At 45.1% G+C, this 60,948-nt stretch overlaps 1 protein-coding gene and 1 non-coding gene across 2 annotated transcripts; one reads left to right on the plus strand and one right to left on the minus strand.

Annotated features, from left to right (window-relative positions):
* The first annotated feature begins 9,280 nt into the window (after nt 1-9,280).
* CNBD2 (cyclic nucleotide binding domain containing 2) lies at nt 9,281-59,273 on the plus strand. The gene is made up of 12 exons (XM_052651205.1): nt 9,281-9,331; nt 12,871-13,008; nt 15,992-16,045; nt 22,827-22,990; nt 28,133-28,289; nt 28,784-28,935; nt 30,782-30,920; nt 38,062-38,176; nt 44,439-44,616; nt 45,411-45,531; nt 52,666-52,829; nt 58,955-59,273. The coding sequence occupies exons 1-12, from the start codon at nt 9,281-9,283 to the stop codon at nt 59,271-59,273; spliced, it is 1,752 nt and encodes a 583-aa protein (XP_052507165.1).
* TRNAS-GGA (transfer RNA serine (anticodon GGA)) lies at nt 34,623-34,695 on the minus strand. The gene has a single exon. It is a non-coding gene; the product is annotated as a tRNA-Ser (tRNA).
* Nucleotides 59,274-60,948: the final 1,675 nt, after the last annotated feature.

The raw sequence follows: 60,948 nt of genomic DNA on the forward strand, positions 1-60,948 counted from the left end.
ACACTGGACTGGAAGAAACACAAGCTGGAATCAAGATTGCTGGGAGAAATATCAATAACCTCAGATATGCAGATGACACCACCCTTATGGCAGAAAGTGAAGAGGAGCTAAAAAGCCTCTTGATCAAAGTGAAAGTAGAGAGTGAAAAAGTTGGCTTAAAGCTCAACATTCAGAAAACGAAGATCATGGCATCCGGTCCCATCACTTCATGGGAAATAGGTGGGGAAACAGTGAAAACAGTGTCAGACTTTATTTTTTGGGGCTCCAAAATCACCGCAGATGGTGATTGCAGCCATGAAATTAAAAGACACTCCTTGGAAGAAAAGTTATTACCAACCTAGATAGCATATTCAAAAGCAGGGACATTACTTTGCCGACTAAGGTCCGTCTAGTCAAGGCTATGGTTTTTCCTGTGGTCGTGTATGGATGTGAGAGTTGGACTGTGAAGAAGGCTGAGCGCCGAAGAACTGATGCTTTTGAACTGTGGTGTTGGAGAAGACTCTTGAGAGTCCCTTGGACTGCAAGGAGATCTAACCAGTCCATTCTGAAGGAGATCAACCCTGGGATTTCTTTGGAGGGAATGATGCTAAAGCTGAAACTCCAGTACTTTGGCCACCTCATGCGAAGAGTTGACTCACTGGAAAAGACTCTGATGCTGGGAGGGACTGGGGGCAGGGGAGAAAGGGACGACCGAGGATGAGATGGCTGGATGGCATCACGGACTCGATGGACATGAGTCTAAGTGAACTCCGGGAGATGGTGATGCACAGGGAGGCCTGGCGTGCTGCGATTCATGGGGTCGCAAAGAGTCGGACACGACTGAGCAACTGAACTGAACTGAACTGAACTTGGTCCCCACCACTCCCTCTCGTTCTTTGAAGTACAATGTTGTTTCATGTTACGTTAACGTTCAGAATAGTTGATTTACTATTGCTCTCAGGTTGTCGCTTTCCTAAAAGCTGATATTTTTCTGTCTTTTCAGCAGTGGGAAAAACAGGGGCCTAGGGTTTGTTATACCTACCAGCTTCAAACCTCTAACTTCCTCTGCCATGACTCCTGGCGGCTGGGTTTGCTGCCCTTAGTGAACCAATAGTCCTGTTTTCTAAGTGGTAATGGGCAGTGGGTATCCAGGGCTAAGAAGCCTGTTGTGAGGATGAGAGGTCCTGAAAAGCCTTCACTGGGAAGCAGACCTTTAAACCTAGACTCAAGAAGAAAAAGGGTGGAATTAGGGGTGTTCCAGGCAGATGGCCCTGTGTGGACTAAGGCATAGAGTGAATGGGAGCGAAGCTTTGTGGAAACTAGGCTGAGGTGGGGTCTTGGGAAGTGATAACTGAGGTTGGAAGATCAATTAGAGATTGAATCCTAAACAGCCCGAATTCCATGTTGAAAAATTGAATCCTTGTCCTCTTGCAGAGGGGAACGAACTCTTGTGGTACTGGGAATTCCAAATGTTAGAGTTCTAGCCCATTTCTTTCATCCCTCTTGGAACCACAGAATATTAGAGACAGAAGGAGAGATCTCAGAGATCTACTAGAATTGTGGACCCTTAGAATGGAAGGGACCTTAGAGATTAAATCCAAAAATCAGATTCAGTTATTCTAAACTTTTAATGGGTCAATGAGCCCCCAAAATCTATTTTTTTAAAAAGTTATAATATCTCTTCCTAGAAGAGGGAGGTACTTATATACTTCTGCATACAATTTCAGGTAATTTCAGGTTTCCATGAACCCATCCAAAGGACTGAGGTTATGTTTAAAATGTATATTTACGTGTATTCTCTTCTCTTAAATTTTGCAGGTCAGTAAGTCAAGATACCAAGAAGCAAAGGATTGGTTCAAAATCAAAAACCTAGTAAGTGTTTCTCGGAGGACAGAATTCTTTTGACTTCCTAGTCCAATGCTCTTATCATATTAGCCATTTCTATTAGCATTGAATGGTTGGAAAGCATCACTGACTCAATGGACATGAACTTGGGCAAACCCCAGGAGATAGTGACAAAGAGGCCTAGTGTGCTGCAGTCCAGGGGGTCGCAGAGTTGGACATGACTTAGTGGCTGAACAATTAGCATTAGGTTGGGAGTGCATAGAAATGGATCATAAATCATTCGTTTTGTATCACTTAGCTTCCAACACAAGGCCTTGACTCCCAGCTGACACTCAGCAAAGGTTGATTAGAGGACAAGCAGTGGACTGCAGACCATCTCTGTGAAGAGAGAGCTCCAATATGATTTCCTGTCTCTTTTAGAGGCTGGTGTCTTTTGATGGCACACGGTTGGGGCTTTTGGAACAGAAGCCTGGATACCGTTTTTTTAAAAAAGCATTTTATTTGGAAATAGAGTCGTAGAAAATTGCAAAAAGAGTGCAGACTTCACCCAGTTTTTCCCGATGGTAACATCTTGTATAACCATAGTACGATATAGTTGTACAAAACCAGAGAGTTGGCATTGATATAATCATTATTCAGTGTTTGCCAATTTTATATGCACTCATTTGTATTTGTGTGTAGGCCTGTGCAGTTTTGTCCTACGTGTAAATTCATGTAACTGTTCTGCCATCAATATCTAGAAATGTTTGATCACCACAAAGATCCCTCCTGCTGCTGCTTTATAATCATGCCCATTCCTCTCCCATAGCCCGTATTCCCAACCATAGGTAACACTAATCTGTTCTTCATCTCTTTAATTTTTTTCATTTCAAAATGTTATATAAATGGAATCATGTAGTATGTAACTTTGGGGGACTGGGTGCTTTTATTTTTTTAACTCAGAATAAGTCCCTGGAAATTGATGCCTCAGAGCAACTGAGCCTGTGAGCCACAACTACTGAAGCCCACGCACCTAGAGCCTCTGCTCTGCAACAGGAAAAACCCCCACAATGAGAGAGTAGCCCCCACTCTCTGCAAATAGAGAAAGCCTGTGTCAGCAGTGAAGACTAGCACAGCCAAAAAAATAAATAGTAAATAAAAGTAATGTGTACATGTCAAAAATAAAACAAATACATTTATATATATATATAAAAGATAAGTTATCAGTGGACAAGAAATTCAGATTTTCAACAAAATTTAGATTTAGTAATTCTATTTCACTTACATTATACCACATACTACATACATTATTCCAGGAGCCCAGCTGTGCTCGTGGTGAAGAGAAAACAGGTTCAGCTAATGTGGTTTGAATAAAAAGCTCCTAGGTTGTTCTGTGTGTCTGTGTATATTTAGTTTTTTATTATGAATTCCAAGAGGCTTGCTCTGGTCTCCTACCGACTGTTAACTTCTTTTTGGTAACCTTTTTTTTATCATCTATGTTTGATCTTGGGATGCAAATCTATTTTATCTTTTGGTGATTTGCTGAACTGGAGAAGATAACTGATTTAGACCCTAGGTATGTAATTATGTTTGTAATTAACTCTTGTTTTTAGGGATTCTCATTCTCGATGAACCAGTGTAAATTCAGAAGCTTACATACTTCATTATCTTTTTGCTTCTTTCTCCTGTCACCGATCTGTATTCAATTGCAACTCCCCTAGTTCCCAATTTTAATGAAACTGTTTTCACTGTGGTGCTCTGCCAGTAGCTCTGTATTCCTTATTATACTTCACTGATTTTAGTACTTAAAATACTGATTCATTCATTTGAATAGATTACTTATATTAATGTCTTATATACATGTATGATTTTACTTATTTCTCTTTTGAACTTACTTTGGCTGTGCTGGGTCTTCACTGCTGCTCAGGCTCTTCTCCAGTTGCAGTGAGCAGGGGCGACTGTAGTTTGGTGTGCGGGCTTCTCTCTGCGGTGGCTTCTCTTTTGCCGAGCGCGGGCTCTAAGGGCACGGGGGTTTCGGTAGTTGTGGTTCCCAGACTAGAGTGCTGGCTCGGTAGTTGTGGCGCGTGTGCTTGGTTGCTCTGCAGCATGTGGGATCTTCCTAGACAGGGGATTGAACCCGTGTCTCCTGCATTGGCAGGCGGATTCCTTACCACTGAACCAACAGGGAAGCCCCATATTAATGTCTTTAAATATGCTTAGACATCTGTTTCTTGGTTTATCGGGTATAAAGGGTAACAAGATTTACAGCTATAAAAGTTGAAGAAACCCATGTACTCAGCCCTCCTACTTTCTCACCCTCTGTATGTCTGTACTTTTTCGGTATATTATTCCTTGGTTCCCTTTTAATTACTCATTTCCAGCTCCTTCCCTTGCTTTTTGCAGTCTTATCCTCTGTATTCAGCAAGGCTCGTTTCCTTTTTGATGTTTCTGAAATGACCTTCACTTGTAAGGTGTTTTTTTAAAAAAAGTACTTCATTTCCTAAGCTCTGCCAATGCCATCTCCTCCAGTTGCTCATCATCTCTTCTTTGAACTATTGTGTCTTTGCTTTGATCTCTTGCTTTAAAATTCATTAAGCTCTTTGAGTCCTTTGTTGTTCATGATTATCATCTGTTTCATGTTAATTTTTTTCTGGTGAGTGCCTTTCATTTAACATTTTGTTTTTTTTGTTCCCTGCCTCCATTTCCAGTTTTTCTGTAATATATTTATATAGGTCTGATGCTGTTTGTTTATTTATTTTATGTTTTTACTGTAACTCCCCTTTAAAAGAAGTGAGTTCTTCCTGGTCAAGATCTTTGTTGGAGTTGTGCATGGAGAAGGGACTAGAGTAGAATTACAGGCTGGCAGGAAGTCTTTTAAAGTCATTAATGGTTTAGTTTTTTCCTCATGCTGGCAGATGGAGCTTGACAGCTGCAGGGTTGCAAAACTGGCATGTCTGTGTCTGTGTGTTTCCCTGGTCAGCTCACATGCCTTGCTTTTCCTTGGTGCCAGTGGTATCAGGAAAGCTCTCAGAGCCAGCCCTTTCATCACGGCCCCAGTGTTCAAGAGAAGGTGGTGTTGGTTCTGCCTTCAAGATGCAGGACCTCTAGAGCACTCTAAACTCTGCCAGCTCTCTCTCCCTGAGACCTCAGTCCCAGGCCTCCTCTATTGACTTGAATTCTCTGTGTCTTCTTGGTCCTTGCCTTTTCTTCATTAAGGAGATGAGTTCCCACTCTGAACACCTTTGCCAGAGGGCTTTTTCTGCCACTAGATTGCTCGGCCCAGAATGCTGGTGAATGAATTCAGAACTCAACATTCAGAAAACTAAGATCATGGCATCTGGTCCCATCACTTCATGGGAAATAGACAGGGAAACAATGGAAACAGTGAGAAACTTTATGTTCTTGGGCTCCAAAATCACTGCAAATGGTGACTGCAGCCATGAAATTGAAAGATGCTTGCTCCTTGGAAGAAAAGCTATGACCAACCTAGACAGCATACTAAAAAGCAGAGACAGTACTTTGCCAACAAAGGTCCGTCTAGTCAAGGTTATGGTTTTTCCAGTGGTCATGTATGGATGTGAGAGTTGGACTATGAAGAAAGCTGAGCACCGAAGAATTGATGCTTTTGAACTGTGGTGTTGTATAAGACTCTTGAGAATCCCTTGGACTGTACGGAGATCCAACCAGTTGATCCTAAAGGAAGTCAGTCCTGAATATTCATTGGAAGGACTGATGCTGAAGTTGAAACTCCAATACTTTGGCCACCTGATGCAAAGAACTGACTCATTCAAAGACCGTGATGCTGGGAAAGATTGAAGGTGGGAGGAGAAGGGGACAACATAGGATGAGATGGTTGGATGGCATCACCGACTCGATGGACATGAGTTTAAGTAAACTCCAGGAGTTGGTGATAGACAGGGAAGCCTGGCATGCTGCAGTCCATGGAATCACAAAGAGTCGGACACGACTGAGTGACTGAACTGAACTGAATGCCTTTAGGAGCAGCCCTCAACCAATATGACAGCTCTGAGGTGTAGGGAAGCAAAGTTTGCCACCCCAAAATGTGTCTCTTTGGCATTAAGATTAATCTGACTATTTTTAAGAAACAGAAACCTCAGGAACCTTTCTTTTTACCCCCACTCCCACCCCCACCCCCTTAGCTGCCTAGAGAATTTAGATAAAGGACCTGGAATAGAGCTAATACCAGAGATACCTGCAAAGGATATGAACTGAGTGTGGTGGAGGAAAGTCCAAGGACTTTAGCAATCAGTCTTTTGCATGTTCCGTTGTTACCCAGTGCAAACTCACTTTGCTCACCGCACAAGAGGCCAGTGAATCCCAGGGACAAGGTGTTGAGGCAAGGAATATGACTTTATTCGGAAAACTGGCTGCCGGAGAAGATGACAGATTCATGCCTCAAAATAACCAGCTTTTGGGGGGCCTGGATGTCAGGTTCTTTTATGGATCAGAGATGGGCCTCGGTGAGGAAACAAAGTAAAAGACCATTTAATTCTTGCGAATATTTATCTCCTAGCCTGGCAAGCCTCAGGCAGGCTTCTTTTCCCTACAGTCATTCACAGGTAGGCAGGGTCAGATCTCCCTGTGAACCTGAACAAAGGCACTTTAGTGTAAGGGTCATGCAGAGGGGGCAGGGTTCTCTGAGGCAGGCCATTATGTGTGATTATAACAAAATGGGCAAAAACAAGAGTTAAAGTAAAAATTAACCCTCCCTGGTTACACCATTGTGTGTGCAAGGCTGGCAAACGTGTTTATCAAATATTTGTTTTTTTCTATCTCCATATGAAATTGTCTTTCTTTTCCTTCAAGTCCCAAATCACAGCCCCCAGCATCTTCTTTTTAAAAATTAATTGTTATTATTATTAATTTATTTGTCTGCAGTGGGTCTTAGTTGTGGCATGCAGACACTTAACCAGTGGCATGTGGGATCTAGTTTCCTGACCAGGGATCAAACTCTGGTCCCCTGCATTGGGAGCATGCTGTCTTAGCCCTTAGACCAGCAGGGAAGCCCCCCTAACATCCTCTTTTGTTTTAAACTAAAGAAGCTGAAATTTAAAGTGAGGATTTTGGCCATTTTGGCAAATTACTCAGTTTCCCTGGGTTTCTTCTAAGTAAATGTGTTATTAAACTTTTGTGTAATTTTCTCTTGTTAATCTGTCTCATATCAGTTTAATTTTTAGACCAGCCAGAAGAACCTAGAAAGGCAGAAGGAAATTTCTTCCTCCTTGAGAGGCATGTTCTGTGCAGTCTTGCTTAGGTCCCCAGCACGTTGGAGCACTAGATACTGATTGACATGTTCATTAATATTGTTTAGTTGCTCAGTTGTGTCTGATTCTTTGTGACCCCATGGACTGCAGCATGCCAGGCTTCTTTGTCCTTCACCATCTCCTGGAGTTTGCTCAAACTCAACGTCCATTAAATAGGTGATGCCATCTAACCATCTCAATTCTCTGTCATCCTCTTCTCCTCCTGCCTTCAATCTTTCCCAGCATCAAGGTCTTTTCCAATGAGTTGGCTCTTTGCATCAGGTGGCCAAAGTACTGGGGCTTCAGCTTCAGCATCAGTTCTTCCAATGAAAGGTTCCTTTCCTTTAGAATTGACCCATTTGATCTCTTGGCTGTCCAAGGGACTCTCAAGAGTCTTCTCCAGCACCACAGTCAGAAGAATTGCCACAGTCAATTCTTTGGCACTCAGCCTCTGTCAGAAATGGTTTTTAAAATATGAAGAAGATCAGATGATTTTTCTCCTTAGTCATGCTAACATAAATTATATTTATGGACTCTCTATTGACCATCCTTGCATTCCTGAAATAATATGTTATTTTAGAATGTGCTGTTCAAGTCTATTTGCTCAATTTATTTAAGATTTTTAAAACAATATTTATAAATGAGATAAATCTCTAGCTTTCTCTTTTTATGCTACCTTTGTCAGGCCTCAGTGTCAGTTTCTCCTTACCTATTATTAATAAATAGAATTTGATAGTCTTCCTTCTTTTTATGCTCTGGAACAGTTTAAGAAACATCTGGTGGACACAGGGAAGAAGAGGATGGGACAAATTGAGAGAGTAACATTGAAACATATACATTAGCATGTATAAAATACAGAGCCAGTGGGAATTTGCTGTATGATGCAGGGAGCTCAAACCTGGTGCTCTGTGACAACCTGGAGGGGTGGGATGGGCTGGGAGGTGGGGGAGGGAGGGTGAAAAGGGAGGGGACTCTTGAGAGTCCCTTGGACTACAAGGAGATAAAACCAGTCAGTCCTAAAGGAAATCAGTCCTGAATATTCATTGGAAGGATTGACTCTGAGGCTGAAACTCTAATACTTTGGCCATCTGATACTAAGGGCTGACACATTGGAAGAGATCCTGATGCTTGAAAAGATTGAGGGCAAAAGAGAAGAAAGCAGCAGAGGATGAAATGGCTGGGTAGTATCACGTATTCAGTGGACATAGTTTGAGGAAACGCCAGGAGATAGTGAAGGGTAGGGAAGCCTGGCGTGCTGCAGTCCATGGGGTCCCAAAGAGTGGGAGATGACTTAACAACTAACCAGTAACAATGTCATGTTTGATCTAGTAGAAAAAAGTATTTTAGAACTTAAATACTGTACTTTTGGAAGGACCTCAGAGTCACTGAGTTCCAGTCACCAAGTTCCTTTTGTTAAAAAAAAAAAAAAAGTTATTTATTTGGCTGCGCTGGGTCTTAGTTGCAGCATGCAGAATCTTTAGTTGGGGTAGGTGGGATCTAGGTTCCCCGGCCAGGGATTGAACTCAGGCCCCTTGCATTAGGAGTGCAGAGTCTTAACCTCTGGACCACCAAGGAAGTCCCCCTCTAGTTCCTTTTAACACTTGGCGCACTCCATTTAGTTGAGGACTTGCAATTTGCTGAGTGTTCCTGATTTGCCAGTTTAATAAGATTAAATTATTAAATTTAATAAATTATTGCTATGAGATAGTGCCACGTACTTACCCTCCAGGGTTGTCTCCAATTTCTAATCCTCAAAGTGGTCCCCAGGCTGAGATTTTGGATGCCCTACCCCCATCCCGGAAGCCTCCTACTTTCTCTGAGCTGGCTGTGACTCTGCAGTCATTTAGCTGCTTGGAGCCTCAGCCTCACATGGGGAGTGGGTACAAAACCTGTCACCTTGGAATAGTTGTGGGGATTAATTGAAATAATGGGTCTGAGTGCTCACTAAATGTTAGATTCCCAGATTCCGATTACTTCCCGTTACCCTGTCTTCCTTCCAGAATCTTCGAATGTGACATAAGGAGGTTCTGAGAATAGATTCGTTAGAACGAGGCTTCCAGCCACTGTGGTCGGGTACGAGGAATGGAGAGGAGCTCTTACCTTGCCACTGAGGGAAACTTTGATTTCTAGTATAACTGGATTCTTGGGAGAGATTTGTGGTCCTACCCTTGAAAGGCAAAGGGATTGCTGTGCCGTTTGCCAGTTCAGGAACCATGAATAGATATATGGTGTCCCATTCCTGGCAGATCCTGAGGAAGAAATTGGTGAGGAGTGTCAAGGGCCCTGGGAGGAAGAGTGGAAGATTGAACAGATAGGTATTTTGAAAAAGAGAGATGCAGGTATAGGAGGTGGCCTTGGATAAACAAGGCCACCCTGTACCTGTTGGACTCGCAAAGGAGAGAGTTTCAGATTAGGCTTCAGAAAGACTGAATTCTCACCCCTGCCCTGCAAGCCTGCTCTGCCCTTGGCATTGGCTGCCCTTGGAGCCCCTGAGAACTGCTCTGAACTTGCCCTTCGTACTATTAGGAGATTCAGAGAGAATAATGCCCAGTGTCAGGGTAGGGTAATAGATTAAACTTATAGACTCTGGAGCCAGACTTCCTGGGTTCAAATCGCTATCACTGGGACTTCTGAGCTTCCAGTGCAGGGGGCGTGGAATCTTATCCTTGGTTGGGGAACTAGGTTTCCACATGCCATGCTGGGCGGCCAAATAAATAAATAAATAGATGCAACTTAAAAAAAAAAAACTTTAAAAACAAAGCAATCCCCCCAATCCTTATCACCTATTAGTCATGTGACTAATAATAGTATTCGGCAGGTTACTTGACTTGCTGTGCCTCTTTTCTCTTCTGTAAAGGGTACTGATAACATTAGTAACCTACTGCGCTGATTTATTGTTGAGGGTTCAGTAAGTCAATACATGTAACAGGCTTAGAATAGTGCCTGACAATGGCCAATTGTATTCAATCAATATTAATTTTATTTAAAATTTTCATTATTATTTTTTTGGCCACACTATGCAGCTTGTGGGATCTTAGTTCCCAGACCAGGGATCAAACATGTGCCCACAGTGAAAGTGCAGAGTCCTGACCTCTGGATCACCAGGGAATTCCCAATAAATATTAAATTGTATTGATAAAGCATTCCCCCATATTTCCTTTAGATATGTGATTTTTTTTAAAATTGTTTAGCTCCTGGGACTTCCCTTGTGGTCAGTGGCTAAGAATCCACCCTCCCAATGAAGGGATCTAGATTCAATCCCTGGTCAGGGAACTGGGTCCCACATGGTGCAACTAAGTTTGCATGCTGCAACCAAGACCCAGAACAGAAGAATAAATGTTTTTAGAAAGTATTATTGTTACGGACAAAGTGCCTCACTGTCGCACTCCCTTTCTCACTGGCAATCACTTTCCAGAAGCCGATGTGTCTCTTTCCTGTCTGTATGTTACAATTTTATTACAAACATGTGCATCCATAAGCAGCTGCCGTGTGCAGCTCATTTTTCAAAGTGACTTCATACATGGCAGCTCATTTCACCTTTTTTCCACTCAGAATTATGTGTTTTACCCGCAGTGACATAGACACACACTAATGCCATGTCCAGTCCTGTGACTTTTATCGATTGTAGTTTTCTTATCTGTCCCTAACGTAGCTGTCACAGCTTGTTGTTATGAACCAGGGGCCAGTCAAGGTTCATGTTTTGTCCTTGTTTGGAGTGTTACTAATCTAGGATATCCCTCATACTTTATTTTTTTCCTCCCGAGATTGACTTTTTGAGGAAACTGGGTGAGTTGATGTGGAGATTGTGTTATAATCTAGGTTTGTCTCTTTGGTGTTGAACTTGCTTCCCTGTTACCCATGCTTACTTGCCAGGGAGAAGAAGACTCCCTTAATCCTCAGTTCACACTGAGATGGAGAGATTTGTTCTCAGCTCCAACTCCAACTTCCAGAGGAAAGACAGGATGGCCTCTCTTGGATTAGGTGCTACATGAGTTTTCTTTTTGAGGTCTGTACCACAGTTTAGTGACTGAGAACAACACACATTTATTTTCAATTTTTTGGCTGAAGGGAATGGCAACCCACTCCAGTATTCTCAGCTGGAGAATCCCGTGGACAGAGGAGCCCGGCAGGATACAGTCCATGGGGTCACAAAGAGTCAGACACGACTAAGCGACCAACACTTCTTGGCCGCACTGTGCAGCATGTGGGATCTTAGTTCCCCGACCAGGGATAGAACCCGTGGCCCCTGCAGTGGAAGCATGGAGTCTTAACCACTGAATCACAAGGGAAGTACCCACAGCACACACTTATTATCTGAGAGAGGCTAGAAGTCTGGCACGTATTAAAATCCAGATGTTAGCAGGTCTGTGTTGGTTCTCGAGGATGAAAGAAGGAATTCATTTCTTTGACTTCTTGTCTTTTAGCGACCACCCACATTCCTTGCCTCAGGGCCCCTCTCTCTTCAGAGCCCACAAAGTTGCATCTCCTTCAGATCCATCTGAGTTCAGCATGCAGGCTTTCTCCATCGCCCCTCACTGCCTGTGGTTACTTGTGCACATTATTGGACCAAAGTGAAAGTGAAAGAAAGAAAGTGAAGTCGCTCAGTCGTGCCTGACTCTTTGCGACCCCATGGACAGTAGCCTGCGCCAAGCTCCTCCATCCATGGGATTTTCAAGGCAAGAGTCCTGGAGTGGGTTGCCATTTGCTTCTCCAGGGAATCTTCCCAACCCAGGGATCGAACCCAGGTCTCTTGCATTGTAGACAGACAATTTACCATCTCAGCCACCAGGGAAGTGAAAGGTTGTTGTTGAATCACGACGCCGGGATTCTTGGCCCCCAGAGGAGAAGAATTCAATCCGGGGCCAGAGACGAGGCTTGATCGCTCAGAGCTTTTGTGTAATAAAGTTTTATTAAAGTATAAAGGAGATAGAGAAAGCTTCTGACATAGGCATCAGAAGGGGGCAGAAAGAGCACCCCCTGCTAGTCTTCAGCTGGATGTTATATAGTCACCAGCAGTCTGTTAATGAAAGAAAGGAATGTCTCAAAACTTAGAATGGCACCAGGCCCCTCACCCATAAGATGTATTTTGGGATAATCTTGGCACCAAATGCTTTATCTTGGGCCATAAAAGGATTAACTTGAATCTTGAAGAAGGGCAGAGCACCATACAAATAGTTTCATTTACATAGATTAGAGGAACAATATCGGAGTATAACATACTGGTTTATCAAGTCAGAGACAGAGTTTGGGGTAAATGCATAGTACATTAGCATAGCTTAAGCTAAATATTTCCATAAGAAAAAGGCAATGGTTAACTTCAAGTGAAACCAGGTGTCTTTATGGCAACACAGAATTTTAAGAGAAACCTCCTTTTAAATTTGTATAGAGAAGGAAAAAATATCACTGATTTGTTTCCTCCTGCAGCTTAAGAGAGATAAAAATGTCTGACACTTGCAGGCTATTTCCTCCATTTGGAGACCCCTGGCCTTCCTGCCTGTTACCCTCTCAGAAGTCCAATTAAAGCCGGGCTGGTGAATGTTTCAACACCTGGCTCCTGGAGAGTGAGATGCCCCATTGATAATAGTTGCCAGTTTCTAGGGCATAAATACTCCCATACTGGTCAATTTTAAGCTACCAACAGGATTTCAGCAGACTTGAAAACTTCCTGAAGATGTAGCTATGGTTATAGCAGCAGCACTGCATTTAATCCTGTTGCATTTCACCTTGCTCAGCACTATCCAGCTTGCTGTTGGCTGTTGAAATCAGCTGGTTTCCAGGGATTGTGTTTGTTTTGTTTCCACAGCGTCTGTACCAGCTCTCCATGGACATCATCATGATGAACCGTGTGTGTAAAATGTTCCGTCAAGGCCTCAGGGGATTTCGGGAATATCAGATCATTGAGACTGCCCACAGAAAGCACCCTATCTTCTCTTTCTGGGATGTAAGCTGCTGAGCTTAGCAGGTTTATAAGAGGGTTTAAAGGGGTCCAACAAATAGCACCTCACTTCCCAGCCCTAGTTCTGAATCAACTGAGAGAGAAGACAAAGGATGAATCAGCTGGGAGAACCAGCTGCCACTTGTATTGATGAGGAAACTTACATTGGGTGTCATCAAGCCCGATGGTTACCTAACGCTAAACCCCAGAATGAGACTGTTACCGACGACCCCAGTCAGGGGCAGTGCTGGACCAAGGCAGGCCTCCACTGCCGCAGCAGGCTTTCCTGCCCTCCTCTCATAGCAGAGATGGGCATAGCGGAATGTGGGCTTGAAGGGAGGGAGGTGCGGGTGATCGTGGTCTATTTCTTCTTCCAGATTCACCACAGAGTTTTAAGTTACTCCCTCTCAATGTGAAAGGAGCAGGGCTAATCATGTTCTCCTAGTACAACTCCCTCCACATGGAGAGAAGCATCAGGAGTGGGGAAGGAGCCATCTCCCTTCCAAGGGCGATCAAATGGCCAGAGGAAACCTGGGAGCCACAACGAAGCCAGGGTTTCCCGCATCCCTTCCAACTTCATCTTGTCTGCCTTCTTTCCTTCTGTCCTGTCCCTCTGCCTGGACAAGGAGACATTTGCAGGGCTATCCTGGTGACCGTGCTTTCTAGATTTTCTAGAAGGTCTCAATTTCAGATATTTTATCCCAGCAGTGGATCCTGAGGCCCTTTTTGGCTCAAAGGAGATCACCTTTCTCTTAAGTTGTTCTGGGTCCCCAAAGGTGTGTTCATTACTATCCAGGGCTCCAAAGTTTCTTCATCCAGTTCCTGGACAAACCCTACCCAGAGTCCTGTTTGCCAAAAGTGACTAGACCCAGCCCCATCTCCCCCGCCTACATCTGGTGATTCCCTCCGAAGTATTTCCCAGCATGGTTTCTGAAGGCTAGCAGCCAAGGAGAGGGTCACAGAGGGGTGGTGATGGGGGACAGGGAAGTGTCTTAGATTGGGTTCTAAGGGGACAGCAGGTAATGTAACTGTGTCTGTGGCTGAGTTGAAGGTGTAGCAGGAAGTAAGCACCCGGGGGCAGCTGGAGGAGAAGGATTTGCCCCATCTAAATTCATTCATATTCACATGTTTTGAAGATGCTATGCTATGCTGCCAACAAGTCTGCAGCTAGATTCTGCCCTGAGATGAGAAGGGATAGAGTAGGAGAATCGTAACCTCAGGAAGGACATTCTGGTACATTCTGGTACAGGCTGTCACACGGTGATGAAGGGAAGGGCCCTGGAGACCAGGAGTCTCTGGGTTACCAGAAGTCTTGGGGTGATGCCTGGGCAGCTGGAAGCTGAAGACCAGATGACAGGCTTGTCATCAAGGGAGTGCGAGACTAAACTCAACAATGTTGCCCTGTCCGGATGGGCTAGCCTATGGCGGTCATACAGCTTCCGGGCAGGGAACCTGGCAGGCTGGGAAGGAGTGTCAGGCAGAGAGCCATAGACTAATTTTCAGTGAAATACATGAGTCCAGACCTCTCTGAATACTACATCTTTCTTTCATCAGCCTCCCTGAGAAGCACCAGATGGATGCACAAACTATAAATGGAGGGGGAAGACAGGGATCCAAGTGGGCTCTCGGGGAGGAGTGAGGTGTGCTCAGAGAAATGAATGAGGGTCCTAGTGTGGCTCAGCTGGTAAAGAATCTGCTTGCGATGCGTGAGACCTGGGTTCCATCTCTGGGTTGGGAAGATCCCCTGGAGAAGGGAAAGGCTACCCACTCGAGTATTCTGGCCTGGAGAATTCCATGGACTATAATCCATGGGGTCACAAAGAGTCGGACTTGACTGAGCAACTTTCACGTTCCCTAGTGTAGTACAGGATGGTGGTCAGGGCCTTATTTGTCCCTGTTTTCCCTTCTTCTCCCCCATCATAGCATTTTCCCTCTTTCTCTGCCCCTTTCTCTACTCTTTCCACATCCTCCCTGCATCTGTTAGGAAATAGGGTTGGATTACTTCTTCCCTAAGACCTCCTGCACCTCTTCTTCCTGGCCATCCTTTAGGCCAGGACCGTTTCATTGTGTGATTCTTGGGCAACTTCCTTCACCCACTGCAAGTCCCCAGCGGGACTGCTCAATGCTACCTGCTATGTCCTGATGATGAAATGGAATAAGATAAGCCGTGCCTGGCTTGCTATAGGCACTTAGTGAAGACAGGCTTCATTTGTTCCTTCCTTTTTTTATCCCTCTTTCTAGTCTTTCTTTCCCCCTCCATACAGTAAGTTCCCTACAAACAAACCTTCAATTTGCGAACTTTCAAAGATGGATACGTGCATCCCATCAATGTCAGATGTGAGTGAAACTGCAGCTGGGCCTGTCTCTTTCTGCTGACACCCTTCAGCTCTACCATCTCCCACCTCCTCTTCCTCCTCCAGTAGGTAACTCTTCTTGCCTGTTCACTCGATGCCAGCCCCTGTGTGCCAGCTGTTGCACTGTACTACTGTGCTTTTCAAGATACTGTACTGTCAGATTAAAAATGTTTTCTGTATTTTTTTTGTTTTTTAGGCATTATTTGTGTGGAAAGTATTACATACCTATTACAGTACAGTACTATACAGCCGATGGTGTTAGTTGGGTTTCCAGGCTGTTTGTTGGACTTAGAACAAACTGGACTTACAAAGGTGCTCTCGGAATGTAGGGGACTTACTGTACTTCCCTCCCTTTCTCTTTTGCTGCTGTTTCCTCTTTTGGGTTCCCTTCCTCCCTCTCTGTCCTCCTTTCCCTCTCCCCACCCCTGCTCACTCTCTCTGCCTCCATAATAACATATTGTCAGTTCTGGGCCCAAGTCTTGTGCAGAGTTGGGCTTTTGAGCAGAGGTGGACGTTTCTCAAGGCTGCTTGCCTTGCATGGTGGTCTAGTTATGCAGAAGGGTCTCAGTGCAAAATTCTAGAACCAGTCTGGCTGATTCTCCTTCCTCTCCTTTTTTTGTTTTTGTTTTTTCCAGAAGAGGAAACAAGGCCGAATCACATTTGATACTATGGACTTCGTTGCAGAGTCGGTATGTATAGAAAGCTCTGACCTTCTGCTGGGAATTTTTTTTTTCCTCCCTCATAGTCTCAGAGAAGCTGTGGGCTGGGTATCAGGATCGCTGGGTTCAGATCAGGTTCTGCTCCCAATCCAGTGTGCCATCCAGAGCTAGCCACTTAGCTTCCTCACCTATGAAATAGTTGCTCTCAGTGGTTCCTTTCAGTTCTGGCATCCCAAGAGTGTGAGCCCACCCCCCACCCTGAACCCATTGTTGCTCTATTTAATATTCATTATTTTTAAAGTTTTGCTTTATTATTGTTATTATTTTTTAATTTGATTTTTGGCTGTACGTGGAGTGTTCTCTGGCTGCAATGTGTGGGCTTCTCATTGCGGTGGCTTCTCTTGCAGAGCACAGGTTCTGGGCACTTGCAGTTGCGGTGCGCAGGCTTAGTTGCTCCCTGGCATCTGGGATCTTCTCTTCGACCAGGGGTCGAACCCATGTTGTCTTCATTGTCAGGTGGATTCTTAACCACTGGACCACCAGGAAAGTCCTCACTGTTGCTTTATAGCTGAGCCGAACCAGCAGGGGAGATCTCCTGCGCTTGGACCAGTGGGAAAGAGTGGAAGGCGAAGCAGAGGATGTGAGAGTTGCAGGCAGAGGAGAAATAACCAGTGAGGCGGGAGAAGCCTTGACCTGTGTGTGAACTCCCCAGACTTCCCGAGAGGTGCTGGGCACCCCTGTCCTTGACCTGGGCTTGGGTGGCCACCTGAGGAGGGGATGCCTCCATGTGACTTTGTGCTTGTTGTTCAGTTGTTCTGTCGCTCAGTTGTGTCTGACTGTGTGACCCCGTGGCCTGTAGCACGCTTCCCTGTCTGTCACCATCTCCTGGAGCTTGCTCAAACTCCTGCCCATCGAGTCAGTGATGCCATCCGACCATCTCCTCCTCTGTTGTCCCCTTCTCCTCCTGCCTTCCATCTTTGCCAGCATCGTGTGACTTGGCCTGTGCGATTTGCTCTCCGAATTTCAAGCGTTATTATGTTCCAACAAATCCTGGCTATTAAATTAAAATTTGAAATTTAATGTCAACTTTAAAGGGGCTTCTCTATAGGAAAGATCTGAAGTTCTCACCCCCATAGACCTGACTCAACCCTGGCCTGGAGCAGCCATGCTGGTTTTCCTCTCAGGAGGAGCAGGGAGCACGGAGCTTTCTAACAGGTACAGGACCACCTGGATTGCTCTGCTCCCCTCTCCTCCCTCGGAACCAAGGTGTGGCTTCTATTGCCTGCCTCCACTGGGCATAATCCAATTTCTCATGTCCCATTATGTATGAAGCACAGTAAATCATCCAAATTCTGAGTTTCTTCAGATTTCAAGACCAGCCAGTGTCTGATGCTGGCCATGAAATACTACCCAAGTGTTGCCCTTCCGATGGGAGAAACTAGGGGTCTTTCTGAGGGCCACAGAGCTCTAGAGATGCGGGCAGTCTCGTGCATAGCAGCAGAGGGAGAGAGGAGGACGCAGAGGGGAAGTCGACCTTATAGGCAAGGCCTCTCTGGCTTTCTCCAGCACGGAGATGGAGAATAACCCAGTCCAGTATTCTTGCCTGGAGACTCCCATGGACGGAGAAGCCTGGTAGGCTACAGTCCACGGGGTCGCAAAGAGTCGGACACAACTGAGCGACTTCACTTAAAAAAAAAAAACCTGCCTTTTTGTTGTTGTTGATACGTTGCTCAGTCATGTCCGACTCTTTGCAACCCCGTGGATTGCAGCACGCCAGGCTTCCCTGTCCGTCACCATCTCCCAGAGCTAGCTCAAACTCGTGCCCTTTGAGTCGGTGATGCTGTCCAACCTGCCCTTTGAGTGACTGGTAATGGGTACCAGATTTCTTGTTAGGGTGATTCAAAGGCTCTAAAATCCATTGTAGTGATATCTGTACCACTCTGAATACATTAAAAATTGATCTGGACACTTTCAGTGGTGAATCGTATATAAAGTATATATCAGTCAAGCTGATACACATATTTATACATATATAAGCTGTCTCTCAGGATAACACTTGAAAACTAAACTTCAGTATAGTCCATATTAGGACTCTACTAACACTAAATTTCTCAAAAAAATCTTAAGAATTATCAAGGCTTAGAATCACAAACTCATTTATTATACCATTTGTGAGACGCTGGAAACAACAGGCACATTTCTAAAACGTAGTTTTGAGTAAAAAAAAGGCAAGTTGCATAAACAATGTCAACAGTCTTAATATTTATGTAAATAAAAGCAAAATCATTCTATACGTACTCTGTGGGCACATGTAAAAGTTTGTAATAATATACATAGGGCTTCCCAGGTGGCTCAGTGGTAAAGAATCTGCCTGCCAATACAGGAGACACGGGTTCGATCCCTGATCTGGGAGGATCCCACATGCCTCGGAACAACTAAGCCCGTGTGCCACAACTATCGAGCCCGTGCTCCCTAACGATAAAAGCTGCCTCAACGAGAAGCCCTCGCACTGCACCTAGAGAGTAACCCCTGCTCACTGCAACTAGAGAAAACTCACTCGCAGCAGTGAAGACCCAGCAGAGTGAAAAACAAATATAATAAAAAATAGCATATACAAATAATTAATTCCAGTGGTGGAGAGCAGGTCTGGATTAGGTGTGACCTGGTACAAGGGGATTTTAACTATCTATTGTTCTGGTTTTTAATGGAAAAATAGTCATTATATTGTGTTAGCTTCAAAAATTTTATTTATACATAGGAAAAAGGCAGGAAGCAAGAATGCCAAGTGGTACAGTGGTAAAGAATCCACCTGCCAATTCAGGAGATACAAGAGATGCAAGTTTGGTCCCCGGCTCGGGAAGATCCCCTGGAGAAGGAAATGGCAACCACTCCAGTATTCTTGCCTGGAAAATTCCATGGACAGAGGAGCCTGGTGGGCTAGAGTCCATGGAGTTGTAAAGAGTCGGACACGACTGAGTGCACACGTACACACACATGTGCAAATGCCACATGTTAATGGCTAATTCTGTGCACTGAGATTATGAACGGCCCCTCTTATTTTCCTTTATCCTTCCTGTATTTTAGAGCAGGAGTCCCCAACCCCAGAGTTGTGGACTGCTACCGTCCATGGCCTGTTAGGAACTGGGCCACACAACAGGAGGTGAGTGGTGGGCGAGGAAGTGATGCTTCAGCTGCCACTCCCCATCAGTCCTCATTACTTGCATTATCACCTGAACCATCCCCCTGACCTGGGCTGTGAAAAAAATGTCTTTCACAAAACCAGTCCCTGATGCCTAAAAGGTTAGGGACTGCTGTGCTAGAGGACCACAGTGAGGGAATAACTGGCCTGAAGTGAGTGAAATTGACAGTGCTGAGAAATGGTGTTTGAGAAACAGTCAGGGCTGTGTTTGAGTGATTTCCTTTTCTTCATTCCAGATATTTTTTTTGAGCTCCTTAGGTAGGCCTTGGTCTGTGTCTGTGGTGGGGAATACAGTCAGCTCCCTTTGTAGCAGGTTCCACATCCTCGGATCCAACCCACCATAGGTAGAAACTATTCAGAAAAGGAAAATTCCAGACAGTTCCAAAAAGCAAAATTGGAATAAATAGTTGCAGGCAGTAACTATTTATTGTATTTACAACATTTATGTAGGGTTTACATTGCGTTAGGTATTTTAAGTAATCTTGAAGTGATTTAAAGTATATGGAAGGACATACAAATACTATACCATATTGAGGGAGGGACTTGAGCAACAGCAGATTTTAGTATTGACAGGGGTTCTGGAACCAATCCACTCCTCCCCGCCCCACCCGAGTGGATACGAGGAACAAAGATGACTATAACATTCACACTTGTCCTTAAGCAGCTAATAGGAGTTAAGGTGATGGAACTTACTCAGAAAGTTAAGTAACAATCTGTAGGAACCCACAGAAGGAGGTCTCAAGGGTTGAGGGTGGTAACAAGTATTTCCTGGAGGAATTAGGGCCCTAAGTGAGCCTGGTTCATAGAAGCCAAAGGCATCTGTGTTTTGCCATAAATAGACCCTATAATAGAAGTCCTAATGGGTTAATGATAGTAAGAAGGAATGGATTCGGACCATAAAAGAGACAGCGACACTTCCATAACCCTTGCTCTGCATCAGGCACATTGTAAGCCCTTGACATTAACTCTGGTTTGCCCATATAGTTTCTGTTATTATCAGACAGGGAAACTGGGTCTCTGGGAGAAGAGACTTGTGCCAGGACACAACGCTGGCTGGGAAGTAGCAGGACCAAGTTCAAACCCAACATCTGGTGCCCAAGCCTGTGTGCTTTTAACCACTATGCTACACTACCTTTCCGAGTGGATGTGCATGGCTTCCGATCTCCTGGTGTGATGACCAGAATTCTCATCGTGACCCACTTTCCTTTTGCTTCAAGACAGTTACTGTTATGTAAGATGCCGGCATTCATCCTTACTGCTGTAAACATTTATTTCGTCAAGTGTCCACCACAGGTGAGACATTCTAAAAGTGGTAAACAAGGTAGACGAGGCCACTGCTGTGTTTATCTTTTAAAAAGGTTTTCACGTGGACCATTTTTAAAGTCTTTGTTGAATTTGTTACAGTATTTTTGCGTCTTTTTTGTTTTTTGGCCACGAGGCGAGTGGGATCTTAGCTCTCTGACCTGGGATTGAATCCGTACCCCGTTCATTGGAAGGTGAAGTGTTAACCACTGGACCACCATGAAGTCCTTTATTGTGTTTATATTGGGGCTTATATTCTAGAACACCTTTGTTCAATCAAACTCTCAGTGACACTGAAATGTTTAGTAGTCTGCGTTATCCCGTACAGTAGTCAGCAGACTCATGTAGCCACTGAGCACTTGTCACGAGTGGGACTGAGGGACTAGTTCTTTTATTCTAATTTTATTTATTCATGTATTGGCTGCACTGGGTCTTCGTTGCTGTGCCTGGGCTTTCTCTAGTTGAGTCAAGTGGGGACTACTCTCTAGTTGCGATGCGTGGGCTTCTCACTGCCGTGGCTTCTCTTGCTGCTGAGCACAGCCTCGAGGGCGTGGGCTCAGGAGTCGTGGCGCACAGGCTTAGTTGCTCCAGGGCATGTGGAATCTTCCTGGACCAGGAATCGAACTCGTGTCCCCTGCATTGGAAGGTGAATTCTTAACCATTGGACCACCAGAGAATTCCGGGACTAATTTTTAAATTTAGTTTAAATAGCCACATGTGGCTGTTGGCTACCATATTGGACAATGGAGTTCAAGATTTGTGTGTGCGTGTTTAGGGTGGGAAAATGACATAATGTACACTTTAACAGAAAAGGGGGCTTCCTGGGTGACTCAAACAGTAAAGAATCTGCCTGCAATGCAGGAGACCCAGGTTCGATCCCTGAATTGGGAAGATCTCCTGGAGAAAGGCATGGCAACCCACTCCGGTACTCTTGCCTGGAGAATTCCATGGACAGAGGAGCCTGGCAGGCTCCAGGCCATGGGGTTGAAAAAAAAAGTGGGGGGCTTTCCTTGTGGCTCAGCTGGTAAAGAATCCACCTGCAATGCAGGAGACCAGGGTTTGATCCCCTGGTTGGGAAGATCCCCTGGAGAAGGGAAAGGCTACCCACCCCAGTATTCTGTCCTGGAGAATTCCATGGGCTGTATAGTCATGGGGTTGCAAAGAGGTGGACATGACTGAGCGACTGTCACTTTCTTTTACTTTAACAAAAAAGAGTAAGATCATTTCAGAAAGTATTAAATGCTTTGAAGAAAATGATTCTGAGCTTACAGAGTGCTGGGAGGGGCCCTACTGTTTTAGCTCAGATGATCCAGAAGGGAGTCTCTGAAGATGTGGCGCCATATGAGCTGAGAGCAGAATAGGGGAGGAAGTGGCAGCCATATTCTTGTGAAAATCCAGGGGAGGAACATTCCAGGCAGAGGAAACAGTCCAAGCAAAGCCTGAGAGACAGGAGTGAGCCTGGCACAGGCAAAAGACAAGGGGAGACCAGAGAAAGAAGGAGAGCGGCAGAAGGCACGGGTGGAGGGCAGTCAGCAGGTAGGGAGGCAGACCACGTGGGGCCCCAGGCTGTGGTAGGAGTTCACATTTTCTCCTGGGACTTCCCTGGTGGACCTGTGGCTAAGACTCCTTGCTCCTGATGCATGGGGCCCGGGTTCGCTTCCTGGTTGGGAAAACTAGATTCCACGTGCCGCGACTAATAGATCCCACACATCACAACTAAGATCGAGTGCAGCCTAATACATACAAGTAAATATCACAGCACTGTTTCCCTGGCAGGTGGGAGTGGCGAGCGAATGCCCGGATCTGCCCGCATCTTGGTCCGTGAGTCCTGGCTTAGGAGGGTTAGCTGAGAGTCTCTGTAAGTTCTCTTTGTTCCTTAGGCTCCTGAGGCTTGCTGAGGTGCAGGCTGAGGCAAGGGACATCCCCCTTGACCGAAGCGTGCAATATGTCGAATGGGCCCAGGGAGCCCTATTACTGACTGGTGGGGTCAGTGAATGGCAGCGGTTCTTGGTCAGTAGCTGGGGACACAGGCCTTGGCATGTAGCAGTTCTAGGTCACAGTCCTGCCAGAGTGTCTGCATCTGTCAAATGGGGATAATAATTGCGCCATGCTTCTTTGGGCAAAGATGCAGCGAGATGGTATGTGTAAGATGCCTGTCCTGATAGCCAGCACACAGGGCACACTCATCACATGTCAGCCACTCTTGTGTGGGAATGGGAAAGGGTGGGGCAGGAGTGTGGGGAGTTGCCCACCAGCCTCTGGGGGCAACTACTGGGTCCTCTGCATCACTTTGGCTCTCTCTCCCCCCAGGGTCACTTCCCTCCAAGGGCCATTCAGATCACGCAGAAGCAGCCCGCTTGGAGGGCAGAGCACGAGATCCAGTCACTCTGCAACCTCTTGCAGGTTCTGGACAGTTACCGGAACTACTCAGAGCCCCTGCAGCTGCTCCTGGCCAAGGTCATGCGCTTTGAACGGTCAGTGAGGGGCTCACCCCTTGGCCCCTGGCCTGGGGCTGGGCCGTGCAAGAAGGGCCCAGCTGTGAAAGCCACGTTGGGTCCACCAGCCCCTCTGTGGGGTGTCGGCTGTGAGAAACCGGCTGTCATTTCACCTTCATGCTCACATGCTGTATCTCAGCCATTTATTGAGAATCTGCTCAGAATCAAGGAGCCACTGAGTGTGGCTAGTTAGAGCCTCAGAAAGGACATGGTCCAATTCTCTCTGTCTTCAGATGAGAAAACTAAGGCTGTGGGTGGGGGGGAATTTGTTGTTGTTGTTTTTCAGGGGCTTAGTTGTGTCCGACTCTTTGCGACCCCATGGACTAAAGCATGCCAAGCTTCTCTGTCTTCACTATCTCCCACCCAGCGTTTGCTGAAGCTTATGTCCATTGAGTCGGCGATGTCATCCAACCATCTCATCCTCTGTCACCCCCTTCTCCTCCTGCCCTCAATCTTTCCCAGCATCCAGGCCTTTTCCAATGAGTCAACTCTTCGAATCAGGTGGCCAAAGTATTGGAGCTTCAACATCAGTCCTTCCAATGGATATTCCGGGTTGATTTCCTTTAGAATTGTCCTATTCGATCTCCTCATTGTCTACGGGACTCTCAAGAGTCTTCTCCAGCACCGCAATTTGAAAGCATCAGTTCATTGGCAGTCAGCCTTCTTTATAGTCCAACTCTCACACCCGACTACTGGGAACTATAGGTTTGACTAGATGGACCTTTGTTGGCAAAGTGAGGGGAATGACTCATCTGAGTTCACCCCCTAAATAAGTAGCAGAGCTTAGACTCAAATTCAGGCCTTAAAAGCCAGAAGAGATCACAGATGAGGTGTACTTCATCCAGGTAGCAACAACTAGGGGAAGGGTCTGTGAACTTGGATAAGAAAAAATATTATCTCTTTTTTCATTACCCTCTTAAATTTATCATTACCTTCAGTCGTGAATGTAGGTAACAAACCACTATATAATTTTTTAAACCAAAAGAACTTAGAGATATTATCACATATTTAAGATGTTGCAGATTTCTCAAAAGCCAATTCACATTTATCACATCTTTGAAAAGATGGTAGTTATTAGGTCTGTTGCTAGCTCTTGTTTTGCAGAAAGAGGCAGATATATTGCTGTGTCACAAACTTAGATTTTTGTTAACTGTAATTCTGCTATATTTTCTTTATACATTTAAAACATTGTTTTGTGAAGCATTCACCAGATTGCCAGTTGGTCCATGACACAAAGAAAGGACCGAATAAGTCCCTTGGCGTAGAGAAGCCTGAGAGGTGCTTTTGTGGTATTTCCACATTATTTCCAAGAAATTTCAGTGGCCTCAGGGGGGCAGCCTAGTAGAGTATTTGAGATAAGACCTGTCTTGAAACTCTAAATGTAAGCTCACTATAGGTTTGTGTTCTATCTTCCTTTATAGAGGTCACAGTCTAGGGTATAACCACCACTAACTAAATGGACCCTTCATTACCAAGGCAGGGTCCATCTCACAGATAATAAAAGCCAAGAAAAGGAGATAACCTTCCAGCTGACGTGGCCAAGGGAGTTTGACAGATGAGGTGGTGTTTGAGCTGGTAGATTTGAAAGGTGGAGTTGTACACAGGACATCGCAGGCAGGGGGAACCATCTTCTTTGCTCCAGTTCAGGGGAGAGGGGAGGGTATCACTGCTGTCTTAACTGTAAGATTTGATTGCAGGCAGAATTGTATCACAGTAAGAAAAAGAATCATAGGCCTAGAAACTCTGGAATTTAATGTCCCATCTGCCTTGGTGTGACCTCAGGCAAGCCACTTAACCTTCCTGAGCCTACAATTTCCATGGGGGAAATGAAGACAATACTATGAAATCTCCAGGTTTTTTGTGAACATCAGGAGGTCATGATTATTAAAGCTCTCTGCTGGTTGCTTGTTATTTCTGAGACTGGGGGTTAACAGATCAAACAGGATTCTTCCACTAGAAAGTGACAGAAAATCCGGCCTAGGGGAATGTGTTGATGGCTCATATATATCATATATATTTGCAGCTTATGCAAATATGAATGCAAAGGCGGGTCTCTGGCTGAGACTCCCACTTCATGGTAGCCGGCCCGCTACCACAGCCACAGCTCCAAGCTTCCATCTGTCCAAGTACAGTCCATTGGGAAAAGGAGTTACCTCTTCCCAGTTAAGTCAGAGCCTTGGGATTAGTATTTTCTGAACCAGATTGACCTCACTCGAATCACCAATTGGTCAGTGATGTTCTGATTGCCTGAGAGTCAAGAAAAGGTGTTTCCCCTAAAGTAAAATCAGGGACTGGACTTCCCTGGTGGTTGAGTGGTTAGGAATCTGCCTGCTAATGCAGTGGACAGTCTCTGTTCTGTGTGGGATCCCTGGTCCAGGAAGATCCCACATGCCGTGGAACAGTTAAGCCTGTACACCGCAACAGCTGAGCCAGTGCTCCAGAGAAGCACACAGCAATGAGAATGCTCCACAATGCTCCACAGAAAGAGAAGCCGCTGCAAGGAGAAGTCCAGGCACTGAGACAAAGACCTAGCACAGCCAAAAATAAGTTAAACAAACAAAACCAAAAATCAGCGGGTGGAAAAAGGTGACCAGATGCTTGACAGCAAAAAAAAAAAAGAAAGAAACAGATATCCACCATAAGAGAGATCTTTCTTCACCCCCCAAATGTTGGATGAGCTGGATGATCTCTGAGGGTCTGCCCTGGAATAAAGGCTGGCCTACTGGCCATGGAACAACAGACTGGTTCCAAATAGGAAAAGGAGTACGTCAAGGCTGTATATTGTCACCCTGCTTATTTAACTTATATGCAGAGTACATCATGAGAAACGCTGGACTGGAAGAAACACAGCTGGAATCAAGATTGCTGGGAGAAATATCAATAACCTCAGATATGCAGATGACACCACCCTTATGGCAGAAAGTGAAGAGGAGCTAAAAAGCCTCTTGATCAAAGTGAAAGAAGAGAGCAAAAAAGTTGGTTTAAAGCTCAACATTCAGAAAACGAAGATCATGGTATCCTGTCCCATCACTTCATGGGAAATAGATGGGGAAACAGTAGAAACAGTATCAGAATTTATTTTTTTGGGCTCCAAAATCACTGCAGATGGTGACTGCAGCCATGAAATTAAAAGACGCTTACTCCTTGGAAGAAAAGTTATGACCAACCTAGACAGGATATTCAAAAGCAGAGACATTACTTTGCCGACTAAGGTCCGTCTAGTCAAGGCTATGGTTTTTCCTGTGGTCATGTATGGATGTGAGAGTTGGACTGTGAAGAAGGCTGAGTGCCGAAGAATTGATGCTTTTGAACTGTGGTGTTGGAGAAGACTCTTGAGAGTCCCTTGGACTGCAAGGAGATCCAACCAGTCCATTCTGAAGGAGATCAACCCTGGGATTTCTTTGGAAGGAATGATGCTGAGGCTGAAGCTCCAGTACTCTGGCCACCTGATGCGAAGAGTTGACTCACTGGAAAAGACTCTGATGCTGGGAGGGATTGGGGGCAGGAGGAGAAGGAGACGACCGAGGATGAGATGGCTGGATGGCATCTCGGACTCGATGGACGTGAGTCTGAGTGAACTCCAGGAGATGGTGATGGACAGGGAGGCCTGGCGTGCTGCGATTCATGGGGTCGCAAAGAGTCGGACATGACTGAGCGACTGAACTGAACTGAACTGTGTTCTTTTTATCCCTAAAGTCTTCTTTCCTGGCTGAATATGCCTGCCTTCTCCAAACTAGTCACTGTTATCTGGGCGTCTCCTCTTTTCCTCTGTTGATAAAGCCTCTGGTTTGTACATTGTCCTCTCTGCTGGAGCTTACTGCTATTTCTCTGAACGTGCAGGCTTCCAGCTCTCTCTGCCTTTGGACATGGTGGCCCCTCTGCCTAGGAGTCTCTTCCATCTCTCTGTTGCCCTGGATGACTCCACTCACTAGCCTAGAGGCCTCTCTGGTCTTCCTAAACTGGGTTAAGTGCCCTTTCTCTGTGCTTCTGAATTAGCCTCTCCTAAAGTGATTTTCTTTTTGGCTGTGCCTTGCAGCTTGCAGGATCTTGGATCCTTGACCATGGAATGAACCCAGGCAGTGAAAGTGTGAAGTCCTAACCACTGAACCCCCAGGGAATTCTCATTTTAAAGCATTTTAAAATCTTATTTCCTTCCTGTACTTAACTGTAATTTTGAGAACAAGATTTGTGTCCTTTATCACTATGCCTGGTAGATACCACTGGTATTTGTCTAACTTATTGAATGGATTAATAAATATTAAAAGAGGTGTGGTTTGAACTTGCATTTGAAATATAGAAACTATCCTCCTCTGAGCTTAAGAACTCTTAGTTTGCTTTGAACCTGGCTACCTCTGCTCTAGAAGTTCTTAGTTGGGTAGTGAGCTATTAGGGATCATAATGAAACCGTTTATCCATCTCTTTCTATATATGCTCATCTCCATTTTACAGACAGGAGAAACTGAGGCTCAGGGAGGGGATATGAGTCACCTACTATCACACAGCTAAGGGCAGAACCATGATTTGGATCCTAGTGTAACCCTAAAGCCAGTGCTCTTAATCATTTAGCTACTCACCCACTGCTTCCAGCAGCTGTTCATTCATTTACTCAATGACCATTCATTGAGCATTTACTTAGGTGCCTAAAGCAGACTGACAAAGGCTGTATTCTCCTGAAACTTCCGTCTAATGGAGGTGGGAACTGGACACATGTTAGTGAAGAGGTCGAGCTTGATGGAGCTGGGGCTGGGCAGTTCTGAGGTCTCTCGAGCCCCATCTGTGCTTTCAGGCGCACGTGCATGCTCAGTCACTTCAGCTGTGTCCAACTCTTTGTGACCCTATGGACTGTAGCCCGCCAGGCTCCTCTGTCCTTGGAATTCTCCAGGCAAGAATACTGGAGTGGGTTGCCATGTCCTCTTCCAGGGGATCTTCCCAACCCAGGGATCGAACCCGAGTCTCTTAGATCTCCTGCACTGGCAGGCGGGTTCTTTATCACTGGCGCCACCTGGGAAGCCCGTCTGTGCTTTCACACTCCAGAGCAAAGAGCAGGCCATCTAGATATCCTCCTGGCAGGGACCAGACTGTGTGCTGCTACCAGACCAACCGGCCACGGTCTTTCCCCAGGTTTGGTCGCAGGCGTGTGATCGTCAAGAAGGGCCAGAGGGGCAACAGCTTTTATTTTATCTACCTGGGCACGGTGGCCGTGACGGAGGACGAGGATGGCAGCAGTGCCTTCCTGGATCCCCACCCGACGTTGCTGCAAAAGGGCAGCTGTTTTGGGGTGAGCACAGGGGAAGGGTCTGCCCTCCTGGGGAGGGGTTGGGGGTGACAGGACTCCTGCTGGAACCTCCAGGCCCGGCCCTGTCCTGCCTTCTGCTTCGTGCGAGTCCCTGCCCTGTCAAATGCCGATTGAGCTGGGCCTGGTAATGTCCAAGTCCGACCATTTCATCTGTGATGTTTTAAGGAGTATGTTCTCTCTGTAACCCCCAGAGATGCAGTGAACCCTCAGCAAGGCCTCTCCAGCTTCCTTTCCCTGCCTTGGGCAAGCCTGGTTGCCTCTTTTCCACAGGCAGCATATGGCGGTGGGCGGTGGAGGGGCAGGGGGTCGATCCCCAGCAGCAGGGAGTGAGCAAGGGCACAGGATGGGCCAGGGAACCTGCATTCTGGGGAAGAGAGATTTCTGGGGGGAGACGGAAACGGGGAAGAGGTGGTCAAGGCTGCAGACAGAAAGCTCAGGGTGCCTCTCATTTGCCTGTGCTCCTGTCCATTCAACAGGAAATGGGCTCCCTCAGCTCTACAGTGAGAAGGGCCACCGTGGTCTGTATGGAAGAAACGGAGTTCTTGGTTGTCGACCGAGAGGATTTCATGGCGAATAAGCTGGACCAAGAAGTTAAAAAGGATGCTCAGCTTCGGTTTGAATTTTTTAGGTAACTCTGCCAGCCAGCACCTTCCTCCTGTGTTTCTTAGGCACCTTTGTCCTCGGCCCGCTGGGGAACACTGGGTGCCATTCTCTCTACCTGAAATGCTCCTTGGGACCCACCTCCCACCCAACTTCAACTTTTCTGTCTAGCAAACTCCTACTATACCTTCAGGTCGCAGCTCAAATATCCCTTTCTTAATGAGCTGGTAACATGCTTTGCACACTTGTTGGGCTCAGCCTTTTGTACCACCCACTTTATCTAATGTGAACATTCAATCCCACCGTGTTGTTTCTCATTCTCCCCAGTTCATAGTGAAGGAAGCGAAGCTCAGGATGGTGATGTGTCCAGAATGTCTGACTTAGAAGTCCCCAGGCTGCACTGCCTCACCTCCCTCACCAAGGCCACCTCCCTGCATCCCAGAATAGAGTGGGTGCCCCCCTCAGTGCTTCTATCACACCCTGTGTTTCCTTAAAGCCCCATCCAAACTATAATTCTTGCGCCATCAGACAGTAAGCAAGCAGCTCGGCGGCAAGGACAGGCCTGCCTTTTTCACCATCGTCTTCTCTCTGTTGTCACAGTGCCAGGCACAGACAGGTGCTCATCCAGTTATCTTTAGTTCGTCACCTTGAGGAAAAGAGTGAAAATCAGTTGCAGCATCCATGCTGGCACCGAGGATACAGGTTGCAGGGATGCAGAGTCAGAGAGAAGTGTGATGGGCAGAGGGCTCTGGCCTCTGCGGGCTGGAGCTAAGAGAGCCACCCCCATGAAGGGGCCGCAGCCCTTCAAGGGCGGACTCAGTCCTGAAGCGGGGGGCAGTTCATATCTTCATACAGTGGAAGAAAAATAGGGCCATGTTCTAATCGCAGCTCTCGAGTTTATCCGCCACAGGACTCTCGACAGGTCACTTCACTTCCCTGGGCTTTCATCTCCTGCCTTGGAAAGTGGGGATCAGGATTCCTCTCTCCAAGGTCATTGTAAGAATCCAATGCCATGTTCATGGGAAGTGTGTGGCCCAGTCTTGGCCCAGGAGGCGCTCCTTCTCTGGTCGCCCCGCTTTCCTCCTTGTCTCCAGACCCCTCTCCTCCTTGCACACAGTGCCGACCCTGTTCCCCTTTGATGCCCCGATGGAGCTCATTGCCCCCACCCCCAGCTTGAAGCCTGAGTCACCCGAGTTCTGAGCTCATAATTTGGAGCTGAGGAAAGATCTGTGATGCTTATTAGCAGCCCAGTGGGGCCACCTATGAAAGCCCATGATTTATGGTATACTAGGTTTGAGGTCAAAGAAGGGGTGGTCATCGCAGGGTGGGCTTTCCACCATCGGGCACCAACAGGCCAAAAGAAGAGGGTCCTGACCTCCGCCATCCCCTGGCCCAGGGCTGAGGACCGGCAGTCAGTAGACTGGAGGAGGGAGACAAGGGTTGGAATGAGCTGCTCAAACCAGAGGCAGGGCCTGGACTTCTGGGCTGGGGGAGAGGACAGCTGAAGTGAGGAACTCTTGGGTATTCCTTGGAATGGGAGCAGTTTAGTGGTCGCCAGGTTAGTGGGGGATTCAGCTGGAAGAAGCTTCTGGAGGGAGGATCGAAAGAGAACAAAGCCCCAATAGCTCGGGTGCCTCTGAGGTGCAGTGAGGGGAGCAGTTGGAGGGCAGGGCCTTGAGAAGAAGAGGGCAGGGGAGCAAAGGACAAGTGACAGGAGGCCGGCTGCAGGCGGGGCTAGCGAGCAGGACGGTACGAAGTCATCCACCTCAGGCCTCTGCCAGAGCAGGAGCACACACTCCCTTTCCAGGAATCGCCAAGTGCTAGGCCTCTGCCGTGATGGACAGTGAGGAAGTCTCACAGGCTTTTCCCCTCAGGAAGATGGACCTGTTTCACTCCTGGTGCGATGAGGTGCTCTGGAAGCTCGTAGTCCTGGGGAAGGTAGAGAAGTTCTCCTACGGGCAGCTGATCTCAAAGGACTTTATAGAATCGTCCTCCATCATGTTTGTCTGTGAGGTGAGAGTCTGGGGCGGGGGTGGTGAAGCTAAGGAGACCATGGCTAGTCTGGCATCCTGTGGCCAGGTGACCGGGTGGAACCCTGGTTTGCCACATGTCCTTTTCTTTAATTTTTTTTTGACCTGGACCATTTTTTAGAAGTCTTTATTGAATTTGTTACAGTAGTGTTTCTTTTCTTTTTTAATGTTTTGTTCTTTTGGCCATGAGGCATGTGGGATCTTTGTTCCCTGAGCAGGGATTGAGCCCCTCCCCCTGCACTGGAAGGTGAGTTCCTAACCACTAGACCACCAGGGAAGTCCCAGCACATCCTTTTCTGAGCACCCACATCCTGGTTGCTTGGAAAATTCCTTGGACAAAGGGCCCTGATGGGCTTCAGTCCATGGGGTTGCAAAGAGTCACAACTGAGTGACTGAGTTTAAAAAAGCAAAGGACACTCTTTGGCCTCCCACCCTCAGAGGGTTTCTGTGATCGTTAAGATACAGAGCTGTTCCATCAGAAAGAAGGCAAGTGTTGGGGGAGGGTTCTCTTTCCTTGAGCTCATCTACGTGTTTATTTATAGATACATATTTAAATTGTGCATTTGGCAACTGAATTTTAAGGATTCCAGATCACTTTTAAAAATTATTATTTTAAAATTGTAAAAGTGATAATGACCGTATTATAAAAATTTCCAGGAAGAGGAGAAAATGAGCTCATCACCTGGGAATAGATTTTCAAAAGTGATATTTCTTAAAATCACCGTTTTTTTGACTCTCAGAGCAAATTGCTTTCCAGAAGGAGGGCTCCACTTTCTCTAGCTCCCAGCAACATACAGCTTTGTCAGTGCCACCAACCTCTGCCAGTCGCTCTCTCAAAGGTTTTTTTAATTTAATAGGTGACAGTTATTACCTCTTTGCGGATTTAACTTATATATATTCTTTTAGATTATTGGCACGATTAATCTTGTTTACTATATAAATTTTGTCTTTTCCAATAATTTAATAGGTACGGTTACTACCTCTTTGAGAATTTAATTTACATAATTTTTCTGATTCCTAACGAGATTAATCCTATTTGTTTGCTATCTCAATTTTGTATTTTGCGAATTGCTTTATGTCCTTTGCCAACTTCTCTGTTGGTTGATAATGAAAAGAAAATTTTAAATTTATTGTGTGTTTACTGTGTAACCAAAGGATGTTCCTATTGTCATCATTTCCTGTTTTATAGACACGAAAGGGACGGTGTTAAGTGGCTTGTTCAAGTTCATGCAGTTGATCAGGGGCAGAGGCAGGGTTGAACCCAGGTCTGTCTGACCCCAAGGCTCCTTTTCCCAGAAGCTGGGGCTTGGGATTGACTTGAGTCCACCTTTCTGTCACCTGTTGACTCTGCTCAAACCCCTAAGTAGCTCATTATCACCACCAACATCCTCATCATCAAAACCACCATTTCGGCGGGGAGGGGCTCTTCACTCCTGGGCATCATTAATCTTGTTTTGTGTTACTTTGGAATAGGTAGTACTTCACATGGTTCAAAATTCAAAATACTCACAAGAGTGATCGCTCCCTTTCCCCTCTCTTCCCCATTCTATCCCTCCTCACAGACCACCCCTGGCACCAGTTTCTTATGTCTGTTCTGCACACGTTGTCTGTGTACACAGGCAAATGCATGTGTGTGTTTTTTCCTTTTTTTTCATAAGTCGCATCACCATATACAGACTCTTCTGCACTTTGCTGTTTCACTTATAAGTGTTTCTATAGGTTGTTCCATATCAGTACCTAAAGAACTTACTCATTCTCTCTTAACATGATGTAGTATTTTACTATATGGTTGTATTTTAATTTATCTAACCAGTTCCCTAATTGATGGATATTTAGGTTATCTCAACACTTGCTTTTTCAAACAGTGCTTTGATGGACAGCCATGTATCAAGTACCATTCCACCATAAATCTTCACCAGAGCTCTACCAGGAAGGTATTATTATTCCAAGTTTATAGTTGAGGAAGCTGAGGCTAAGATGCCTTAGGAAAGGCCACCCAGCTAGCCAGTGGCAGAGCCAGAACTCTGCCCCTGGACTTTTAGTATCTCCCATAGACCTATGGTTTACATGTTAAACCAAGACAAACATTTGGCAAGTTTTTGCCAAGGTCATGACACATTGGTTCAGGCCCTGGAGGGATACAAAGGTGGAAAAGGCTGGTTCTCTCTCCTTATATATATTCTCCACTAGATTCCGTGTGTAGACAAACAAAGTTGTCAGTGCCAGTTACCGAGCAATTAGTGCAAACTCTGTGAATTATAAGAATTCAGGATAGGAAACTCTTTAAAGGCTGAAGGCTCTCAGGAGGGCTTCCTGGAGAAGGTGAGGTGGGGGATGAGCCTTGAAATATAGGACCCTTAGACAAAAGCAGCAGAGAAGGCAATGGCACCCCACTCCAGTACTCTTGCCTGGAGAATCCCAGGGGCGGAGGAGCCTGGTGGGCTGCCATCTATGGGGTCGCACAGAGTTGGACACGACTGAAGTGACTTAGCAGCAGCAGCAGCAAACAAAAGCAGGGGTCAAGATTGGTTGTGTGCTGGAGCTGGCTCCTCCTGGCCAGTGAAAGCTGATTGTTAAGTTCTCAGGAATTTATTTAATTTATTTAATTACAATTAAATATATTATATTGAAAACAAGGCTATTAATACTGGAAAACGTATCATTCCTGAGCGTTATTGCATTTTACTATTATCTGTGCGCTTGAGGTTGCTTTTGCCTGTCATATCCATGTGGTGGAAATCTAAACACTGTGCACATCTCTTCTCAATTCCGTGTTCAGTGACTTTCCACTGGCAGCTGAAAATCAGCCATAGTGGAAGTATGTATGCAAGGGAAATAGGCAGACACTCTTAAGTCAGGCATTGATTTATGACCTTGCTGACTGTCTTAAGAAAGCTATACAGAAAATATTTATAATGCAGATTAAATTCCACAGTGGGCTGGGTCTCTAGCTGTTACGTTGTAAAGAGAACAAAATTAAGAAAATGTTTTTCTAGTATTTAAGAAAGACCCATCATAGATTCATCCTAAAAGTCCTCATTGATGAAGAGGTGAAGTTCTGATATGCACAGTGTTGTTTAGTCTCAAAGTCACGTCCAACTCTTTTGTGACCCTCTGGACTGTAGCCCACCAGGCTCCTCTGTCCATGGGATTTCCCAGGCAAGGATACTGGAGCAGGCTGCCGTTTCCTTCTCCAGGGCATCTTCCTGACCCAGGGATCAAACCTGCATCTCCTGCGTTGGCAGGTGGGTTCTTTACCATTGAGCCACCAGGAAAGTTAATATACATAGTGTTAAACCTGAAAGAGGTTTCAGTGTAATGAATATAACTTATACGAGGGTGAGAAAGAGTTTACCAGTGGATTACAAGTCAGACTTATTAATTATTTGGGGAAAAGAGTAGTTTGGCACGTAACTTAATTTGTCAAATCATGGTTGAACTGTGACTACAGGCTAGCCACAGGCATATGAGTTCAGCCAACATCAACGAAAGCGTTCTGTGAGAATCAGTTGGCTATATAGAATTTCCAATAAGAGTGTGGTACATTTTGAAAGTGAAAGTGAAGTCGCTCAGTCGTGTCCGACTCTCTGCGACCCCATGGACTGTAGCCCACCAGGCTCCTCCCTCCATGGGATTCTCCAGGCAAGAGTACTGGAGTGGGTTGCCGTTGCCTTCTCCAGGGGATCTTCCTGACGCAGGGATCGAACCTGGATCTCCTGCATTCCAGGCAGACGCTTTAACCTCTGAGCCACCAGGGAAGCCCATTTTATTACTGTTTATAAGTTGTGTGTAACGCACCCTTCATAACAGTAAAATGTATAGACATGGATACACTTTACCCAGGAGCAGGTTGTTTGAGCATCTCCAGGAGTGTGTTTATGTTGTGATTCTGTGTTCAGTCCGAGAGAACAGTCAAGTCTAGCTAGTGTAAGCAGGAAAGGGATTTACTGTAAATGGGATGTTAAATGACTAACAGATTTACTAGTGAGGGGAGACCTGAATAAACAGGCTTTGGACTGAAAGTGACTCTCACATAACTTCAGACCAGAATCCAGAACTGGACTGTCCATGATACTTGCTGCCCCTGCCAAGTTTAGGAAGCCACCTTTACAACCACTGTCTCCACTGACAAAGTGGATGTCCCTCAGTTCCATAACCAAGCCTTGCCCAGGTTCATTGGATTGGTGGAAGCGAAATCACATCCAGGGACTTCCCTGATGGTCCAGTGGTTAGGAATCTGCCTGCCAATGCAGGGGACATAGATTCGATCCCTGGCCCGGGAAGATCCCACATAACGCAGGGCAACTAAGCCCATGTGCCACGCCCACTGAAGCCCACCCCTCTGAGAGACTGTGCGCTACAACAAGAGAAGCCACTGCAACGAGAAGCCTGCACACCGCAGCTAGAGAAAGCCCGCACACGGCAACAAAGCCCCAGCACAGCCCCAAATAAATAAATACAAGAATAAAAAAAAAAATCACATCCAGAGCCTGAGCAGCAGGGGAGCATGGGAAATGTAGTGTTTGGCTGCTGGCCTCTACACGCTTAACACTGAAGGGGGATTGAATGCACAGAATCTGACCCAGAGGAGGGTGAGGATGAGGGTGAGGTCCTTGGCAGTGGAGGGTGGGGAATGGTTTGGTAAGTTTGGAGAATTCTATTGTCTTGTGAGGAGAGGTGGGAGATGGCCTAGAGGAGGAACTGGTAGGGGAGAGCCCTGAAGGCCAACCTGTGTGCTGAGTCGCTTCAGTCGTGTCTGACTCTGTGCAACCCTATGGACTGTAGCCCACCAGGCTCCCCTGTCCATGGGATTCTCCAGGCACGAATATGGAGTGGGTTGCTATTCCTTCTCCAGGGGCTCTTCCCGACCCAGGGATCGAACTTGCATCTCTTATGTCTCCTGCATTGGCAGGCGGGTTCTTCACTACTAGCGCCACCTGGCAAGGCCAACCTCAGTAATTTACTATTCCTTCCCCTCCCTGATTTCTGCTTCCTCTTTCCTAAAATTTTGGGGTGATTGCCTCCAAAGCCAGGAAGGCCATGTGTCCCCCTAGTTGACTCTAAACTCTTTTGATACTATATAACCAGGAAAGATGAGAGAGATGTGTGGCGAGGGGTATAAATTCAAGACTTCCTTTAATCAGCATGATAATGACATCCTGACTAACAGAAAGTTCTTACTCTGGTTGAGCCTTCATTTCTTCATCTGTAAAATGAGACTGTGTACTTACTTCATAGTCTGTGAGGATGAGATTAGTTTAGCACAGGCTCACTCTACTCAGTCATCTTCTAATCCAGTGGTTCTCGATGTGTTGCTGCTGGACCAGCAGCATCAGCATCACCTGGGAACTCACTAAAAAATTCAGATTCTTAGGCCCACGCAAGAGCTAGTAAACCCAAAACTCTGGGAGGACAGAGCTCAGTACTCTGTGTCCTGGCAACACTGACCTGTGCTTCCAAGTGATTCTGATGTGCACTAAAGCTGGAGGGCCCCTGACCTAGGGGAAGAGTTTTTAAATTTTGGCATGCATAAAGAACTCCTAGCATGCTTCTTAAAAAAGGCAGAGTCCTGCCTCATCCCAGAGACTCTGCTTCATTAACTCTGGAAATCTGCTAAATAAGCGTCACAGCTGATTTCTGATGCTTGAATTTCATTCTGAGAAAAAGAATATAGACGTCACAAAGTGACAGCAGGTAGAGGGCCCCTTGACTAGCAGATGAGTTGACTAGTCCCTTACAGTCTTCTGTTAAAACCCAACTTATGGGACTTCCCTGGTGGTCCAGTGGTTAGGAATCTGCCTTCCAGTATAGGGGACGTGGGTTTGACCCCTAGTTGGGGAACGAAGATCCCACCTCAGCTACTGAGCGCACATGCTCTGGAGCCCTGGAGCCACAACTAGAAAAGCCTGAGTAGGCAAAAGAAGCAGGACCCCTGATTTCATTGTTAATGTGAAGATTCTATAATACATGAAAATTCTGATCTCTGGCTTCTTCTGAATATTCAGAAGATCAGGCAACACCGGGGTGTATTCTGGTGTGGCCCTTCTGGCTGGAGGTGAAGAGCACCTGCCACGTCTAAAGGGGCTACTCTGTTTCCTCATTTTGTATTTCCCACTTGGCCAGCTGTTTGAACAGTTGTCCCCACTCCGATAGTTTACTCTTATTGCCACTAGAGGGAGAAATCGGCCTTGGGTGGCTGCGTGTCCTTGGGGCCTGGGCAAAGTTGGAGAACATGATTTCTGCTAGCATTGCAAACATAATTAATGCCCGTAATCAACTCATTTTGAACAGTTTATCATTTGGGAACACATGGTGAAATTGTTTTCTCCACAGATTCAGATGCGATTAAACACCCATGAGAATCTTTCCAGAGAGAACTGCTCGTGTGTATTTTTCTAGTACCTGCAGTTCCCGATGGATAAATGTTTGTCGAATGAATGTTGAATAAAGCTCCTAACACAATGCCTGGAATATAATTAGGGCTTATTAAAATGTTTGATCTCTTCAACAGTAATCTATCTTGAACATTAATCCTAATGGGTCTCTTAGAGTTCCTACTAAAAAAGATTAAGATTGGGAATTCCCTGACTTTCTAGTGGTTAGGACTCCATGCTTACACTGACAAGGGCCTGGCTTCAGTTCCTGGTTGGAGAACTAAAAGTCCACAAGCTGTGTGATGTGGCCAAATTTTTTTAAAAAGTTAAGGTCTAATAAAGATATGAAATGCATATGAAAAATGACAAATCTTTCTTATCTCTTGGATTAGGAAAGATTAAAAGGGCTGTGAAAACCAAGTTGTCAGTGTATTACACAGATGTATTACAATGGGTTCTGTTATGCACGATTGGGGAGAGTGTAAACTTATCTAACGTATCTAGAGGGTTGGTTGACAATATATATCAAATTTTAAAATATGTATAACATCCTTAATGGTGATTTTTTTTTAGTTCTCGTGCTGTTTAGCTATTTGAATTTTTAAATTATGAGTAGATAGCATTTTCAGTTTTAAAAAGGACCTCGAACCGCTTGCATGAAGCAAGTAAAACAAAAAAGAGCTTATCTTCAAAGCCTGTCCTGCTTGGAGCTGGGGTTGACCCCTCTGCTTGTGTCCCTTACGTGTTCAGGGCATCTGTGAAGTCCTGAGGTTGATAGACCTTGAGAGCTCGCCCTTCTACCATAAGTGGATCTGGGAGCATCTGCAGCTCATAGACGACGGACCTCCAAACATCCACCTCAAAGGTAAGCCGACATCCACATCCGGCGGCCAGCAGGGAGCGCTTGATCCTGCAGCTTCCTGGTGCCTGGTCCACTGCATCTTGCAGAAACCTAGAGCTAGAAAAGCCTGGCAGGATAGACAATCTTCTACCAGCTGTGGAAAACGGGTCCACACGGCCTCCAGGTGAGGCTTCTGCTGACCCCTGCAGCCCCTTTCAGCCTTTCCCCTCGGCCTCAGGTTCTTCTAGGGAGAGGGGTGGAGAAAAGATAGCCTGGGGCTAGCCAGAGCTGGGTGTGAGTTCCACTGATTAGCAGGGCGACTTTGGTGAGTACTCAGGCCTCTGGGGCTGGTGTCTTGGAGCCTGTCGCTGTGTGTTGTGGTTAAGAGCATAAGCTTAGGGTCCTCCTCTTACTCGCTGTGAACACTGGGCAAGTGATTCTGTGTGCCTGCACACTGATGCCCTCAGAGTCTGTAAGGCAGACCCTTGTATCTACCATGTAGGCTTGTTATAAAATTAAGCAAATGAATATATAACACTCTTAGAACACTACCTAGATGTGTTAGTACATAGATGGTGTTCACTGTCGTTATCACAGAGGTTGCTACTGAATGAGGGGAAATCTTGTATGCACAGTGCCTAGCAGGTACTCAGTAAATTTCAGTTCTCTTCTCACGTCTGTCCTTTTTCTCTCTTTTCCATTGCTAATCCACCAGAGAAAAAGCTACATCTCACACTTTTTTCCCCAATTTTTTCTTTTTTTTACTATGGTACAATACACGTAACATAAAGTTTACTATCTTTATTTTTAAGCACACAGTTCAGCAGTATTAAGTACATTCTTTTTCTCCCCTGCCTCCTTTTGGATTATTTTATATGATTCCATTTCATTTTCTGTGTTGGCTTATTAGCTCTGTCATGTTGTTTTAGTGGTTGCTTTGTAGTTTGTTGTATATACCTTTAACTTATCGCAGGCTGCCTTCAAGTGATATTATGCCATTTCACGTATAGAATCAGAACCTTGCAGCAGGATACTTGTGTTTCTCCCCTCTCAGATGTGCTATTGTCATGCATTCTACCTTCAGATATGTTAAAAACCTTACAACACATGGTTATTATTTTTGCTTCAAATAATTGTATTTTAAACATTTAAATAATAAGAACAAAACTATTTTGTCTTTATGTGGTACCATTCCTGATTTTTTTCATGCCTTTGTATAGATCAGATTTCCATAGTACCATTTCTTCCTGCCCAAAGTGCTTCCTTTAACATTTCTTTCAGCTTTTCTATGTTTAAGAATGATTTTGTATTAATTTTATAAATAAATGTTTTATTGGGTACAGAATTCAGGATTTACAGTCTTTTTTTTTTTTTGCTCAATATTTTAAAGACTTGCCTTAAAGTCTGTCTTCTGGCTCACATTGTTTTCAGTAAGAAGTCTGCCAACATTCTTACCCTTGTATAATCTCTTTGCATAACTTTTTATATCCTTTATACATACTATGCCTTTTTGCCGAGGTTGTTATTTTTTCTTCCAGTTTTATCAAAATACAATTGACATGTAACACTATGTAAGTTTAAGGTAAACAGAAAGGTGGTTTGACTTACAAATCATCATGAAATGATTACCACAATAAATTTAATGAACATTAATCATTTCATATAGATACAAAAGAAAAAGAAAGCATTTTTCTTGTGATAAGAACTCTTAGGATTTACTCTCATCAATTTTCTTATATAACATATAGTGATGTTAGTTATATTAATCATGTACATTGCACCTCTGTTACTTAGTATTTATCTTATAACTGGATGTTTGTACCTTTTGACCACCTTCAGCCAGTTCCTTCTCCCTTACACTCCACCTTTGGTAACCACAAATCCGATCTCTTTTTCTACGAGTTCGTTTGTTTATTTTTGAAGTAAAACTGACCCATAACAGTATGTTAGTTCCTGGTGTACAATGGAGCAATTCAATGTAAGTGGTAAAATCACCACCACTACCCTGCCCTGGTTAGTTTAAAATTTTTCTTTTTATCAGTTTTAAGCAATTTGATTACATTGTGCCTTGGAAAAATTTTCATCATGTTTCTGTGCTTGGGGTTCATTTAATTTTTGGATCTTTGGGTTTATATTTTTCATCAGATTTGGAATCTTTAACCATTATTTTTAAAATGCCCTTTTTTTCTCCTCCACTTTGGAGACTCAAATCATATGCATATTGGGCTGCTTGAAGTTCTTTTACTGATGCTCTAATAATATTTTGCTGTTGTCTTTTTTCCTCTCTGTCATTTTAAATAATTTTTATTGCTATGTGTTTGACTTTATCAGTCTTTCTTCTGCATTATCTAATCTGCTATTAATCCTATCCAATACATTTTTTCATTTCAGACCTTGCAGTTTTCACATCTAGAAATTTGATTTGGGGCTTTAAAAAAATAATTTCTATTCTTCTGCTTAATGTACACAAAATTTCCTCTTTGGAATACAATGATAGTAACCATTTTAATGTCCTTACATACTAATTCTGTCATCTGTATCATTTCTGAGTCAGTTTCAATTCTTTGCTTTTTTCTCTTTATATGGTTCATATTTTCCTACTTCTTTGCATGTTTGTTAAATTTTCACAGAATGCCACAAACTGAATTTTGAGTGCTGCATATTTTAAAATTCCTGTAAATATTTCTTAGATTTGTTTCTGGGATGCAGGTCAGTTATTTGGAAATATTTTAGTCTTTTAAAAACCAGCACTCAGACTTTGGTAGGTAAGATCAGAGCAGTTAATCTAGAGCTAGTTTTGTCCCATTTATGAGACAAAACCGTTTTTACTTGTGAGGCTTTCTAATCTAGCTATTGGGAACAGGAACTGGTTCTGGTCTTTTGAGAACTCTGATGATTTAAACATCATCTTTAAACATTTTGGGTGTTTCTTTCCCCAGCCTTGGGTATTACTACTGTTACTACTATGCAATATCTATTACTGCAGAACAAATTATCCCAAACCTAATGACTTAAAACAATACTTATTATTTCTCAGTTCCTATGGGTCAGAATTTTGAGCATGGCTTAGCCAAGTGCCTCTGGCTCAAGTTCTCTTGTGAGGTTGCAGCTGTCTTCCAGGGGCTGTGTTCTCATGTGAAGACTCAGTTAAGAGGGACCCACTTCCAAGATCATTTAATGGCTGTTTGCAAACTTTACTTAGTCCCTCATCTTGTGAGTATCTCTACGGGGCTATTTTTTCTGACATGGCAGCTTGCTTCCCCTGGAGAGAGAGAGAGCAACAGAGTATACCCAAGGGCGAAAGCCACAATCTTTAAAACCTCATCTCAAAAGTGACATCCTGTCACTTCTGCTGTATTCTCTCTGTTAGAATCAGCCCACACTTAATGGGAGGACAGTACACACCTGTGTGGCTATTAGGAGGTGGGAATCATTGAGAGCCGTCTTAGGGGTTGCATTCCGCTGGTGGTTTCCTGACGTTATATGTGTGTTGCTGAGACTGAAGGAGACCCTTGGAAGATCTTCAGACCTCTCTCCTGAGCAGCCCTCTCCTCTCCGGAACTGTGCTCCGTGAACCGCAGCTGCCTTGTCTTCTCCCGCACTCTCGCTTCTGTCACGTTAATTTGGAGAGAGGGCTGGAGTCCTCCTGGGTTTCCCTTTGCCGCACCATTGTCCAGAAAGCCTCCACGTGGTCGGTTGGGGCAATAGAAGAGCTCATCCCATTTGTTTTCTATCTTGCAGAGATAATGATTCTTCATGGCCTGATGCCCAATGTCTTGAGAACCATTTTTTTTTCAGTGTATTGAGCCCAGTATTTTCGGAGAAGGCAATGGCACCCCACTCCAGTACTCTTGCCTGGAAAATCCCATGGACGGAGGAGCCTGGTGCGCAAAGAGTCGGACACGACTGAGCAACTTCACTTTCACTTTTCACTTTCATGCATTGGAGAAGGAAATGGCAACCCACTCCAGTGTTCTTGCCTGGAGAATCCCAGGGACGGGGGAGCCTGGTGGGCTGCCGTCTATGGGGTCGCACAGAGTCGGACACGACTGAAGCGACTTAGCAGCAGCAGCAGCCCAGTGTTTTATTAATTTCTGGTGAGAGAGTAGATCTCGTGGATCTAGTCCCTTTTACTCTGGTTGGAAGCAAAAATCTAGATCTGTGGTTCTTTTTTTTTTTAGATCTATGGTTCTTAATAGCTGAGTTTTATTCTCTTGTATGGACATACTACAATTAAACCAATTATATTTTACAAATACTTTGGGTTATTTTCTGTTTTTTGCTATTACCCTACTGTGATGAATTTCCTGGTGTGTTTATCTTTGCATACTTGTGCACAGAAACATATTGGATAAATTCTTAGAATTACTGGATCAAGTGTGTACTGGCAATGCATTTAAATGTTGATAAATATTGCTACAACGTCTTCTAAATAGGTTGTATTTAGGGTGTTTTTTTTTTTAAAAAAAACATGTGCTCTGTTTTTCCAGTACTACTCCTTGTGTAGTTTGGATTTACTTCTACTAACATTAATTTTAATTTTAACAATTAATTCTAATACTGGGGCTCTCTCTTTTTTTTTTTTTTCCTACTTTGCTGATTCTAAGTGAGATCTTAGTTCCCTGAGCAGGGATTGACCCCCTACCATGGCAGTGAAAGCCTAACTACTAGGCCACCAGGGAACTCTCAGGAGATCTGTTTATTAAATTAATGTCATTAAGGTTCAATTTTCATAAAATAAAAGACACAAATTTAAAGTGTGTAGTTCAATGAGTTTTACCAAATTTACATCTGTTGTAACCACCACAACCAAGTTATAGAATATTTCTAGCACCCCTAAAAGTTCCCTTGTGCCCCTTCCCAGTCAATCTCTATCCTTCACCCCTGGCCCTGGGCAACTGCTTATCTGTCTTCTATCACTGTAGGTTCCATTTGTCTTTCCTAGGGTTTCATGTAAATGGAATTATAGAGTATGTACTTCTTAGTGTCTGGCTCCATTCACTCAGCATAGCATTTCTGAGTGGTATTCCCGTGGAAATCTTTTTAATAGTTCTCACAGAGGGCCTGTTATGGTGCAGGCACTGTGCTAGGCAGAGCACATGCTCAGGGTTTTATGGCTGGTCATCTCTTTATCTTTTATTGCTACCCCTACCCCCAGTCATGTATGGACGTGAGAGCTGGACTGTGAAGAAAGCTGAGCGCCGAAGAATGGATGCTTTTGAACTGTGGTGTTGGAGAAGACTCTTGAGAGTCCCTCGGACTGCAAGGAGATCCAACCAGTCCATTCTAAAGGAGATCAGCCCTGGGATTTCTTTGGAAGGAATGATGCTGAGGCTGAAGCTCCAGCACTTTGGCCACCTCATGCGAAGAGTTGACTCATTGGAAAAGACTCTGATGCTGGGAGGGATTGCGGGCAGGAGGAGAAGGGGACGACAGAGGATGAGATGGCTGGATGGCATCACTGACTCGATGGACGTGAGTCTGAGTGAACTCCGGGAGTTGGTGATGGACAGGGAGGCCTGGCGTGCTGCAGCTCATGGGGTCGCAGAGAGTCAGACATGACTGAGTGACTGAACTGAACTGAACTGAACCCCCAGTCCCAGTTTGAAAAACCAGATCCATGTGATCTGTTAATGGAAAGACACGAGCTTGGAATTAGAAACACCTGAGTTCAAATTGAAGCTTTGGCTGTTTGTGGTTAGTCACTCAGTTGTGTCCAACTCTTTGTGATGCCTTGGACTGTAGTCCGCCAGACTCCTGTGTCCATGGAATTCTCCAGGCAAGAATACTGGACTGGGTTGCCATGCCTTCCTCCAGGGGATCTTCCCGACCCAGGGATCGAACCCAGGTCTCCCGCATTGCAGGCGGGTTGTTTACCATCTGAGCCACCAGCGAAGCCCAAGAATACTGGAGTGGGTAGCCTATCCATTCTCCAGGGGATCTTCCCGACTCAGGAATTGAACCGGAATCTCCGGCGTTGCAGGCGGATTCTTTACCTGGAAGCCCTTCGGCCCTTTCCTGGGTGTTAAATTCTGCTTCTCATTTTCTCTCTTAAATCAGGCTAATGACATTCACCTGGATGTAATGGTTATAAAGCTCTAGCTCAGGGCCTGGTCCAGAGGGAAAATACGCAGAAACCACAATATTTTTCTTTTTTGTTTTTGTTAATTCCCCCGTGCATCAGACTCACCATGCATAAGACTATGATACACCTCCAGGCACCACCGGTTTTATCCTCATGTATGGAAAGAGTCATTAATGTGTTTTCCTGTGCTTTCTCTAACAGATTTATCTCCTGTGGAGAGATTTAAGGAATTCCAGATCAGGTCATATCCTGTACAGGATTTTAGTTTTCTGAAGCTTTTTCATCTCCAGAAAGCCCAGGAGCAAGAAGGATCCAGCTTCAGTAGGAAGATTAAAACCTCAGGAAATACTCTCCCAAAGACCTTTGGCTCAAAAATCAAGTAAGCATTGCCCTTGACAGATTGGAGGGTTCAGAGTCTGGTTGAAAGGGGGTATAACTTACAGGGCAGACTGTCAGGTATGGTGGGGGGAGAGCAGAGATAGCAATCGCAACTTTCCCCCAAAGACTGGGGTGTCTGTAGAAGGCTGCCTAGGGGGACTTCCCTGGTGGTCCAGTGGTTAAGACTTTGCCTTCCAATACAGGGGGTATGGGTTTGATCCCTGGTTGGGGAGCCAAGATCCCATATGCCTCGTGGCCAGAAAACCAATATAAAATGGAAGCAATATTGTAACAAATTCAAATTCAAAAGACTTAAAAAAGAAGGCAGCTGAGTTGGGGTCTACTTTCTCTGCCTCCAACTCACAGGGCCTCATCAGGCAGTCAGCTGTTTCCTTTCTCAGGGAGCCCATCTGAAGAAGGGGCTGCATACATTTTTTGGTGGTGACTTTCTGTCTGTGTATCACTCGGCCTTTTTGAATCTGAGCTTTTTCATAAAAGTCTACTCAGCTAAGGGAGTCAGTAGATAAGGTCTTTAGAGTCAGTCCAATCGAGATTTGAACCTGGATTGGCCACTTGTTTTATGGATTGGCCAAAAAGTTTGATGAAATCCTCCTCTCCCAAGTCTCCTCCCTGTTTAAACCTCTACAATTCCTGACAGTCAGTCTCTCCCAGGGTTGGATTTTCTGTTTTCTCACCACCTGGGAGAAGGGAGGGGTGATCTTAACATGCAGTAGAGCAAGGGCTGATTATCGAGAGCTTCGAGCGAGTTCTCTCTAACAAGCTGTCAAATTTCAGGTCTAGGTGTTCTCATTTGATCAAATGTCCCATGATCCAAACCAAGTATGGCGATCTCCCCAAGGAGGCTGCCGTGGGGGCCTACATGAAGATCCACACAGTGGAGCAAGGAGAGGTCTTGGTAAGTGTGCAGAGAGCCTTGTTCATAATACAGTGTGTAACATGATGGGCTGAGGGTGCTAGATAATGAGTAACGGTGTAAAAACATCCTTTTCTGGATTTGATGATATTAAGGGATATTATTGATTTTTTAAGATGTGGTAATGTATTGTGGTTATGTTTTTTTAAAAGGTGTTTATATTTAAGAGAGATATATATCCAAATATTTATAGATAAAATGATATGATATCTGGGACTTGCTTTAAAATAATCCAGGAAGAAGGCAAGGGTGTCTCTTCTCACTACTCTTATTTAGTGTTGTTTTGGAAGTCCGAGACAGTGCATTAAGAAAAGGAAATTAAACAAATACAGATCGGGAAGGAAAAAATATGCTTTCTTTGTTTGCAGGTGACATGATTGTCAATATAGGCAGTTCAAAAGAATTTAAAAATGAAACAAAATAACAAAATAAAGACTAAGACAAATAAGCAAACAAATAGAACAAATAAAACCTCCTGAGCTGATAAATGAGTATAGCAAGGTCACAAGGGTATAAAGCAAAGAACAGTTGTAATTTGAAATAAAAAATGCAGTGCCATTTACAATAGCACCAAAAAATGAAATACTTAGGTATAAACATAACAAAATATATTCAGAAACTATATGCAGAAAACTATATAATGAAAGAATTCAAAGAAGATTTAAATAAATGGAGAAATATTCTATGTTTGTGGATTGGAGGACTCAGTATCATTAACATGTCAGTTTGTCCCCACTTGATGTACAGATTCAGTGCAATCCAAATCAAAATCCCAGTAAGTTATTTTGTGGATATTGACAAACTGATGCTAAGATTTATATGGAAAGGTAAATAAATATAAACAACCTGACAAATCCATACAGTGAATTGTTATTTGGCAATAAAAAGAAATTAGCAAACTATGAAAAGATGTGGCAGAGTTAAATGAATATTTCTCTCTCTCTTTTTTTTTTTTTTTGGCTGCAATATGTGCCTTGAAAGATCTTAGTTCCCCAACCAGGGATTGACCTTGGCCCCGGCAGTGAAAGTGCCAAATCCTAACCACTGGGCCACCAGGGAATTCCCTTAAAATATTTCTAAGGGAAAGAAATCAATATGAAAAGATGCATCACCGCAGCTAGAGAAAGCCCGCACATAGGAATTCCATTAGGAATACCCAGCCCAGCCAAAAATAGATAAAATTAACAAAATCTGTAAGTACAAACGGATATAATGCATACATATGAGTAAATTAATAAATGAGGAGAAGACACAAATCTCACATGCAGAAGAATTCCAAATAATCTATGTAGATATGGTGCCCTCACTGCTCCTTAGGCGTGGACGGCACTTAGTGACTTCCTTCCGAAGAGTACAGTATGGGAAGGAGGAAGAAAAGAATAATTTTACAGAGGAACAGCTACTGAAAGTGAAATGCTCCCTGAATGAGGCAGTCAAGGCCAACATCAGCAGTAATAAATCATGTTGCTAGTGTGGCCCTTCTTTATGAGATGATAAATGTGGGATGTGATGTGATGATAATGGTGTACTACAGTCCTCTTCCGATCACCTGTAACCTCCATCTAATGATGGGGAAAAAATCAGTCAGAATCTAATAGTGGGGCAACCCAAGACCTACCTGACTGGAACTCCTCAAAACTGTCCGGATCATCATAAACAAGGTAGGGCCGAGAAACTGCCACATCCGAGAGGAACCTCAAGGGACTTGACAATTAAGTGTAATGTGTCCTGGAGAGGACTGTGGAACGGAAAAAGGAAATCTAAATAACTCATTGACTTCAGTTATTGATGTGTATCCATCATGGTTCATTAATTGTAACAAAACTTTTACACAGTGTGAGATCTTAACCGGGAAACTGATGAAGAGGTACCATCTTCTCAGTTTTTCTGTTAGCCTAAAATGGTTCTAAAGATTATCCAGGGGCTTCCCTGGTGGCCCAGTGGTTAAAACCCTGTGCTTCCAATGCAGGGGATGCAGGTTCGATCCCTGGTCGGGGAACTAGGATCCCACATGCCGTGCGGTCCTGTGTGTGCTCAGGTGTGTCTGACTCTTTGCCACGTCGTGGGCTGTAGCCCGCCTGGCTTCTCTGTCCGTGGAATTTCCCAGGCAAGAATACCCAGTGGGTTGCCATGTCCTCCTCAAGGGGACCTTCCTGAACGAGGGATCGAACCCACATCTCCTGGTTTGGCAGGCAGATTCTTTACCACCGCGCCACCTGGGAAGCTCTAATTACCACATGCTACTCAGCCAGGGGGAAAAAAAAAATCCAGTAGTGGACAAGAATGTATGGGTGAAACAAGTTTGACCCTGAACTCTGACCGTTGTGGGAGCTAGATGCCAGAAGATAGATGCTGGAGCTGGGAGGGGGTGAGCGGCACAGGGAGGGCGTGAGGCCTCCTGGTGAGTAGCCGTGTGCCTCAGTCTTCCTGGGGGTGGGGGCCCTGTCTTCTGATGTGTGGTCAGTCATTGTCACCATGAATCCCCAGGGTCCTCTTCATACCCCTTCACCCCATGTGCTGATCTCCCGGCGCTCCTGCTCTGCTGGACTGTGTGCCTTGGGAGGCAGGGAGGCCAGCCCAGCACTGTCTGGAGCCCCAGGCCCTGGCCCAGCCCTCGGTCAGTGCTGAGTGACTAGTTTGCAGCTTTTCAGCAGCTCTTCCTTTTGCTCAATAAAACTCTGCCTCCTACAGCTTTTAACGAGTTCTTCCCAGCACCCAGTGCACCCTACCCACCCCCCAAGAATAAACAGAAATCAGTCTCCTTGCCACATGATGGCCTCTTAGAATTTAAAGAATGCTGTTTTGTTTTTCTATTCAACATTTATGGAGCCAGGCAGCATGCCAGTGCCCCGTTAATTATTTTCTTATTCAGGGAAAACATTCCTCCATTCCTGCAGCGTTCATGTGATGTGCTTTCCAGCCCTCTCGCTTCCGCCTCCCTGCAGTTTCAGAGTCTCAGGGCGAGGTGCTCTGGACTGAACACAGGCCGCCTGAGGCTGGGCACCTGCCGTGAACATGCCTCGTGCCGGCCCAGTGAGGGGCTGGGATGCCAAGCACCCTGAGTGAATGGAGGCACCAAGGCCAGGAAGGGCATTGCTTATTCTGGTAGAGAGCATGTGGGAAGCTGTGGCAAGTGGAACTTTAGACTTGATTCCAAGCTCGTGGAAGACTATTTTTCCATGGACTGGAAGTGGGAAGGGATGGTTTCCGGATGACTCAAGTGCGTTACGTTTATTGTGCACTTTATTTCCGTTATTGTTACATCAGCATCACCTCATATCATCAGACATTAGATCCTGGAAGTCGGGGACCCCTGCTCTAGACTATCCTAGAAGGCGCTGGGTGGGAGCTCAGAGCAAGGCCTTCATTCTCCACCCATCGGAAGGCGAAGCCTTAACTACTGTACCACCAGGGAAGTCCCACAAGTATTTCTTGAGCATTTATCCAGCTTCGAGCTCGGCCCAAGTTGCCAGTGTGGGCAAGTAAACTGATGTCATTCTTGCCCTTGTGGGGCTTATGATCTAGTCTGGGAACAGGCAGTAAACAGATAGAGCAGCAAGCATTCAGAAAGTTTTGAATTGCTATTGGGAATGGAGCAGAAAGTGGGGTTGAAGGGGGAGGTGGTCTTAAATGGAGTGGTCAGGGAAGGTTGCTCTAAGACAGTGATGTGTAAGCAGAGATCTGAATAACAAGACAAATGAGCTGTGGACAACCTGGGAGGGAGAGTGTTCCAGAAAGAGAAAGCATGTTGAGCCTGAGGCGGGAGGGAGCTTGGCATGTGGAGGGAACTGGAAGGGAGGGCAGTGTGGCTGAAATGGAGTGAACGAGGTGGGAACCTCACAGGGGTGAGGCAGCCACAGTGAAGAGCTTTATTTTATCCTGGGAGCTTTGGGAAGCTGTTTGAGGACCTGACTCTGGCTGGAAAGTATAGGGTGGACTGGAGGTGAATAACAGTGCCTGCTGCTGGGCTGCCCTTAGTGAGGTCCTGGGCAGGCTGATGGGGTCGAATCCCACTCCATCATTTTCTGCCTTGTCACCTTTGGCAAACTAGTTAATGTCCTTGTGGCTCAGTTTCCTTGTAGCTAAAAGCATGGACTCTGCGGACTTCTCTGGTGGTTCAGTGGTGAAGACTCCGTGCTTCCACTGCAGGGGGCACAGGTTTGGTCCCTGGTCAGGGAACTAAGATCCCACATGCCCCATGGTACAACCAAAATACAGATAAATAGATAAATAAGTGCATGGACTCTAAAGACAGACCCACCTGAGTTCAAATCCTAGCTTTATTGCTTCCATGCTGTGTGATGTTGGACATGTTTCTTAACCTCCGCTCATCCTCTGTAAAATGATGATAATAAAAGAACTCACCTCGTGGGGTTCCAGTGAGGGTTACGTGAGTTAACACACACCAGAGAGCTACAAGAGGGCCTGGGATTTAGTGACTGCTCAATAAACATGAGTTGGTGCTATCATCACCATCACCACCATCACTGCCATCATTATCATCGGCATCATCCTTACTGTAAAAAGATAAACGTGACTTTTGACAAGCAAATTTCCTTTGCCCAACCTCATTTTCCACATCTAAGGCTGATAATCCCTGTATCCCAGGGTGGTTGTGAGGATTAAATTTATATCCATGCTTCTCAAAACTGACTAAAGAGCAGCCATTCTGGCTTCCGTGCCAGGCCTGGTGCTGATTAGAAGGGGCTTCCTGCCCACTGCAGTGAGCAGAACTGAAGTGTGAGCATCTTAACGTCTCCCAGAGCATCCTTACACACACCATCTTGTTTAGACCATCAGAAGCTCGTAGGAAAAATGACACCTCTCCACTCCAGTCTTATAGGGAGAGACAGGCCAGGGCTCAGAGCAGATGGTCATTCTTTAAGGTTTAGAACCCAAATTGTGGTGGTAGTGTGGCGAGGGTGAGGGAGGGGAAGGTTCCACATCCTACTTCACGTCTCCTTCAGTTTGAGAATCCTTCAGAGACATGCGGGGCAGGTGTTCTCACCTCTGTTTCACAGGTGAGCAAACAGTGGACCAGGGAGGTGTAACTTCACCCAAAGTCACATTGAAACTGCTGGGTGGCTTTCTGGGGGCTCTGGGGAATTCTGGTACTTTGTGTCTCAACACAAAAAATTCAGCGAGACGTAAAGTGATAGACAAGAAGTGATCTATTAGAATAAGATGTTTGTGAAGCTTACAAGCAGGCAGGCAAGAGGGTGCTATGCCCAGAGAACTTAAGTGGGCTACAGTCTTATAATCAAAGGAAAAGTGGGGAGGGGGAAAAACCACCTTCTTTCTCATTCTTGAATAGTCATCAGGCTTCCATCAGCAGTTCCTCCTCCAAGGTTGGGCAGGGGAGTTTTCTTACCGCCACATGGTCTAGCCAGGACTGTCATAGCACAGTGGGAAAATTAATTTAGGTCTCAGTACAATGAGAGCCTTTCACTTTGAAATGCCTATGATATGCTGTGTGTTCTCAGTCATGTCTGACTCTTTGCGATCCTACGGACTATCGCCTGCCAGGCTCCTCTGTCCATGAGATTTCCCAGGCAAGAATACTGGAATGGGTAGCCATTTCCTTCTCCAGCGGATCTTCCCAACCCAGGGATCAAACCTGCATCTCTTGTGTCTCCTGCATTGTCAGGCGGATTCTTTACCACTGAGCCACCTGGGAAGCCCAAAATTTTTGGTTGCGGTGCACAGCTTGTAGGCTTTTAGTTCCCCAACCAGAGATCAAAGAGCTTGGAGTCCTATGCACTGAATTTGAATGATCACCTTTCCATAAATTATTGTTTCTGTGTGTGCAGAGAGCATGTCCTGGGATCATTGATTTACTGAGCTCACTAGGCAGGATGTGGATCTCATGCCACCATTGTTTTATTGTTTTGGGGCGCATCATGTGCTCCTGTCACATGGTTTTGTTGCTAAGCAAACCTGCTTTCTAGCGCGATCATTGACTCACAGGGGTCTTCATACCTTTTCCTTTACTTATGATCCTTTAGTGGGATTAACTATTTAATTCACCTACTTTATCCCTTTACTCTGTCCCTATGAACATGACAAGTAAACATGTGCATCTTCCTTCTGAAGCCTGCATTTTTCCCAGTCCCACTTGGCTTGCCTAGAGCAGACCTCTTGGTTTACGGCTGATGCCCTCTTAAGCCCAAGACAGCTGGGCATTGCAAGCTCTGGACCACTGACCTTCTCTCCCCTCCTTGCCAGAGTCTTAATAGCTGAGAGGCTGTGTGAGCGCTGGACTGGGACTTGAGCAGCCAGTACTCTAGTCCCAGCTTTGCTCCATCTCTAAGTGTCTCCTTACGAAGGGGAATACAGTTCCTGTAAAGCAAGCAGATGGGCCTGCTGACCTCCATCTCCCTTCCAGATATGATGGAGTAGGAATCCACACCAGAGAGCCCAAGGAGCAATGGGAGCTGCATAGCAGCCGCCAGTGGCCCCAGAGCCTGTAAGGGACAGAAAGAACTAAGGCTCCGTGGGGACAAGTGCTATGAACTTCCTGGAGGGAAGGGTCAGGGAGGGTGTGGTGGCTGTAAAGAAGGGAAGATCTAGGAGGATGAGCTATTTGTCATCATCATAAGGAAGAGAAAATGGGCTGACCTGGCACAAAGAAGAGTTGAGACTGGACACCAGGGAAAGCTGGTAAAATACTGCTACCCAGCAAGTGACTGTGTGAGTACAAACCCTTTTTTAAAAAAAAATTTATTTGGCTGCATCAGGTCTTAGTTGCGGCATTTCATTGCTTCGCAAGGGATGTCCCTTGGCATGTGGGATCTTTTGTTCCAAGACCAGGGATCGAACCTGCATCCCCCTCTTTGCAAGGCAGATTCTTAACCACTGGACACCAGGGAAGTCCCACAAGCATGATTCTTGCAGAGCCTGTTGCCTGGAGGTAGGACTATGGACAAAGTGCTCGGATGGTTCTTTGAGGACTTTGCTATCATTGGCAGAGAGAGCCCTGGACTTCTCCCTATCACTTGCTGAATGACCCCAGATGGATTCAAGTCCTGTTTTGGGCCTTGCTTTTCTAATCAGGAAAATTTGCTGGTTGAGTGGATGGTCTCTGAGATTGAACTTTCTGGGACTTCTTTTCTCTAGGGCCTTCACCAGATCCTCCTCCCAGAGAGCCAACAGGACACACGGCCCTTGATCCTTGTGAGCCTGGGAGCTGAGGTGATACGGATCAGGAAAGAAAAATTTTGTGAACTGCTCGACAGTAATACAATAGAAAAATTATCAAAGTTCAGTATCAAGTACCCCAGGTCAGTGCTGGAAAAGTATGTGCATTCCGCCAGATTGAATGAACAATTTTTTACCTCTTATTTTAGTAAAAGAAAAAAAGTGATAATATCTAGTGCTGACAAGGGTAGAATGAAACTGGTAATTGCTGATACCCTCTAAATTGGCTCAATCCTTTTGATAATAATTTTAGATAATAATATTTCAAGGGCCCGAAACTGTTTCTACCCTTTGAAGCAATGGTCTACCTGTGAGTTTATCTCTATATAACTAAATTATAGGGAAAGGTACCAAGATGTTTGTAGCTGCCATATTCATAATAGAAAAACAAACCTCCCCCCCATCCACATGTGTCACACCAAGGGGACAGTTTAGAAAACAGTGATACGTTCTCTTAATAGTAACTTTTTTTGAAGAAGCAAAAGTAAAATGAGTGATGCAATGCTACATGAAAAGGACAGGGTACAAAGTTGTATATATACTATGACTTGGGCCTTTGTAGAACACTAATATGAGAAAAATCTAGCAGGAAAATGAGCAAAAATGATAATTCTGCAGTATTGCCCAATTTGTAATGGTCATTCTTTCTGGAAGACAGGACTAAAAGGGACTTTCTGGTTATAGTTATATATTCCTCTGATGTTTGTTTTTGCAGTGAGTATATGTTTCTTTTTTTAAATTTATTTCTTTCACAATAAGGGGAAAAATGATATACTTTTTAAAGTTATTGTCAGAGTAGTAACATCCCAAGTGGGTTTTCCCCTTTATTCTCAATGTTTGGTAATGATGATATATTTATTTTATAATTTAAAAATATTTATCTTAAAAGATTAAATAAAAAGATTTCGATTTATATTTCCCTAGTTTCCAAATTTTCCATAAAAGTGAATACTTTTATAGTGTGAAAAAAACCCCACTATTTTTTACGTAAAAACTAATTTATTGCCTGATCACTGGTCACAGAACTGTTTTGATCTTACACTGCTATTACTAAAGAGTGTTTGAGTGCATACTCCCTAGAATATATTATGTGATATGAGTAACATGTTTATTTATTATCTGTTATATCTATATATGCTGTGTGTTGTCTACCTCCTATACATTATAAATATGCAAACATAGATCTTTAAAAAGAATAAGACTAAGAGGGAAATCCCTGGTGGTCCAGTGTTTAGACTCCCATGCTTTCACTGCTGAGGGCACAGGCTTGATCCCTGGTCAGGAAACTAAGATCCTGCAAGCTGCATGATGTGGCTAAAAATTTAAATTAAAAAAAAAAAAAAAGCCAAAGATAAATATAGATGAAGTCCTACTGTTTTATTCACACAGCCCAGTGGATCTCATTCACCTCCCTAGGTGACATCCCCAGCCCCGCTCCGGAGCCCCAAACCTGGAGTCTTGCAGCCATCTTAGCGTTGGTCACCTGCCTCCGTCTTCTTTGCGCTGGATCATTTCTGCACACCGTGCTTTTGTGCTGTGCTGTGCTTAGTCTCTTAGGCATGTCCAATTCTTTATGACCCCATGAACTGTGGCCTTCCAGGCTCCTCTGTCCATGGGTATTCTCTGGGCAAGAACACTGGAGTGTGCTGCCATGCCCTCTTCCAGGGAATCTTCCCAACCCAGGGATCGAATCCAGGTCTCAGGCATTGCAGGCATAGATTCCTTACCATCTGAGCCACCAGGAAAGCCCAAGAACACTGGCGTGGGTAGCCTATCTCTTCTCCAAGGGATTTCCCGACCCAGGGGAATCAAACTGAGGTGTCCTGCATTACAGGCAGATTCTTTGCCAGCTGAGCTTACCAGGAAGCCTGCACTGTGCTTTTATTAAAACTCAAATCTGGCCATGTTAAACTTCTGTTTAAAACCTTTCAGTGGTACCTCACTGCCTATAGGACACAGTGCAGATTCAGTGCCGTGTAAACAGCCCTTCGTAGTCTGACCCTTCAACTCCCTGTAGCACTCCTGCTGTCTCTAACCCACTCTGGCAACCCAGGCAGATTGCCTCCTAGACCATTGCCTTTGCCAGTGTAGACCCTTCTGCCTGCAACGCCATCCCTCAGTCCTGCTTCCAGCCTTTCATTCGGATAAACTTCTCATTCTTTAAGATTCATCTCCTCCAGAAAGCTGGGCTAGGTACTCCTTTCTGTTCACTCATGGTCCTACAGCTCTCACAGTGGCCACACCATGCTGTATTACAGCTGTTTAGAGCTTTGTAGTTTGTTTGTTTTTCTTTAGTGTGGACCATTTGTAAACTCCTTATTGAATTTTTTACAATGTGAGACATGTGGGCTCTTTCTCCCCGACCAGGGACTGAACCTGCATCCCCTGCATTGGAAGGTGAACTCTTGACCCCTGGACTGCTAGGGAAGTCCTTAGAACTGTGTAGTTTTTGCACAGTTCTTTCCCCACCACTTGGTTAATTTCCTCCTGAAGACAGGGTTTGGGCTTTATCCACCTCTCACCTCTAGCACCTGTACAGTACTTGGCACGAGATAGGTGCTTGATAAACGTTAGTGAATGAATGAGGCCCACTCACTGTGGAAAACTGGAAGAAGGCTGAACATTTAAGAAGGTGAAGACTGAAAGTGTTTGCATTACTCCAACAATCCCAATTAGCAATTTATGTATTTCCTTTCAGTACTTTTTTTTTACTACATGGATATGTGCCAAATATGCATTTATCATTCATTCACACAAACTTTCATAAGGGAAACCATATAGATATAATTTTGCATCCTCCCCGCCTATTTCTTTTCTTGTGGTGGTGATGTGATCAGACATGGTTTTGTAAGCAGTTGTGGTGATTCCTGTGGTTGAGAAAGAGGTGAAGGCAAGCATATCTGTAAAGTTACTTCAACCATATCTAATAAGCACAGGAAAGAATTTGACATGGACTCTGTATTACCTTAGACAAGTCACTTACCCTCCTTTAGGCATCAGACTCCACTGCAAAACAAAACAATTAGAGTAGAACAGTTTCCCCAAATTATGGAACATCTTCTCAGAAGGCTTACAAGATGATTTTAAGTGGTCCACAGATTATAAACAGCTACATATTTATTTGAATATGAGTTAGAAAAACAGGACTAGTTCACTAAACCCTTGGTTAGACAATCTTGTTGCTTTTGAACCAAGCCAAAGTAAATATTTAAGTGAAAGAAATTAAGCGGAATTAAGAAAAGCATTAATAAAAGAACAGGTGATAATGTAGCTGTGATCCAGATTGGGGGCAGTTTTTACATGTGTATGTATGGCTGAGTTCCTTTGCTGTTTACCTGAAACCACCACCCCATGGTTACTCAGCTATACCCCAACACAAAATAAAAAGTTTTAAAAGAATAAGAAAAATGGGGGCAGTTTTGTGGAAAAAAAAAAAGAAAAGTTGGGAAACACTGATGGTTCCTTGCAGTTCAGCGATGCTCCAGTTCTCTGATACCTGTGGCCTATCAATGTAGAAAATAGCTATTTAGAGCCACCTCCTCATAAAAGGAGTTAAGGGGGAGAGAAAGGATTTAAGGAGGAAAGAAAGGGTTTAAGGAGCCTTAGCTTCTCACAGAGCGTCTGGTGCGTGATGGGTGTCAGTTAACGGCTGAATTGGGATTCAGAGAAGGTTTGCACGGGCTTGAGGGTGGCAGATGTTGGGCCTCAGCGTCTGTGCTGCAGTCAGCACTCGGCTACAGTCGTCTGCAATGCTGACAGACAGAATTCTGGCTTATTCATTACTTGTCGAACTCGCGGTTTTCTAGACTGCTAAAGCAGGCAGAAAATATATCCATTATCTAGCTCAAATCCCCCATGTTTTAATTGAGGACTGTGACGCCCAGGAAAGGGGGACGTGACATGCTGAAGATGGCACAGTCCATGGGTGAGACCTGTCCCGTGGATGCCATGGGCTGGATTATCTGAAGCCTGTCCCCCTACAGATACAAGGAGCACATATAGAATATAAACAGCTGAGTTTGCAGGAAAAAAGGAAACTCTCCCACGGGCCCAAGTGAAGAACAACCTAAAACCAAAGCACTGAGTGTGATCTGGCGCTGGATGGCCAGGCGGATGTGGTGTGGGGGTAGTAACTGAGGGCACCATGTCCTGGCATCCTGCAAGGACAGATGACAGTTGCAATTCTAGCGAGGCAGAGGGTGAAACTGGAACCCCTGCTTGGAGTGGAGGGCTTTAGAAGAGCTGCCCCCTTTAGTGAGAGACGAGACTAGAATCAACGTGACCACCAGCATCAGGAGGTGACGCAGAATCATGTCTGTCTCAACTTTTACTCTGGAACAACAACATCAAAAAGGTCTTCTAAGAATTTGTGGTCACATGCTTGCCCTCTCTTAAGTTTTGGTGAGTTCCTTAACCTCCTTGAGCCTTAGTTTCCACGTTTGTGAAATGGGGTGGTCATGAGGATCTGATGAGTTAACAAGTATAAAGTGCCTGGTGCATGGTGAGTGCGAAGCAGGGTTAGGTAGTGTTATTTATCATGTGAGAGATGGGAGTTAATGGGGCTCTTTAGGTCGAGACTCTCCGGTGGTATGCTGGGCAGCATTCAACAAGCAGCTCTTTGGGAGGTGGGAGGTCACCTGACTGGAAGTGTTGGCCAGTTTCTATGGCACACATACTCCTCCATGGCCAGCTTTGAGCTACCAGCCTGTTGTCACTCAGCATGGAGCTGCTCTTGTGAGCTGGTAGGAGCTGACGCTGCTGAGACCTGAGGTCTTGGGACTAACTTGTAGCCCATTCTGACCTCTAGATTTTGGATTAAGCTGATCTCTGTGAATCAAAGTTGACTTTGTCCTGATCAACGCAGTTTTCCTAAAGAATGCTCTAATGTGTTAGTGATTTACCAAGCTTGCCTCCTTGGGTGAGAGTATAGCTGAGGCAGTGAAAGCCAAACGGGCCTTCCCTTGCTGCAGTCTCAGGAGGAAATAAGCCAGTGAGTCCTGAGCCCATCCACCATTGCCCACCTCTTTCCTTACCCTCATGTGCAGCCAGGGCAGCTACCAGTTGACTTTCTATCTCGAAAGATTTGTCTGATCTGGACATTTCCCATAGATAGAACCATATATTAGTTTGGTAGGACACCCCGAATGAACTTTTTGGCCAACCCAGCGCATGTGACTGGCTTCTTAGCATAGTGTTTTCAAGGTTCATTCGTATTGTAGCCAGTTTTGGGTTGGCCAAAAAATTCAATCAGGATTTTTTCCATACAATGTTACAGAGAAACCCAAGATTTGGGCCAACCTAATATCAGTATTTCATTCCTTTTTATTGTCAAATAATATTCCAGTGCATGGACATATTATACTTTATTTATCCCTTCATCAGTCGATGGACATTTGGGTGGTTTCTACCTTTTGGCTATTTTGAATGATGCTGCTAGGAGCATTCTTGTGCAAGTTTTTATGTGGGCATATGTTTTCATTTCTCTTGGGTATATATCAAGGAGTGGAATTGCTGGGTCATAAGTTAACTGTTAACCTTGTGAAGAACTGCTAGGCTGTGTTTCCAAGTCGCTGTGTCATTTTCTATTCCTGTCAGCAATGTATTGGAACCCTCATTGCAATATCTCCACTTCTCCATTGACACTAATAAGTGTTTGTCTCTTTAATCGTCATCATCCCAGTGGGCATAAGTGGTATCTTGTATGGCTTTGGCTTATATTTCCCTGATGGCTAATGATCACAGGTGTAATTTTAAATTTTTAATAGCCACATTATAAGAAATAAAAATAGAGGGGTGAAATTAATTTTAATAATACATTTTAATGAATGTAGTCTATCTAAAATATTATCATTTTAGCATGTAATCAACATAAAAATGACTGAGATACTCTGCATTCTTTTTTTGGTATGAAGTCTTTGAAATCTGGTATGTATTTTATACTCAGAGTGCATCTCTAATTCAGATTAATCACACTTCAGGTACTCAGTAGCCACATGTGGGTCCTGGCCACTGCATGGAGTAGTGCAGGTCTAGGGGATGGAAGCATGGAAAGGTGAAGGAGGCAGATACAGGGCCTGGGGAAGGGCGCAGAGGTGGGACAGAGCTCAGGGTGTTTAGGGACTGAAGGAGTGGCAGGAGGCAGGACTGGAGGGGCAGGGGGTCAGGAGGCGGTGGTGCGGGAACCCCAACACCTGTTCCTTACCTTCAGTGATGAAGATCTGTGCCAGAGGTTCCTCAAGGAGAACAACTGGAATATCTTCCGGAAGGACCTGGTGCGGCTACTGGTAGAGCCTCGCTGGCGTCCCCCATTCACTCCAATCCAGCCCAAGAAGAAAGGGACCTACAACCCCAGAACTGTGATGCTGGACCTGTATAGCTTAGACAAGAAGACTAAACGTTGTCATGCCATTTTTATGGCACCCCAGAAATACCTGCCCCCATTGAGGATTGTCCAAACCATTATAGCACCCCGGTACAAAATCCAGGAGCTCCTGCCTCAGTATAAGAATGCAGGGGTCCTCATGTAGAATCAATAAAAGATGTTGGGTCGACCACCATGTTTCCTGAATAACCGCCATGGGAGTTGCGGGGCTTACAGTGGGGGGTCCTGGGGGCGACCTGGGGGTCTGGAGAGGTATTAGGGGGCACTGTCTCCCCTGGCACTTGTGGGGCTGAGTAGGGGACAGTCAGGAGTCTGGGGGTGCGGGGGTTAATCACTGGGGTGGCCTCAGGGTGAGAGGGTCTTATGACGTGGACGGGAGGCACAGAGGAAAGACAGGGTTGTGAACTCAGAGGTCTTGCAAGGCCAGACAGGTTGTCTGAAGGAGTGTAGGGGACTTCTCTGGTGGTGCTTCCACTGCAGAGAGCCTGGGTTTGATCCCAGGTCAGGGAACTAAGATCCACAGAACATTCATTCTATGACAGCCATCTTGCTAAAGCATTTGACTGGAATCTTGTGACTTGGGCTAAGACCCACGTCCAAGGTCAGGGGTGGCAGACGAGTGGAGCAACCCCATGTCCAAGGAGTGGCAGCTGCGCGGGCACAGGAGGGCCAAGAAGAGCTACTGCACGTTCAAAGTCAGGAGGGGTAACCTCTTCCAAGGTAAGGAGCAGCAGCTGCACTTTGCTGGAGCAGCCGTGAAGAGATACCCCATGTCTAAGGTAAGAGAAACCCAAGCGAGATGGTAGGTGTTATGAGAGGGCATCAGAGGGCAGACACACTGAAACCATAATCACAGAAAACTAGCCAATCTGATCACACGGACCACAGCCTTGTCTAACTCAATGAAACTAAGCCATGCTGTGTGGGGCCACCCAAGATGACCGGGTCATGGTGGAGAGGTCTGACAGAATGTGGTCCACTGGAGAAGGGAATGGCAAACCACTTCAGTATTCTTGCCTTGAGAACCCTATGATCAGTATGAAAAGGCAAAATGATAGGATACTGAAAGAGGAACTCCCCGGGTCTGTAGGTGCCCAATATGCTACAGATCAGTGGAGAAGTAACTCCAGAAAGAATGAAGGGATGGAGCCTTGTGGATATGACTGGTGATAGAAGCAAGGTCCAATGCTGTAAAGAGCAATATTGCATAGGAACCTGGAATGTCAGGTCCATGAATCAAGGCAAATTGGAAGTGGTCAATCAGGAGATGGCAAGAGTGAACGTTGACATTCTAGGAATCAGTGAACTAAAATGAACTGGAATGGGTGAATTTAACTCAGATGACCATTATATCTACTACTGTGGGCAGGAAACCCTTAGAAGAAATGGAGTAGTCATCATGGTCAACAAAAGAGTCTGAAATGCAGTACTTGGATGCAATCTCAAAAACGACAGAATGATCTCTGTTTCCAAGGCAAACCATTCAGTATCACAGTAATCCAAGCCTATGCCCCAACCAGTAACGCTGAAGAAGCTGAAGTTGAACGGCTCGATGAAGACCTACAAGACCTTTTAGAACTAACACCAAAAAAAGATGTCCTTTTCATTGTAGGGGACTGGAATGCCAAAGATCCTAGGTCTGCTACTTATAATGGCTGTTGAGGATTAAAAGAAGTGGTACAAATATGGCAAAGTAGAGGATTTTATTCCCCAAGACCCCTGGAGCCACCAGGGAAGCTGAGATGGTAGGCTACGCACTGCAGCTAAGATTAAAGAGACAGATGCATAGCAGACGGCCTGGGGAGGTCATGGGGGATGGT

This window comes from Budorcas taxicolor, chromosome 13 (genome assembly GCF_023091745.1).
Source record: "Budorcas taxicolor isolate Tak-1 chromosome 13, Takin1.1, whole genome shotgun sequence".
NCBI classification, from domain to species: Eukaryota; Metazoa; Chordata; class Mammalia; order Artiodactyla; family Bovidae; genus Budorcas; species Budorcas taxicolor.

What these genes read in the sequence shown, in the direction of transcription:
- CNBD2 (XM_052651205.1), top strand. Translation starts at nt 9,281, where the DNA reads ATGAATAGATATATGGTGTCCCATTCCTGGCAGATCCTGAGGAAGAAA. An exon ending in CTATCTTCTCTTTCTGGGAT is followed by an intron (nt 13,009 to 15,991) that starts GTAAGCTGCTGA and finishes TGTTTTTTCCAG; the next exon opens with AAGAGGAAACAAGGCCGAAT. An exon ending in AAGGTCATGCGCTTTGAACG is followed by an intron (nt 22,991 to 28,132) that starts GTCAGTGAGGGG and finishes GTCTTTCCCCAG; the next exon opens with GTTTGGTCGCAGGCGTGTGA.